This window comes from Phodopus roborovskii, unplaced genomic scaffold (genome assembly GCF_943737965.1).
Source record: "Phodopus roborovskii unplaced genomic scaffold, PHOROB, whole genome shotgun sequence".
NCBI lineage: Eukaryota > Metazoa > Chordata > Mammalia > Rodentia > Cricetidae > Phodopus > Phodopus roborovskii.
The window spans coordinates 147,970-220,058 of NW_026126649.1; the positions used below are offsets into that span (position 1 = coordinate 147,970).

A 72,089-nucleotide genomic window follows, 5' to 3' on the forward strand; every position below is an offset into this window, starting at 1 on the left:
GTGATCAGGGTGCATGTGTGGAGGCAGAGAGTATAAAAGTGAGTGAGGGAGGAAGAGGGAACTGCAATTGACATGTAAAATAATAAATTAAATAAAGAAATTAAATAAAAAAAGAAAAGAAAAACTCAAATAAGAAAAGAAAAAAGTCAGTAAAACACTGGGACTCAGCCTCTACATGAAAGTCAGCAGCTAGTATGAAGGAATGCCACTCCCCAAAGGGGAGCACAGGCAAAAAATTGCAGAGAGAGCAAAAGAAGTGGAATCTTGGGAGGTGGAATGGTGTTTCAATAGGTAGGAGCACTTGTTCTTGCACAGACCTGTGTTCAGCTTCCTCAATCCACTTGGAAGCTCCCAACCATCCTTAACTCCAGACCCAAGGGATCTGACACCCTCTTCTGACCTCTGTGGGCACAAGACATCCTCCTGGTGTCCATATATCCCTGGAAAATGCTCATACACATAAAGATAAATAAGTCTAAAAGATTAGAAAAGTGGAATTGTGCAGGGTGTAGACAAACCACTATGTCAGCCAGCCCTGGACTGCTCTGACTTCTCAACTCGCTGTGTGTATAATAAATTAGTTCTTTCTTACCCACTGTGCAGTTCAAATTGGCCTCAACTCATGATCCCCCACCTCTGTCTCCCTGTAGGATTATAAACCTGTGACACCACACCTGACTGCAAGTTTCCTCTTACCAGTTGAAAATTGAATTTCTGATACTTGTGACTGAAAACTTCTGAACAGATGAAAGGTTGTGATCATGTTTTCCCTCAATAAACCATCAGAAGTATTGTTGTCCTGACTTTACTGAGGAGAAGCCACACCCAAGTGCAAAGCCTCAACCAGGACAGCATATCCCTCTTCCTGTTCAGAAAGTTAAGGAGACTGAAGAATGGATAACCCAATGCAAGTACAAAAAATAAACTCAAAATTGACCTGTGCTTTAAAAACAACAGTACAGGCATTCATCATGTAAGTGAAAAAGATAGAAGCAGCCATAATTCTAAGAAATTGTGAATGGAAAAGTTATGAATCTGCCTTTCCCTGTCTTAATAACACTTTCCTTTTATTTTACACTTTTGCTTTGCTTATTAAAACAGGCTCTGTCTCTATATCACAGCCTTGTCTATAATTCATGATCTCCTTGCTTCAGTGTCTCTAGGGCTGGGATCACACGTGTCCATGGTCAGGAGCAGTCTTTGTGGGGCTGCAATCTGAGCCAGCCAAGCTGCCCCAAGTCCATACCTGAGTGAGGGAGTGTAGACAAGGGAAAGGCTACCTATAGACAATGAATAAAAGACAGAGAGAGAGAATAAAGGTCAGGACGACAGATCAGGCAATAATGAAATGCCAAAAGTTTATTTTTCTCTACTCTTATATACCTTAACCAAAAAGGGGAACACAGTATCATGTATATGGAACAAACAGACTTTTCTTCCTCCCATATTCTAAGGGTTCAGTAACCACACCTTTGCTCCAAACTTCTTGTTCCTTATCCTTGAGGTCAGGAGTAGCCACATCTCAGATTCAGATCTGATGTTGTTTAGACTAAGACAGACAAACATTCTACTGTAGCCACACCTTTGACCTTTAGGTCTTAAGACTTGCTGAGGACAGCTTTGAACTCTCTGTTCTTGTGCCAAGATGGGCACAAGTGCACCCCACAGTGCACCCCATGTCCAGGCAAACTCCATTTTATTCACTGTCAGCTATGTTCTCACTTGGAATTTCTCTCCGTCTGCCTTTCTTTCTTTCTCACTCTCTGGTGGGTTTTTTTTTTTTTTTTTTTTTTTTTTTCGAGACAGGGTGCGTCTGTGTAGCCCTGGCTGTCCTTGAACTGAGACAGCCACCTGCCTCTGCTTTCCAAGCTCTGGTATACTTCCTGCCTGTCAAGCAGTTGACTTACAACGACACACAGATTCACACACTCATGTGTGTTTGTACCATTTATTTTAGTCTCATTAACCTTTCTAAGCCATTAGGAATAAAGTAATTTCCTTTTATTAACATCATAATATTGACTTCGTGTCATGCCAAAAGGACACAGCAGGGGAATTAATCATCACATCCTAAGCTTAATCTTCACAGTGTTCTCTCTCCCCTCTAATAGCGCTCCAGTGCTTGCTTCCCCTTCCTGGCATATCTCTTATCTGCTCAAGTACCAATGCCTTAGGTATGTGACCCTGCTCCTAGGAAGCTTCTTATATGAGGAATGGGGAACAGCCAGGCAGTGGTGGGGAGCAGTAGTTATCCATGCAGCAGTGGCCAAGAGAAACTAAAGGCCTTGGATGCACCTCTTCTAGTTCTCCTTAGTGGCACTAGTTTCCCTGGGGAGAAAACACACTCATCCTGACATCTATTCTAGTCTAGAGACTGAGTCCAGCAGATTCACACTCTGTCTCGATTGATTTTTTGTACTCTGAGTCAATTCCCTGGAAGTTGTCTTGTGACTCTGTTGTGACAGGTATCCCTGATTCAGCTTCTTTTGTTCAACCCTCTTTTCTTTCATCTGTTCCAATTTCCTGTCTCTCATCTAGGCTTCCTGAGGTCTCCTATGAAGTCTACTTCAGGCCTCATGCACTCCTTCCCTTTCTTTATTGTGTTAAGCAGCTTTTAGCCACCAGGACTCTTTGTTGTTTAAATTTCTGCTGGAAAAACCTTTGTGCAAAGGAAACAACATAGGCACAGTGCACACACAGACTTGACCCAGGGAAATCGATGTGTAGCAATCACACTTCCAATTTGGCACCTTCCATGACATCATGGAGCAGCTTTGTCCTCTGGGGGATATGTGCCTTGGGTTTAGCTCCATGGCTAAGGGAGGGGCAGTGAAGTGGCATCCACTGTGGAGGGTGCAGTCTGTTTCTCATGCTCATTACAGTTGCTGTCTCCCCATGGCTGCAACAGTTCCCTTGCTGGTCAGGATAAAGGAATATAGGAGGCAAGCTGTCATGGAGAAGACTCTGGGAAGAGTGCAGACTAAGAAGGCCTAAAGGCACCTGAAATGTTGGAGGTCGCACATATTTTCCATTCCTCCCCTTTGTTTTCTCCTACTTCTTTCTCCATTTGCTGCCCCCCCCCCCCACTTCCCCTGAGCTCTGAGGGACTTGTCCCTTCCCAGTTCTGTGAGGGACTTTATATGAATCTCTTAGAATACACCTTGTATCCTAGATCCTCTGGTGGTGTGAATTATAGGCTGGTGATCATTTGATCTAGGTCTAAAATCCATATATGAGTGAGTACATACTGTGTTCCTCTTTTTGTGACTGGGTTACCTCATTCAGGATGGTTTCTTCAAGTGCCATCCACTTGCCTGCGAATTTCAAGATAACATTATTTTTTTTTCTGCAGAGTAGTATTCCATTGTGTAGATGTGCCACATCTTCATTAACCATTTTTCAATTGAGGGGCATGTAGGTTTCTTCCAGGTTCTTGCTATTACAAATAGTGCTGCTATGAACATAGTTGAACAGATGTCTTTGTTGCATGGATGTGATTCCTTTGGGTATATGCCTAAGAGGGTGATTGCCTGGTCCTGTGGTAAACTAATTCCCATTATCCTGAGGAACTGCCATACTGATCTGCAAAATGGCTGTATGAGTTTGCCCTCCCACCTGCAGTGGAGAAGTGTTCCACTTTCTCCACATCCTCTCCAACTTAAGTCATCATTGGTGTTTCTAATTTTAGCCATTCTGGCAGGGGTAAGATGGTATCTCAAAGTTGTTTTGATTTGCATTTCCCTGATAGCTAAGGATGTGGAGCACTTTCTTAAGTGTCTTTCAGCCTTTTGGATTTCCTCTATTGAGAATTCTTTCTTCAGTTCTGTACCCCATTTTTTAATAGGGTTATTTGGTGTTTTGTTGACTAGTTTATTGAGTTCTTTGTATATTTTAGAGATCAGCCCTTTGTTGGATATAGGCTTTTTGAAAATCTTTTCCCAGTCTGTGGGATGCCGTTTGGTCTCATCCACTATGTCCTTTGCCTTAGAGAAGCTTCTAAGTTTGAAGAGGTCCCATTTATTAATTGTTGCTCTCTGTGTCTGTGCCCCTGGAGTTATGTTCAGGAAGCATTCTCCTATATCAATTTGTTCAAAGGTACCTCCTACTTTCTCTTCTAAGAGGATCAATGTGGCTGGATTGATGTTGAGGTCTTTGATCCATTTGGACTTGAGTTTTGTGCATGGCGACAGACATAGGTCTATCTGCAGTCTTCTACACACCCTCATCCAATTGTGCCAGCACCATTTGTTGAAGATGCTGTCCTCGCCCCATTGTATAATTTTAGCTGTTTTGTCGAAAATCAGGTGTTCATAGGTGCGTGGGTTAATATCAGCATTTTCAATTCAATTCCATTGGTCTACCTGTCTATTTTTATGCCAATACCAGGCTGTTTTCAGAACTATAGCTCTGTAGTAGAGCTTAAAGTCAGGAATGGTTATGCCTCCTGAAGTTCTTTTATTGAATAGGGTTGTTTTGGCTATCCTAGGTCTTTTGTTTTTCCATATAAAGTTGATTATTATCCTTTCAAGGTCGGTGAAGAATTGTGGTGGGATTTTAATGGGGACTGCATTGAATCTGTAGATTGCTTTTGGTAAGATTGCCATTTTTACTATGTTAATCCTTCCTAACCAAGAGCATGGGAGATCTTTCCATTTTCTGGTATCTTCTTTAATTTCTTTCTTTAGAGTCACAAAGTTCTTGTTATATAGGTCTTTTACTTGTTTGGTAAGCATTACACCAAGATACTTTATGTTGCTTGTGGCTATTGTAAAGGGTGATGTTTCTCTGATTTCTTTCTCTGTCTCTTTGTCGTCTGAAAAAAGTAGGGCTACTGATTTTTTTGAGTTTATCTTGTATCTTGCTAATTTGCTGAAGGTGTTTATCAGCTGTAGGAGTTCCCTGGTAGAGTTTATTGGGTCGCTTATGTAAACTATCATATCATCTGCAAATAGAGACAGTTTGACTTCTTCCTTTCCAATTTTGATCCCCTTGATCTCCTTTTGTTGTCTTATAGCATTAGCTAGAACTTCTAGTATGATATTGAAGAGATATGGAGAGAGAGGACAGCCTTGTCTTGTTCCTGATTTTAGAGGAATTGGCTTAAGTTTCTCTCCATTCAGTTTGATGTTGGCAGTTGGTTTGCTGTATATTGCTCTTATTATGTTTAGGTGTGTTCCTGTTATCCCTGACCTCTCCAATACCTTTATCATGAAAGGGTGTTGAATTTTGTAGAAAGAGTTTTCAGCATCTAGGGAGATAATCATATGGTTTTTCTTTTTCTGTTTGTTTATATAGTGGATCACATTGATAGATTTATTATATTTTATAAACAGGTACTTGCCCATCAATGTTGATGGCATCACTGTGTGCAGAACATTAGTGAACCAAGCATGGTGTCCAAAAGCATTGCCACAGATGAAGCTCAGTGATGTACTGAGAATGTGACGTCTTTTCAGCCTTATATAAAAAGTAGTTCTGTTGTTTGTAGTATGCAGATCCAAATGGGGCTCGATGAGGTGGCTCGGCAGATGAGGACACTTGTTCTTCTTACAGTTCCCAGGATGAATACAGAGTATCTCATATTGACTTTCAAACTCAGTGACTCAGTGAAATCCAGATTCCAGAGATCTGGTGCCCTCTTCTGTCTTCCTTGGGCACTCCATACAGGAAATCATGGGGATGACACACACACATAAAATAAATTAAAACATGAAAGGGATGATTTCAAATTGGCTACAACTTGAGATAAACATGGGAATCAACTTAAAACCAGTTAAAAAAGATAGTCACCCATGGGTATGTTCACTTCACAATGAGTGCTTCTCTGTGTACACCTGAAGTCCTGTATTTCATGCATTTGCAGGAATTGCTTTGTCCCAGACTAGTAATGACTATATGGCTGGGGTGCGAGGTTCAGAGTCGTAAGAATTGGGAAGCAAGCAGGAATGTGATCACTATATATTATAACCTCTGAGAAGCAAATATGTCTAGTAAGTAGTATAATGAAAATAAAAGACAAGGAGAACAATACTATCAACACTGCAGTATTTGGCTAATTGCTTTGATATTAAGTAGTCACATAGCCATAATATGGATCAATTTCCATATCCTTATCCTTCTCCCTGAGAATGAAAATGTGCAGTTAGAGATGTGCACTTGGCAGCATTCTGTCGCTCCTGTGAGGCCCCACTTCTTCATGGCCTCCCTCTCTGAACTCTGGCAGCTGTGGTGGGCTGAGGGGGAGTGGCCGTGGAATTTCACTTTCCGTTATGGAATTGGATGGCAGCTGAATTCTAGCAGCAGATATTGCATTTGAGGTTTGGGTGGTGATGGGGCCTTGTTTCTGGCAGCAGAAACAAGTCCCTTGGGAGTAAAGTATGAGATGATGCTTGTCAAGGCCTATTGCAAAAATGGATGTGGTTGGTTAATTTAGGTGGTGTGGCACTGGTGGCAGTCAGAACACCTGTCTTGTCAGAGGCCATCAAAGACATGCTGGCAGGAGCTGGTTGGAATATTTTGAGTGTGGTAGACTGCGTTGACTGGGAATGTGGCCTCAAAGGGTAAGCTTCAGTGGGAATGCTAGAAACCCAGGTGTGATGCTTTTGGGAAATAGCTCTGGCTTGAGGTTTGTCCATTTTTGGAAAGCCAGAGGTACTTAATTGGCCTTCCCAAAAAGGGGCAGCTCATCCATGGATGGAGATGGGCACTCACTGTGAGCACTGCTCTCTGCTGTGTAAGCATTTCCCCAGGTTTGACCACACCTTTGGCCATCAAGTGTGTCATCCAGCAGTGATGTGATGGCAGGTCCTGTCCTGGAATCTTTGTTGCTGCTGAAGTTTATCATAGCCTGGGTGGAGTACATGCCCATTTTCTTCTCACTCATTCTTATCATGGGTAAATGACCTACACTGCCTCCAGCATGCCGGGATGAGTTTGAGGCTTTTTAAATCTGTCCTGGCTGGGCCCAGGTGAATGTCTCTCCCCAATTAGGGCAAAATTTGTGTTAATTATATATATATATATATATATATATATATATATATATATATATATATTTAAAGTTTCTGTCTTCTGATCTTGTCTAGTGGTGAGAATGGGGTGATGAAGTCTCCAACTATGAGTGTGTGAGTTTATTTTAATGTGATCATTGAGTTTTGTAGTGTTTCTTTTTCGAATGCAGGTACTTTTATTTGGGTCATACATACATATTGACAATTGAGACTTTGTACTCCTGGATTTCTCCTGTGATGAATATGAAATGAAGCAACTTTTTGAAGTGACCAAGGCCATGTTTCCTTCTTGCTTTTCACTTTGCTACTCAACTCCCCTGCCAGAGTGTAGTGGGAAATGTTGATACATTCATGGAAGATAATTTAAGAATTATCTTGGTGGCACACTCCATTAATCCTAGCACTCCAGAGAAAAATTCCAGCAGATCTTTGTGAGTTCAAGTCCAACCTGGTCTACAAATCAAGTCCCAGGATAGGCTCCAAAGTACTACAAAGAAACCCTGTCTAAAACATCAAAGAAACAAAAAAATATCTTAGACTGACTCTAAAACTATAAGCAAGCACCCAATCACATCCTTCCTGGCAAAACAGATGTTTTGGTCATGGTATCTTTTACAACTGTAAAACAGTAATTAAGACACTCACCAAGTATATCATCTGTGCATAGAAATATGTTAATGTTATCCTTTTGTGGTGATATCTTGTTTACACAAATAAAGTCTGTTTGGGAGTCAGATATAGATGCAAATGCTGAGAGATCACAGAGAAGGAGCAAGCCACAGCTCGTCTTATCTTCTAAGCATCTCAAGAGGAACAAAACAATTTCCTGTTTTTCCCTGCTTATACCCTGTTTCTGCCTAGCTACATCACTTCCTGCCTTTCTGGGCAGTACTGCAGACCAGTATTATTAACTAGTGGCAAAGTCCATTCTCAGAACCCCAGAAAGACTTTGTGTAAGAAAGATATCACCACATCAGTTAAAATGAGAAAATCCTTTGTCAATGATTAATGACTGTATTAATGACCACTGGTAACAAACTTGTGACACTGTTCCTGAATTAAGTATCTCAATAACAGAAACTGTCAAGTCTAGGTTGTATGTTTTCAGCTGCCCAGATTGTAGCCATGTAAGGATGCTGTAATCTTCCTGCAAGTGTTCCCTCTGTCCCTTTAACACATGGCTTCTGGGATACCCATTGGCTTTCACCAGCTTAATGACATCACCCTCCCTCAGCCAATCAGCAGTAGATAGTGTTTTGAGGTTACCTTGGAAATAACTGACCAAACATTCCTCACTGCTGAGCATCCTTGATCGTGCCCAGACGTGGACTTTTTACTGAGAAACCCAACAACCAGAGTACTCATCCCTTTATCCAGATCCTACACCTTTTAGAAACCAACAACCTGTTTTTTCATCCCTTCATCCATATCTACTCCTTTTCTTTGTTGTTCCTGACTTGAAGATGTCAGGTAGGAAAAAAAAAATTAATGGTTTCAATTTTTTTTAATGGACAGCTCCATAAACTGGGAAGCATCAAACAATGTGGGATTAAGGGGAAATTGGTGAACATCAGGATGATGACATAAATGTAGTCTTGGATATGACATTTCCTAGGGGTGTATTGGACAGAGAATTTCTCCATCCTGTCACTAAATGTGTCTTTACTTTCCTTGGTGAGATAGCAGGCTGGAAGGGCTCTCTGAGGTATTGTGTCTTAAGAGTATGAAAGAAGGAAACCAGACTATTCCTGGGACTGTTTCAGCTGAAGCACAGAGAGAGCTGGGTATGTAGACAGGTCAAGTAAGGGCTATGATTCTTCCCTGCACTAATTTTGTCTCATGAGAATTACCATGTTAATACTGTGGAACAGTGATGTTGGCATATCAGTGGAAATGTCTGCAATATCTTCCACACCTCCATGAGCAGGGTTGCCTGGCCGTCCAGGCTGGTTAGGCAGCTATGTCTTACTCATGGACCAGAAGGCAAGTTTCTTGGACCTTGGCTTTTACAGTTAGGCCTGTTACTTCATGGGACAGACGGGTCTGTGTTTCATGTCTAGAGCACAGAAGCAATAGTGTTTCCTGTTGTGACTCTTAAAACAAACTCTTGAAAATTAGTGTCAGTTCCAGGACTGTTTTTTTTGGTGTGTTCCCTGAGCACTTGGGAGCTGAGGTACCTGAGCCAGCACTAGCAAAGCGCTGTCCAGTTTTAATGGAACCTTTCTTCATGTTAAAATTCTTTTTAATTTCTCAAATTGAAAGACCCCCACTATGCATATTGCCTGTTTGAACTGCTCTTGCCAACTAGCCAAGGTCAAATTATGGGAAAAATACTGGAGGGAACCAGTTGCTACTCTCATCCAATGTCAACCAGATATCTGTGGTCTGCAGCTTGGACCAAAGCAAGGTCAGCAGGATGATATCTGGGAACAGAAGGTTCTGGGAGCATTCTATGGAGACCACCAGAGTGCTGAGATAGTCATAACTGAATTCTTTGTATTTTTTTTTTTTTTTTTGTGCCCAACCTGAAGAAGCAACTCTGTGCTTGGATAACCCAAATTGCCTTAATTGAATGGACCAATGAAATCCCTGTAACCATGCTTCTGCTTCTCTAAGCCTGCTTCTTGCCACCCCAACCCTATACAAACTGCCTGAGTTTTAACCTCAGCACACTAAGTCCCCTGAAATACTGAAGCGTCCACAGGTACCTGTGTAAGCAATAAACAGCCTCTTGTGCTTGCATCCAGTGGTCTGGTCTCGCCTATTGGGGGCAAGGACCTTACCCCAATGGGCTCCGAACTCTTGGGGTCTTTCAAAATGATAATATTTTTGTTGATGATGTTGGAATTGTTTTTTGCAAACCATCAAATCACATTAGCTTACATCTCCTCCCATATTTTCCCTCCAAACTTTTTGACCATCCCAAAGAGAAATTGAAAAAGACAACAGCAAGTCTTTCCTTCGTTAACACAAATTGCCTTAATTGAATGGACCAATGAAATCCCTGTAACCATGATTCTGCTTCTGTAAGCCTGCTTCTTGCCACCCCAACCCTATATAAACTGCCTGAGTTTTAACCTCAGCATAGGGACCATGTATTCCCTGCAGCATGGTCAAAGTCTCACTGACCCACCCCTTAAAGATATCTGGTTCTTCTCCACGGCCAACACTCACCCTTTCTGCTTGAGCCATTAAGTGTGTAGAGCAACACTTCAGCATCTTTATCACAATTTAAGGACTCTCTTCAGTGGCTTTTGGATTACACTGTTTCTTTTTAATGTGAGGGAAGATAAAAGTCTCATGTAATCATTTCTCATTCTTAATTATGAGTCTGTCTTCATAGATACCAATGCAGAGGAAGCTTCCTAGGCCATAACAGCCAATGACACCACAGATCATTGACTTCCACATGGCTTCAGGAGGCAGTATAGATTATAGAGACCAATCTGGCATGGAGCTACAGCACAGTCTATGGAGGCCTTTTGAGGAGGGCCAATTCAGATAAAGGACCACTCTCCATCTCCATTAGTGTGAGCTTCTGCAGCTCTGTTTCACTTCTACTTGGCCTGTTCATGGAGATCTGCTCTGTCATTGCCAGCATCATCTTCTTCTTTTCAGTCTCACGAGAATGCTTTTAAAAGGCATCTGCCCATAAGACCTGATATTTTAAATGTTTCAGAGTTCTTTTCTTCTCTCAATATCCTCTGCTCTCTCATCTCCCCTCAGTGTCTCCCTGGGGCTCTAAGCCTCCTGGAGCTGCTCTGTGGTTGTGCAGATGCCAGCAGACACTGACATCTCAAATTGATATTTACTGAATAAATTCTTGAAAAAATTTTGGATGTAATCAGTTGCATTTGAAGTTAGGTCATATCTACAAACTCATCAGCTGTATAATAGGATTAAAAGCCTTCAACTCTATGACCATAGTGGTCATTAAATTAGCAGTGCATAAATGAACAAAAACTAACATTAGTTTCTGGAGAAGCAGAGGATTTGTTTTCCTAAGTTCTTTTATTCTTGCTTACAGGCAAGTTTTTAAAATCCTGTCTCAGACACCAACAGAGCTCAACGGGACTTTTCACTTCTATGGCCCCAAATGGGGTAAGTCTTATTCCTTTTGAAAACAATGTTCTTTGACATGCAATCATATATAGAAATTTAAAGAAATGGAATCATTTTTTAAATTAGTTGTTATTTAACTTAAAATGTATCTTATTTTACATACTAATGCCAGGTGCCTCTCCCTCCCTTCTATCCATTCCCCTACCTCCCCCTTTAGTAGCAAAGTAAGGAGATCCAAAACTGGGTAGTTCACTAAATTTATTGAGCTGTATTGCTGCATGTGGTGTTTTATTTACTATAATTTCTTTAGTAAGAGCTTTTTCACACACTTACTCTCTCTCTCTGTCTCTATTTCTATCTCTCTTTCTCACACACACACACACTGTGTATGTGTGAATGTCAGACCGGAGACATACAGAATGGTAGGACAGTAGGAGGTAGCTTCTGATGTTCCTCTATCTTGTCTTTTCTGTTTTAGAACAAGAGCACCATGCAAAAATACCAAGAAATATCTCTTCTGCCAAAAGAGCGGTTCAGATTTTTAATTTCCATAGGAATGAATGTGGAAGTCAGCGACAAAGTACCCATGGAAATGTATATCAAAATGAGTGATGACCTCCTAGAGATGGCGGCAGATCTACAAACAAAAGAACTTAAAGAGGAAGCATTTGTGTTATACCACAAATTTTTAACGTGAGAACCTGCACTTTCTATCTCCTTTCCTGTGACAGATCCCTTACTAATCCTGTCTTCATCTTCATGTTTCTCCCCTCTGCTGACATTATAGAACTTGAGAAAGACATCTTTCAGTCAGATTTATGGCCGCTCACACAAATGTTTTTCCTTGCTATTCAAAGACACGAGAACCACAAATAAGGGAAATCATGATAGTTCATGAGCATGTTTCCACATGGCCTTCATTTTAGAGGAAAGTTTGCAGTTTTAGTGGTTGTGTCTGCATTGGTGAGTGTGTCAACTGCTCTATCTCTGGCCAGGCATTCAGTCACAGACTTATTCCTATGTATGGCAGAGCCCAGATTGCTCTTCTCTTAATCCTGTAGCATATTGTTTAGTTAAGAAAGAAGTTAGCATTTTCTGAACCTAAATAGGAACCAGAGAACTATGTACTACCTGGGGTCAAAGTGGCTTAGCATACTTTCTGTGTTTTTGATCATACGTGGATAGGCAGAATAAATGCAAGATGGCAGAGCTGTCACCAGATATTTACACGTATGCTAAGTGACATGAATGCTTTGTGTTTGAGGAAGGGAAAGATGGCAAAGGTCTCACCAGTCCTGTCTAGCCCTGTGTTTGGTGAAAGAGAACCTGAGGACATAAATGCAGGTGACTGTAAGGAGCCCAGGCTCTTGGGAAGACCTCTGTGGTCCTGAATCTATTGATCTTCTGAAGGCTGTTTGTGCTGGGTAGGCATATCTCCATCAGGTTCCACAGAGGAAAAGAAAGGTCAGACTTAGACATGAACACAGATACCACATTTTATAATTCTCAGGTTGTGCAACTTGAAGAAAATGATTTGGATGGTTTTCCAACTTTGGTTTTCTGCAAGGTGAAGGTAATCTCTTGAGATTACAGTAAACATCCCTCTATTTCCTCTCCTTAAGAGAAATAAGTGTGTTACTAGAGTACTTATTTGCCCCTCCAAACAAACATCAGTTTGTCACAACAAGTTTTCAATCCCACCCTGCACTCAAGAAACTTTCTTGGTTCCTGGACTGACAGGAGTGTTGAAGTACGTTAGCAGTCTTTGTGGGTGCCTCGTCTCACTAGGTTCCATTGCACAGCTCCCTGCAGCTGTGTTCTCCCAGTGTTTCTTTTCATTACCTAATACTCTCAGGGAGAGGTTGTTCCCTGCTCAGAAACAATACTCTGTGCTTCTCTATGAGCACACATCCTTCTCCTTTGGTAGTAGAAGGATGAGACCACACTATTTTTTCTTTTGAAGTTCAGGAGGAGGATGGTCTGTTTCCTTGATAGTCTGTGAGCTCATTAACCCTCCCTGCTGTCTCCTGCATGCTAGGATGACAAGCACACACAATATCAGATTAGCTATACTACTTGATAGCTGATATTTTAGGAATGCACTAGTTGATAGGAGAATTACGACCTTTCTTTCTCTAGACACTGGGATGGATATGGATGTAACATATCAGGGTGGAACTCTTCTCACTCCAGCATCTTCTGAAACCATGCCTAGAGAGACCAAATTTTTTCAGGGTCTCATTTACAAATTTGGACCTTTTCTGCTCACATATTAATGCTGCTTTATTGCTTTAGACTCTTCGTGGAGAAGCTGAGACATGGCCCAGAATACTGGAACACCCTTTCCAAGGGAACACGATCCAAAATCAACAAGGTAGGTCTTTTTTATCCATGTGGCAGTCCTAAATCTCCAGAGTCACAGGGAGCTACTTAGAGAAAAGTCACAGATCCTGTCCCTGGGTAAACAGGACATCTCTCAGCATCACAATACAGAAGAAAGGGATGGCAGCAAATTGGGGTCAAGTCATAAATAAGATTCTGACATCTCATGGAAATAGATAGTATCCCCAGTACAGGAAGGGACTTTTAGAGCCCATTCTCCATGGTATGATACTTCTTTAGCATGGAGACACGGGGTGGTGGGGAGCCTAAACCCTATCACAATTGATTTAACAGTCTTTGATGATTCCTCATGGAAGGCCTCGCCCTCTCTGGGGAGTGGAAGGGGGATGGGATGGGTAGGGGTCTGTGTGGGGAATAGGATGATAGGAGTGAGATGGAACTGGATTAGATATATAAAATAAGAAAAAATATTAAATTAAAAAATATTCATAAGTCCCTTCCCATTTGTTTTCTTTCCCCCTTTGCTGACATTAGGTCAGTTCTAATTCTCCCTTTCTGTTTTGTTTTGCAGACAATACATAGGGTCTTTGACATAGTTGAGGCCCTGAAGAGACAACTCCTGCAGCAATATAGCGAGGAGTACTCAGAATACCTGGCAGATAAGGTCAGTGTGTGAGCATGAAGACAGGATGTTTTTGTATCACTTAATCAGCCTGTGACCTGGGACTCTGTTTTACTGTCAGCGGAGATTGTGATCCAAGGAACAGGATCTACACATTCTTGCAAACATATGCACTCATACCTATAGAAGACAACACACACATGCACGCACACATGCACCTATTTACACCCATATACTCATGCATATTCATAGTCACAGATGCATACACCCCAAGTGTATTATGGTTTTGAGAACATTGAGACCAAACTGTCCCTTAAGAAAGCCTTACAGTATCTGAGTAAAGGGGTGTTGGTTGTTTTTCATAGTACCAAGGTTATGGAGGGGATCATAGATGCTGTGGTGATTTGTCATACCTCAACACAACTTCCTTTGTTCATCTCTTTGTTGGCAGGTCTTTTTCTTCTGACTTTTGAAATATTAGACTAATCCCATTTTTCTTTCTATAGAAAAAAAGAGAAGAAGAAGAGGCAGAAAATAAGACCTTTTGGCATGAAGTAAGAGATACCATCAAACACTCCGCAGACTTTGCCAAATGGAGTGATCTTCTAGACAGGCTGGTGGATGGAGTTGATGAAGACAGGAGCAGAGAGGACTTGGCACTTAAAAGTGCTAAAGTGTCTTCTGAAGAATGCACTGTTATTACAACATCAGTGCCATGCAGTCCACAAGAATCCATCAAAGATATGAAAAGGGGCCCATCATCAGACACACAGGGTGGAGAAGTGAAGGTGGTGGAAAGCCCAGGTAAGTCACCACAGGATCATGTTTTTATTTTATTTTATTTTTAATTTAATTTATTATTTTACATGTCGATCCCAGTTCTTTCTCCCTCCCTCTCTCCCTCCCTCCCTTATTCACTCTCTTTTACCCTCTCTGCCCTCTTATATGCACTCTAACCACCCTCCCCTCCCATCCCCCACCCAAATTCCATATGTAGGGGAATGCCATCCAGTTGGGGTCATGTGAAGTAGGGACTAGGGCTTCGCTCCTGTCTCTAGATTAAGGCAGTTATCCCTCCATGGGGGATGTGTTCCAAAGTCCTTTTGTGCACCAGGGATACATCCTTGTTTCACTGTCTGAGGTCCCTTAGACTGCTCAGTCCTTCTGGCTGAGACCCATATTCAGGGGGGCCTGAGTCATTTCCATGCTGGCTTCCCAGCTATCAGTCTGGTGGCCCATGAGCTCCTCCTTGTTCTTGTAAGCTGTCTCTATGTGTTTCTGCCTCCTGGTGTTGTCCTCTCCATCTGCATCTGAGTTCTACTTCAATGCAGTGTTTATGTATGGGTGTTTGCTCCTCTTTCCAACAGGCACTAGTTGAGGTCTCCATGGATAAGTTAGTTGTTGATCTCACTCTCACTCTTCCGGAAAGGTAGCCTTTCCATGGAAGCTCAAATTGTTAGTTGGCAGCAGTCTTGTAGTTCTCTAGACCTCATGATTTTAAAGACTTTTGTTTAAATAGAGCCTATTGCATCAGGGTCAGCCACACACATTTGCGAGTGCACCTCACCAGTCTAGTAGTGCTGTGCTTTTGAAGAGGTGTCTGAAGTTGGGAGCACTAAGCAGCACAGAGAAAGCTTCATCCCCCATGCAATTTCCCCAGTCTTTGTCTTTCCTGGATCCCCTTTGCTGTGGTAATAGAACCTCGAGTGACTAGTATTTTCTCTTTCCTTCCTGCCATCTGACTTCCCATAAAAGAAGCCTTTAACTTAGTTTAAGCCAGTTCAGTTTCTTCAAAACTCATGATATTCAGATCCTCATCTTTTCAGAGCTCTGGAGAGAATAGAGGAAGCACATTAAAATACTCCTGAATTATTGCTCATCGTGAGGACTTTGCTGTGCATTGGTAATTCCGAAAAGACTATTTTGGTTGTATGTGATTGAATTTTCAGCATCAGGTAGACCTCTGTAGGATTCTCCTAGTAGGTCAGGGAGATAATGACACTGACTGAAGTGCTAGCTGTGACAGCCTCAAACCTAGGGTAGAATCTCCAGAAATCACCTGACAATTGGCTGTGGGTGGCCACCTCCCTATTCTAAGATCTCTTCAGGTTACATGAGACAGGGAGACAGAGAAGACCTGTTTTTTCACAGCACAGATAGCAGGGAAGACACAGAGCACAGAGAGATTCTTTTAGACTTATGCCAGGGAAGGCCTGCAATCCAGGCAGTCTGCTCACATCTGCAGATGCGCTGTCACACCTGCGCATCCTTGCCCACACATGAACATACACATTCTGAAAAATGCACACATATCATAGACATGTACAAACACATGGTTCATATATGAAGGATTTCAAAGGAGAAATCACGAATATTGAAGAAAAAAGTTCTCAAATATGCCATCTAAATACATTATTACTTTTATTTTTTATTTGTATCATCTGGCTTTACAGCCTAAATAGGCCTTAACTTGAAATCCTGGCCCCTCACCTAGGAAATGCTTAAAATCCAAATATGCAACTACTGGGCTGGAATTTTACATATTTCTAAAGTATTGGTTGATTCTTGTCTGCACTGGCATGAGTCAAATCTCTCCTTGAATGACAACCTCAAGCAAAATTGCAATTCCCTTCTTAATTACACATTGGTGAGAGTCAGAGTGCCCCAGCTGTGGCCCTGTGTATTCAACAATGAGCATATTTACAGATGATCTTAGAGAGTCAGTCTTAGAGAGCCTAAAGCCTGTGCACTCAGCAATCTACACATCTGCATAATATAACATCGGAGCAGAAGTAAGCTATTCTGTTCCTTTTGGACTGTAGAAACAACCAGGATAGAGTATGTGGCCTCAGCTAATTTGAGGGAAAGAGCTTTGAGAAGAAAGTTCTCACCTGGATTGTGGTTGTATTATAGGCAGGGGGCTCCTGAAGAGATATCCAATATCTTTGAGATTTTTCCTCCAGGCCACCAGGCTGAGCTCCACTCATGGACACCAGGTCCTGTAACCTCAGACTTCTCTCTCTTTTACTTTGCAGGTCAGAACTCCAAAGGCCTCCGCCCTGTAGTCCTTCCAAAGGACCTTTGTAATCAGTTTCTGCGCTGTGCACGGAAGAACACCAGGAAAGGCATAGAGACATGCGGTGTATTATGTGGTACCATGGTAAATATAGGAAAACCCCTTCTTGATCTGAGGCTGTATCTTATTCCCCTTTGGCTGCCCTTGACTCCCAGAGAATATATCTAGGGGCTGTATCCATACATATCCCTCAACAGAAGGAACCATGTGTGAAGTGACATTAACTAACTTGAATTTGATGAGTTTCTGTGTCCTGGTGATTACCTACTTTGTGCTAAGGCTTAGAATAGAAACTAAACACTTCAAGACCTGTGAGCAGACCTAATGCCTGCTGCAAACAAAACCCTAACCTAGGATATGCTATTGGAGACATCTCATGTTCATCTCATTACCCCTACATTTTTCTGTTTCCCAGGAAAGCACTGGAGCAGTCAAGGTGGGGAAACACTGGGGTGAGGGTAAAGGATGAGGGTCATTCACTGGGGTGAGGGCTTCATTTATTTATGGAAAGTTGGATTGACAGTAACTGTAACAAGTTGTTTTCTTGTGGCAGGTCAAAGAAGAATACCATGTGACCCACATAATTATTCCTGTGCAGACAGCAGGCCCTAATTATTGTTATGCGGAGAACGAGGAGGAAATATATTTCATGCAAGAGGAACTGGGCCTTCTGACGTTAGGTTGGATTCATGTAAGCAAATTGATTTCACAGGTGGTGAGCCCAGATCTGTGTCTGCACAATCAAGACGAATTTCATCCATCTGTGAGCACCCACAGTCACTGGTGTTCTAGTGTTTAGTCAAAAGGCACATTCCTTGGTGCATTTCACCTTTACTAATTTACCTCTTCCTCAGTGTAGTTCTTCATTGTTCCACTTCTTGGTTAATGTGTTGTGCATTGTAGACTCCCTAGGAGGTAAGAAAACATGGTGTAGACACCATCACCCTAAATGCTGTATGGAAGTATTTCACTCAGTCAAGAGAGTTCCCTCTGTTGATATCTTTTTGCCTTTATGAAGAAGTACTTGGTTTTGTACACCCAAAGAGCTTCTTCATGCAAAGTTGCATCCAAATTTGCTTATTTGCCTTACAATAATACACCATGGCAGATGGAAGAAGGTTCTGTGAAGCCAGGTGAAGGCAGGAGATAATCCCCTGGAGGCTTTTGTTTGCTGAGATTCAGCCTGGTAAATGGTGGGTGTGACAGCAGGAGAAGTGACTTTCTGACAGATAATAAGACCTAATGGGGACTGCTTGAGCACAGTGGGTTATTCCATAACAAAAGGCTGCAGGAGAACTGGTCATGGGTTTCCCAGAAGCCACAGACCAGGGACAGTAAGAGAGAGAATTCAGGATGTGACCTAGGGACAATCTCCATCAGCAAGGGGATTCAGTTCTCATGCTGGAGCTGGGGTTCATTGATGAGTTTGGCTTCTGAAATTTAAGCAGGCCATGGTGCCAGAGACTAAAAGGTTTAACTAATCCATAGAAATACAGTATACAGGCAGAATACTGGCATCCTGTCATTCAGGAGGTAAGACTTCTGGATGATGACTTTGGCACCAAAAAGTAATAACCAGAAAGAAAGAGGCTTGAAAAAAATGGGTTGAGTTTACGGCTATCTGGGAGTCTTACAGGACTGTCATGTTGAGCCTTCATTTAAGCTGTAGATCCCATAGGAAGGGAGAGTCATGAGGCTACTCTGTGCAGAACTAGTTTAACAGAATCTTCAAATGTACATGAATGGGGCAATGGCTTGTTTTGTTGGTTTTACCAGTTTTTACTTCCTTTCTTTTTCCAAATGTTTTCTATTTTAAAATATAGCTAATTTGTAAGTATGCATACATTTGCAGTGTAATTAATGACTTCTTGATGAAACATCCATGTGAATAATACTCTTAGAGAAGGAAACAGGAACCTTCCAAGGGCCTTGTCAAGCTTTGCAACTTCTCTCTTCTGAAACTGATCTCCTTCTTGTTCTAACCATCTCTTTCTCATTACATTAGTATTCATCTACTAAGTGTGCCTTCCTCCATGATATCAGCATTTCAGTACTGTTTGTGTCTTGAAATGTAGAGGTTAGATATTTGGTTTTTACATCTGGCTTGCTTGCCTTAACATCTACAATGTTCATCCCCTTTGTGGCATGCAGTTGCCTGAGGTGTGCTTAAACCTGGCAGGCTATGAAGGAAGGGAGGGAAGAGGCATAAGTTAATGCAACAGTACTAGGTAGAGTAACACAAAATACGACCAGATGTGGCTTCTCTTCACATAGGAAGATATCCCACAGCTCTTAATGGCAGGGAACTGAAGACTCACAGAGTCTGTTGAACTGAAGTTCTAAATAGTTTGGGAACTCTTGGTTAAGATGGAATAGATTCTATTGTTGGCAGGAGGGAAGCAGATGTAGGTTAGAAGCTAAAGGACAAACTTGGAATGTTTATTGTTTAGACATGAGGTATAAGTAAATATGGATGAATAAAAGTCTAGTCCTCAGTGAGGGAACAGCCTCAAGTAATTTTTTAAAGCTCAGCTTCTAATGACCTTATAGATTAGGTTGATAAGTGAGGTCATTTCCTCTTCCTTCTCCACCTAGCAGACCACAGATGTGTCCCAGCATGATTTGGCGAGTCATTGTGGGAGGCAGTGGTTGAAAATTCTTGGGGCCTGCTGTGTTGGGTATGTCATTGGGCTTACTGTGATTTCTTGAATTCTTTTGTCTCCATAGACCCATCCAACCCAGACTGCCTTTTTGTCGAGTGTGGATGTACACACACATTTTTGCTACCAGAAGATGCTGCCAGAATCAATTGCAGTGGTGTGCGCACCCAAATATAAACAGTGAGTATATATAATTTAAGCCTAGACGGTACAAGAGCAAAATCCTCTATGGCTCAGAACACTGTAAAAACTAAGTAATATCCAGAAAGTCTTAACTGAGTGCTATAAAAGCCCCCTTTTAAGGTGAACATTCTAACACCAGCTGCTCTTAACAGATGTGCTGACACCACTGTTCGTTTTCTAAGACAAAGCACAAAGAAGTGATCTCAAGTGTCAGAGTTTGAAGATATTCCACACAAGAAACTGCCTAAAGTGTCATTCTCAATGTCACCTTAGTCTGAATTCCTCAGCAGAGCTAGTGTTGGGAAAGCAATGAATCATCCTGTTTCTTTGAAAGAATTTTGTACCCTGGATAATGTCCCACAGGAATTAGTGGTCATAGGTTTGAGCGCTACCCCATTTATTCCTCACAATGATTGGCCTTAACTGGATTGATTCTTCTTTGTGCTCAATTCTACTGTTGAGAATTTTATTATTAAGTCAAACTACAAGAAAGGGATCAAGAGAGAGAAAACCATAGAGAGAGATACACGTAAGGAGAGGAATGAGAAGGAGAGAAAAGAGAGGAAGAAAAGGGAGGGAGGACAATTAGGACTATGACAGAGAAGACATAGTCTAACAGAACTTCAATGATAGTGTTTACTAGGAATAGAAGGAAGACATACACATCATCTGTGCGGGAGGAAGAATTGTGCAGGTCAGAGCAGAGAGAGCAGGAGAGCAGGGGAATAAGTGTAGGTATGAAAGAGAAAGAAGAGAGGACATAGAGGAGAGGAGAGAGAGGGAGGAAAGAAAGGGAAAGGGGAGAGAAGAAGATGGAAAGAGGGAGAGGAGAGAGAGACGAATGAGTGTTGTGGGGATTTCTGTTTGACTGTGAGTCTGCCTTTCTCTTTTCAGAACAGGAATTTTCACACTGACAACTTTTGGATTAAAAGAAATATCAAGCTGCCCCAGGAGGGGCTTCCATCCCCATAATCAGGACTCAGCTCTTTTCTGTGTAGGTATCTGTATACAGGAGAAGAAACATAATAACATTGTGAGAATATCCAAACCCTGTCCCACAAAATTTATAAGAGCCAGGGATACAACCACAGAGATTCAAGGAAGCTTGAAATCCTGGAATCAGAATGCTAAGTCTAAGAGGTAGAACATTCTGTGTGTGATTATATGTATCATAATTAATATGTATATGCATTTGTATAGAATTTGGATCACACTCTGATCCTAAAGGGAAAATAACACTTGTATACATTTCAGCTCTTTTTTTTAAAAAAGATATATAATTTTATATTTCATTATATTTATACCTGTACTTTCATTGTGTAGCCTTTTAAAAATAGAACCTATTTTTATTTTAATTTGTTGTCTCTGTGGATTTTCACATAGGAGTTTAGTGCCTGTGTGGTAAAAGACGATTGCAGATGCCCTAGATATGGAGCAAGGCAGTGAACACTTCCTACTTCCCTTCAAGAATAGTAGGTGTTGTTAAACCCAGCACTATTCTCAAGGCCCCACCTTGTAAGTCATGGTTCATACCAGGGTGATCAGTTTTTTGTAGCCAGAAACTTTCTACCAGAACTGTTCAAAATTACCTAGCTCCATTTTGGAGTACAGTAATGTTGTTTCTGAGATATTAAAAGATATTGCTCATTTTAAAAACGAATTATCTAGAACGGGAGTTCCCAAGTTGCCAATTGTAATAACCCCTTCCATGGTGAAAAACACCCATAACATAAGCTCTTGGGCAGTTGCAGTAGATCATCAATTTGAGGCTAATTGATGTTACATAATAAGACTTTTAGACTGATGATTACCTATCATGTTGTAGACCCAGAGTGACCATCCCTGAAATGTCAGTAATGTCACCCTTACAATCTGATTAATGTAATGACTCCCCCTCAAGGTCTATTGGGTCACCTTTGCCATCTGATGTACATTATGACTCCAATGGTGCACTGCACTTACACATCTCTAACAACAAACACAATAACAAAAACAACAACAACAAAAAAACTATTTGCTATGTGACTCTGGAAAATAGATGGAAAAGATCCTGAGATACACAGAGATGATTGACTCTAAACATGAGGCATGAGGAGAACTAGGTGGGAGTGTTGGGGACCAGAACTTTTGACATTACTTCTAATGACATCAAGATTTCACCACTTGGCTGAGAACTATCTGGCTGCAATGAAATTCTTCAATCAAAACTTATTGCTTGGGATGTGGCTCAGTTGTGATAGTGTTCCAATTTTAAGCATTAGTATCTGAAATCCTTTCCCAGCACTGATGAAAACAGTTGTGCTTATGTTTGCCTATAATCCAGCACTGGGAACCTCGAAGCAGTAGAATAATGTCAGGATCCTTCTGGCTTAGCTAGGCTATGTGTGCTAGCCTATGTCGCACAAGGCCCTCTTTTGGTATAAATAAAATGTACAAGTTGTTTCAAAACTGATTTCCATTCCCTAACAATATTTCCCTTTTTCCAATTGCAGGACTGCCGTCATGTCACCATCCAAAACAGCAGGGTGACAATCACGGATTTGCGATGAGTAAATCCCACAGACCCACCTCAGTGGGAGCCTGTGTGTGTGTGTGTGTGTGTATTTTGTATATATGTGACTGAATGTATGATGGTGTGTATCTGTGTATGTATGTTAACCTGTGTTATGTATGTTACATCTGTGTTAAGGATATCAATGGTATAGTGTGTATTTATGGCACACTGTGTTCACTCACAGAGCCCAGATGAACTTAGTTCTACATTTCTGTTTTAGCAATTAGGAAAAGCTTCGATAAAACACAGAGGAATGTGATACATAAAGTCAAGACCTCTTGAGTACAAACCCTGAGTCTAGATGTGAGATCATAGAAATTTATTTGATTTCAAGGTGAGGTGGCTATATTTGTGACTTGTCAGTAATATCTTTCTTCAATAATGCACAAAGTGAGAAATGTGATATAGCAATATGGACAAAGCCATCAGCTCAATCACAAGTATCGCAAAGGAAACATAATCTGCAATATGTTTTAATTCATGACATTTGGTATATTCATGGCTCCATTTTGAGGTGAAAGATCATGGCTCTTTTGAATAAGTGGAGAAAAATTGATCTAATATTGCATTCTACTAGAATTACAATTCTAGATTGTGAATGTAATTTTCTGTTTTTTGTTTCAGCCTCTTGTATTTGTAATGACACCTGATGCTAGAAACCCTTTGACTAACAACATTTCCTGACTAAAACAGACTGTATGGAATATTTAACATAAAAGAGGGATGTGTATGAATTGAGAACAAAGAGTACAAAATGCAAGTTCTTAAAAATAATTTGATATTAGGAATCATTTAGAGATTATATATACTGTAAAAATGAATAAGACAATGTTTACATATTTTATGTCAACAAAGTATAATAGTACATCTTAGAACATGATGGGATTTCAAATTTAATAAAGATTCCTTTTATTGCATTGTAGAAACACAATGTTAGAAAGGATTTGAACATGACTGGTGGCCCCTCCTTACCTTGAGTACCACAGGGAAACCTTTTCAAGATGACAACCTTCCTGGTAAACATTTTATTCTTATGTCCATCCTTACTACAAATGTCCCTGATAGCGAAGCAAAATTTATTCCCATTACCCAGATATACAATCTTCTGGACCAGTTTTGATTTTCTGTGCAAATATTCAGCAATACATCATTTCTCTACATGAAATCTTACAGTAAATATATAGTTAGGTTATTTATACTTAGTAATTACACCCTCAGATGACATCTTAATTGTTTTCTTTTAAATTAGTCATATAGTCTATGAAAATTTTAGTAAATTCTATTTTCATTTTATATTTATATATTAGGAAGAGCTTTCTAAATCTACAGTTGTCACATATTAGACCAGTTGTCTTCCTATTCATCGTACTTACAAATTGTTCTATTTGGCTGGCTTGCATTATGCATATAAAACTGTTTACATTTTATTTTACTTTCATTTGAATTGAAATTATTCTATTATTGGGAAATGATATAACAATTAAGATTCCATAACTTAATCTGTTTAAGGTGTATTTCTTCTTCCAAAACAATTTGTATCATTGAAGATCATTAAATTAGTATTAGTAAATTAATAAATTACTAAGGGAATAACAGTACTTAATGAATGTATGATTTCTTCTAATGAGAAGATAATTGTCAAGGTACTTGTGGTCCAACTCTAAACTCTTGCTTGTTTGAATTTTTATGCATGTGTAGGTTAGAAAGACTGATTGCATATCCAGTACCAAGGAGACCAGGTAATGGAGAAAGCAAAAGTGTTAGTTGTTGATAATAGCAGTTGACACAGCTTGTAATTAACTATGTGGTATTTGTAGATCTTCAAACAATATTAATTAGTAGGCACAAATTAATTACAAATTAACTAATAGGCATAAGTGAAGAACGATACTTTCACGATTGCTAAGCAATAGAGCTCACTCTCAGAATTAGTTACTACAAGTTCAGCAGGTTTAGTTATGCTCTGTGCAGCTGTGTCTTCCTATGTAAGTATGGCATAACATCTGGGTGAGTAGGTGTTATAACAGAACATAATACATCATATAATTTACTATAGTCAGTCTTTAGTGTCTGCAAGACCCATATCTTCATACATTTTTGTCTTCTGTACTCATTGTTTCACAGTTCTGAACTTCTGTGTAGACAAAAACATTATAGCATTCCTTGTGAGAGACTGTGAGCAGAAAGCAGATGTCCTGTGGACTGAGCAATGGATATGAGACACATGATTAACTTCAGACTGTGTCTCCATCAGATCTGTTCATGCTCATTTTTCTCTGCAACCTGGTGCACTCACAACTTTACATTAGTTCAAGTAATGTTCTGATAATCTACTTTTCCAAATTTGTACTGCATATGTAATAATACTAACCCAATTTGTAGGATAATAAGCATTCAACTCATGAACCAATCACTTTTATGCTACAAGTATGATGTTTGTTTTATTTAATTCTTTACATAAGATTTGTAGGGTAATTGCCAATTGAATGTGACTTTCTCTAGAAGCTGGCATTATGGGCCCACAGATCAGTACACATAAAATAGATTATTCTGGAAAGATTCTTACTTAGGCTATGTACCTATATCTCAAGTGGTCATTAAGACAGATTGCATAGTTCATTCTTGAATTTATGTTTTATGTGAAGCTCCTATACATAATTTATTTTCATAAAAAGTAATGATTATCAAGAGTGTCTTCTATGGTAATTTGAAGCTTCTGGATTCTTTATCAGTCAAAATATGCTAATACACTACATACCTGAATATATAGGTATCATTTTAGAAATGTAATTTTTGGGACTTGCATTATAAGTTGATGTTTTCCCTGATGGTACTTTAGCTTTGCCAAATTATGTTTCTAATATATTTCTTTGGAATCTTATATGTATCATATTTTGTAAATAGGACATTCACTGTGATCTTCTCAGCCTATATCATACTGTATATTTAGCATCGTGTAGGATAAAAGACATAGAGGTTTATGTGACTCAGTAGGAGAAGTACTTACCTAATATTTGTAAGAATCTATATTTATTAGAAAATTTGTCAGAAAAATGGTAAATTATTAGAAATACCTGTGGTGTTCTTGTCTGTAGAAAGATTTTTATTTGTTTTAGGTGACTTCTAGTCTCATCATGAAACCCAGATTTCCCTCAAAATTCTGATGTGTTTATTTCCCCCTCTTGATTTATGTGGGATTACAGATATCTATGACTATGCCAGCAGAAAATTTTTCATAACACTGCAGTGAAAACATTAAAAACCAAACTTCCTAAGTCATACTTTCCACAACCACAAAATTTACAAAATGTAAATGTTTAGAGAATGGGGTTGGAGAACTCAGGTTTGTATTTGATATGATGTAGCCACCAGCAGTCAGCTACAGGAGCCAAACTCTATGATGATTGTGGGGTACAAGGATACATGCTATGCTATAATAATAATATATATTATCTGAACATAGAATGAGGTATATGGATGTTAGTGAGACATTTATTAGTGAAGTAGAGAAAATCAGAGGCATTAAAGTCAAATTTACCCACTTCTTAATTTTGTGTAAACTTCTACAGTGTTGAGACTGAGTTCACAGCTTACTGTCCTCAACCACTTCACAATTCTGAAGTTCTGTCTCATAAAGAAAGTTAGAAATTTTCAAGGAAAAAATGGAAAGAAGGAAAGAAGTAAGGAAGGAATCTGATTCATAGATTATCTATTTATCTCATGTTATTAAGTAATTCTTTATAAGAACTATATATTTTTTTAAAAATTAACATTTTCTTCTCAAGTCAAAAACCATTTTCTAGTAGTTGTACCTAGACATCTGAGACCAGGAAGTGTTAAGTGCTACATAAGGTATATAGACAAATCAGCGCTTCTATTCAATTCAATCACTGTGTGTTTGTTCTAAAGTGACTTTTAGGATAAATACATCAATTTTTCATAAAATCACTCTTCTGAACACTGGAAAGTATGGACGGCAGTGTCCTCAAATACTGGCAAGAAGAAGCAGTCATGTATTCCATAATTCAACAGGATTTATTTCTACCTTCCAGGCCCACCTTTGACAACTTGACTTTGGTTCTGCACATTTTACAGGAAAGTAAGTGTGATACTTATTTTTCTCACTGTTGTCACAAATCCCATAATCGAAGCAGCTGGAGAAGAAGCGAAATTCATTTGGATCACAATATACAGATAATACAAGAGGAAACCAGTGAGTGGTGATTGATGTACAAGCCAATTACTCACAAAAATGCCAAAATTTAGTGGTGGGAGAGAATTGGACCTTGAATGATTTGGTATCACAAACCATTGAGATTCAGAAACCATTTTTAGAAGAAGGTTAGGACGTGTGTAAGAGCTGAGACTGTAGACAAGGGTAACAGCAACAGCAAACATTTTTAGAAATGACAGAGCCAATGTGACCTGTACAAGACCTGCACAGAACTTTTCTTGTCAATGTTCCTCATGGATGATATGGGATCCAACCTGAGGGATAGTAGTCACTTAGTGATTGTTCAGAAATGGTTAGCATTTTCTTTAGTGGTGCAGTTCCTGACATAAATGCTCTTTTCTCAGGAAATGTCATACTGGACACTTAGGTAAGAAACTACAATTAGACTCAGCATTATTATATTACAGAAGACATGAAAGTGGAAAGGAATGGTGGTTTCAGCAAGAGAGGGAGAAGTATGACAGTGGGCAGTGATAGTAATATCTAAAATTCATTATATAATCTCTGACACGGTCACACAATAAGAGAATAAAATAAGATGGGCTGATACTTTATTTAGATTTATTAAAGTTTGCCAGAGTATTCAGAAAGCTAAGTCACAAGCCATAGAAGTCAGGCACAGATCTTCAATCCCAGGACTCAAGATTAAGAGATAGATGGATTTCTGTGAATCCAAGGCTACCAAGATCTATACAAGCTTGATCCAGTCCTAAAGAGGAACAATTGACACAAAGACAATCTCAGCACCAGGAATCATATGCCTTTAAACCCAGCACTAGAGTGGTATAAAGGATAGAAGTAGGGTCTTTAGTAGACTATCATGGATTTATTCTCCAGCCACAATGAGGATAGGAAGACCCTGAAGTCTCCATATTCTCTAGCCACACTGTGGATAAGTTATAAATAGTCTTAGGGTTGGTGTGAGCCAGAATAGCCATCCATTCTGAGGTAGAAAAGAAGTAGTGTTCAGCTGCTTTTCTTTTCTGATCTTCAATTGAATTGTAACCCCAATATCAGTCTGTGGTCCTTTTATTTTTCATGCTACAGAAAGTGGGAAAGGGAGGAAGAGGGGAGTAGGAAGGCAGGAGTGGTGGAATGAAGGAAGGGCATCATGGATACTGTTCTGTGTATAAAGGTCATGAACCAGATGATGATGGAGTCAGAAGGTCTTTCCTTGACCTCATGTACAGGTTCCTTGGAGTTTCTGGAGAGAGGAGGCCCAGCCATGCAGAGTAGATGCATACTGGTAGCAGATGGAGCCAGGAGGACGAGCCATGAAGAAGAAATGGATGCAGAGAGCTGATGGGGCCAGGACCACCAGTGATGCAGAGAATTTTGATCCAAGGAGCCAATGGAAACTGGAGGACCAGCTAGGGTGGAGGTGTCAGGGGAGGAGATACATAGAACTGTTCAGTAACAAAGTATCCCAGACAGTCTCCCTCCAGTGACATAGATCTCCAACATGTCCACCCATATCTGGATGAGACTGATCACAGTGATGATGTCAGTGTCCCCATTTACCTCATTATTGTACTTTCCTTTCTGCTGGCCTTTACAGCTAGGCATTTGTTATGTTGTCATCTGAGAAGAGCCAAACATAATCTGGTTGTTTCCTAATTAACTGACTGAGTAAATTATGTTTTCATTTTCCCTTTATTTTACTAATGTTTTAGACTAAAATGTCTTCATACTCATCATCATCTTTGTTCTTCCATCTTCCTCATTGCTTGGAAGATACATATATGTGTGTGTGTGTGTGTGTGTACTATGTTATATGTTTGTGTCTGGCTGTGTGTGTATAATCTTATATGCATTTATGCATATATGTATACATGTATATATATATGTATATATTTGTTTGCATTTGTAATCTTATGTTTCCATGTATGTTCTTGTGTGTATGTGTGTTTCCCAACACGGCTGAAAATCTCAGCCTTCCTTAAGTTTTGCTATTTCCCTTTTCTCTACTGAATTCCAATTTAAATAGACTATGATATATCATCCAGTGATAATTTTTTAAACAATATGTATTTTTTTAAAGAGGGGGTTTCTTTGTGGAACTTGGATACCAGGCTTGATTCAAAGTCAAGAGTTCTGCCAGTCTCTCCCTTCCATGTGCTGGGATTAAAGGCATGTGGTACCTCTGCATGGCCTTTTTACATTTTTTTATTTATCTTTTACATTCCAATGCCATTACCTCCCCCCATCTCTCTCACAATTCACATCTGCTCCTCAGAGGGTAACACTTCCCCTAGTAAGCCTGCTAATTCATCTCACTGAGGCATGAAAATGGCACCTCCATACCATCCACACACCTGTGTCTCGTCTGAACAACTGATCTCTCCATAGAATGGGCTCCGCTAAGTCTGTTTGTGTATTAGATTGGATCTGGGAACCACAGCCAGTAACCTCATATGTGTCCCATCCACACCATTGCCACCTTTGTTAAGGGAGTGTAGTTGGGTCTTAAGCAGATTCCCCTTTGTCAGACCAGAGTCAGTGATCACTCACTATCTTGTATCAGCTGATTCTGTGAGTTTCCCCTTCTCAGTCTTGACTCTGTTGTTCATATTATTTCTCTTCCCTCAATTCAATTGTACTCAGGTGCTTGACCCAATGATATTGAAGTGACCAGAGCCTCACCCAGCCATGAGAGGCTGCAGAAGACCCACCAAGGTGTAGGCCTCTGATTAACCAGCATGTACTGAGCTTTTGTCCAGCTTCTGACATTGCCTGACCTTGCTGAACCTTGCCCCAGTCACTAGGAAGCCTTGAGGCAAGTTAGCTGGGTGGGTCTGAATGTGCTTTATAGTATGTGAAGTACAGAGCATAGCAGACTCCATGGGAGGCCTGTAAACATGGCAACCATTTCTGCAGGGGTAGTTGGCCCATCAACACAGGACAAGTTGCCCAAGCCTGGAGTCACACAAATCCTCAGACTGTTGCAGACCCCAGACACTCCCCTTGGTCTACCCCAAAAAATCCCCTGCCCTATCATCCCTCTGGCTGCTTCTCAATCCACCCAATGTGTCAGATGGACAGAGGACAGAAATTAATATAGTTAACTTATTAATTAATTAAAACTATTTGCTTTTGCATCAGATCAGTTCTCTTGGTGATTTTTGGAGTGAGAATTTGTGCACAATAATTAGGTGTGGATTTATGCATCTCTTTCCATCTGTTTCTAGATTAGGGTTGTAGTTTCTCTGGGATTGTGGATTGTAGCCTGTGTATCATTTGCTTTTTGTCTGGTATCTTCTCATGAGTGAGGGGGGAAACAAATGATTTTTTCTAGTTTTGCTCACTTGCCTGCCAATTTTGGATAATTTTGTTTCTTAACATTGATAAGTAGTCCACAGTGTAAATGTACCACACTTTCCTTATACTTTATTCGATTGACAAACATCTAGGTTGTTTCCAGGGTATGGCAATTATGAATAATGTTGCTATGAACATAGTTGAGTAGTTGTCCTTTTTATGTGGATGTGCCGCCTTTGGGAACATGCCCAAAAGTGGTAATGCAGTATCTAGAGGTAGGTTGATCTCTAGCTTTCTGGGAAATCTCCACACTGATTTCCATACCAGTTGTAAGAGTTTGCATTCTTGCCAGCAATGGAGGACTGTTACACTTTCTTTTCATCTTCTCCAGCATAAGCTGTCATCAGTGTTTTAGGTCTCAGCCTTTCTGAGATTATTCTGGTGAGACTGTTCTGTTTATATCTCTACCCATTTTTAAAAATTAGATTATTTGGTGTTTTGATGCCTAGTTTTTTCAGTTCTTTGTATAATTTGGAGATTAGCACTCTATCAGATGTGGGGTTGGTGAAGATCTTTCCCATTCTATAGGAAACTGTATTATCTTGTTGAAGATGTATTTTTCTTTGCAGATCCTTCTCAGTTTCATGAGGTATCATTTATTAATTGTTGCTGTCAGTCTGTGCTACTGGTGCTCTGAGTCTGAAGTTGATTCTGGGCTGATGTTTCAGGACTAATTTTTTAGCTGCTGTCCCTACATTCTTCATGCACCACAGTGAATTAAATTTCCCCTGTTTACATATTGTATTCTTTGTTAAAATGCTATTTCTTGTTTCTACTTTTTGATTGAACTGCCCCTCACATAAAATTATACAGGGAAATTTGTAGTTGCTGAGCTAGTATAAAAATGACAGAAGGTATACTCTCAGGAAAACACTTCCCAGTGATATATATATATATATATATATATATATATATATATATATATATGTATACATATGTATATATATATGTGTATATATGTATATATATATGTATATATATTCACCCATTCCTCCAGTGCACACTAGAATGTTCCCCCACATAACACCAACTATAAAAATAGGTATTGTACTGGCTCCATCTGTAGAGGGTCCCCCTCCCTTGCCTCTCCCAATCTTGTCCATGTTTCTGCCTCAGTTCTATTCCATCTTAGCATTTGAGACAAGGTCTTTCCCTGAATCTCGTTCTTGCAGATATACTATACTCTCCCTTGTGAGTCAGGGAAACCCAAAGATCCTTTTGTTTTTACCTTCTTGACTCTGGAATAAGATGCCTCTTCCACTGTGCTGGCTTTTTTCTAGATTTATGGGACAGAATTCAGATCACTGTGTTTACTTAAATTTTAACAATGATTTTAAAGTTATTATTTTAAAGTAAATAAATACATTTATTTAGTGTAGAGACAGGATCTCTCTTTGTAGCACAGATTCTTCTGGAAGTACATCTTCAGACCAGGCTGGCCTGGTACTCACAGAGAAATACCTGCTACTGCCTCCTAAGTATTGTGAATAAAGTTGTTTGCCACCACAATCTGGCTCCCGAAACAATTGTATTGACTTAGTCATCGTCATCTTCCCTGGCATGTTTCTCTATTTTAAAACACATTAATGAAATAACTCTATTTCCCAAGTCATGTCCTTGTAATCATTAGCTTAAAGGTACAAACTGAAATCCTATTGATTTCCATCCTCTGCTTATTACATGAGCAAACTATTTGGTGAGTATTAGCCTTTTGGGGGCACTGGAAATAGCCCTTATATGAGACAGCTATAGTAATTTTGCATATTCTATTAGCATAGATATGTATGACTACTTATGGGCACATACCAGGAGTAAAATTGGTGAATCTGAGGATGCATGTATTATTAATTGAATGAATTTTCTCTAATATGTTACGAATTGATTATATAAACACATAACAAAAATATATGACATACCCACTCATTATTTTGGCAAATGTCAGCATTTTTAATATTAAAAGTTTGTGGTATCAACTTACACACTATTAAATAAATCTTAGTTAGGAACTGAGGGTGTAATCCAAATTTCTCCAGTGACTAATGGTATTAAATGAACATCGTACATACCTATGTATGTATATATTACATATATACATATGAGATTCTTTAGGCCTCAGAGAGTCATGCCCATTTAGAAATTAAATATTTAAACTTCTGTCTTTCTGTATTTCATACTAAAATATCTTAATTATATGGTTCCATGGGGTCTGTGTAAGTTCTTGTAAATCCAACCTTATCTGGTTGTGTTCAGATGATGAAACTGGAATCATTTATCCTCGCAAATATTCCCAGAGTCCCTTTTGTATTTTCTACAGTCTTGTCCATAGCTCATCATCAGTCCCAAAGGACCAACATCTGGGAGTCAGTCACTGTCCACAGTGCTGTCAATAATGTGAAAAGAAGACGACTGTGCTTAACAATCTAAACATCATTGCATTTGTGTGTTTTGAAAATGCACCCACTGAAATTCTAATGTAACACCAAACCTCATTCAACAGGTATAAATGAAACATGTCATTTGACATATTTATGTGAATGCACTTGATGTTCTCCTTCATGAGGAAATGTTTATATGTCAGAGAAGGTGAGTGCAGTAGGGTTGGAGAAAGGATCGCGGGACTCATGAAGTAAGTGTTGGATAGATCCCTCTGTATTTCAAATGTGGATCCAGGTACAGTAACACATGCTTTCAATCCCAACACTGAGGAGGCTGAGACAGAAGGGCTATTATGTGTGAAGCATCCCTGGGATACACACTAGAGTGTAAATCTATCAAGATTAAACACAGCAACGCTTTGTCTCAGAACAAGTGAGAAAATCAACACTCTAGGTGGAGCATAACAATGACATAACATAACAACTCCATTCTAAGGTGTCCTCCCTTTACAAAATCATTTACCCAATCCCCACATTACACTATTGACTCTGTGGGGCATTCATTCCATCCTCAATGAGGACACTCATAGGAAGCTAACCAGGCAGGGAAGTTAAAAATACTGGCTTAGCTGGGAATGGTTGGAACATATATGATTTTCAAGAATACAAACCTCAGAGAAGACCCAAGACTATGAGAAGTGAATTTGAAGCTGGGCTGAGGTGGAACATGCCTTTAACAATTGCAAGCAGGAGAAATATGCAGGCAGAAGTCTGTGAGATTCAGGGTAACTTAGTTTACAGAGGAAATTCCAGGACATCAGAGAAACTGATTCAAAGAGCATGAATGAATGAATGAATGATGAGAGAAGTCTACTTTGGATTAATAATAGATTGAGGTTTTATTTAGTAAGGAAAAAGTAGAAAACTGGAAGCAATCAGAATCCAGTGACGTTAATGTCAACATAAGGAGTATTGCTCCAAAGTTGTGGCTGGCCAACAAGCCCTTGTAAAGGAATACGTTTTTAAACTTGGGAGATGTTCATATACAAGCAAAATTATTCTCTTGGTTAATGTTTGTCTTATGGTTACTATTACTGTGTAATGACACCATGTCCATGGCAAGTCCAATAAGGAAACCATACAATTGGATGGGCTGGCTTACAGTTTTGGACATTCAATCCATTAGCATTATTGTAAGAGTCATGGCGGTGTGCAAGCAGACATGGTACTGCAGGATCTGAGCATAATACATTTTGCAGCACAGGAAGCCAATCTAACACAACAGGCAGTATCCCCAGCACAAGAAGCCTTAAACCAGCCAACCCCCTCCATTGACACACTTTCTGTAACAAGGCCAAACCCCCACAAACAAAAGATTCCCCAAAATGGTGCCACTTCCTTCGTGATTATGGGCGCAAATATATTCAAACTACCACAGTGCTAATTATGAACTTGAGTCTAGGATCACCTGGATGATGTGCATTCCAATGGGAAACCATCTTGATTACTTTAATTGATCTGGGAAGACCTGCCCATTTTGGTTCCCACTCTTCCCTGAAGCCGTGCAGGACTGCAGACAAGGAGAAAAAGTTCTGAGCAGTGGTTTAAACTTTTTCTGTTTCCTGAGTGTGGTGCAAAGGACCAGCACCCTCAAACTCCTGTAGCTCTGACTTTCCCTCATCCAACACTCCTAGTCACAATTGGTGAGACCTGTTTTAGAACTCCCAGTGCCTTTGCCTCAAGCCCTTTATATTCCATTTAGAATACACAGACCAGGGTGAGGTGGGATCTCCTTTTTAACCAGATTTTAACAAATATCCTTGATGTCAACAACCATCCTACCACCCACTCTTATTTAATTGTCTATTCCATCATTTCCTTTTGTATTGTTGTCTGCTGACCCACTTCACTAAGTGGTGCTCTATGTCAGAAGGTTTAAGGAAATCTAGCTCTGAGTTTCTGAACTATGAATGAAGTCAAATTGGAAGCTGAAGAATTAATTTATTCGCTCTTTTATAGAATGGTCAAATCGTGTTGCTTTGCATTTTCTCTCTCCCCTCTCTCATTTCATACATAGATCAGCACACAAAGTTGCTCAGATATACATGGTGGGGAGAGGTACACATTCATGTGAACAAGGAAACACACAGAGTATACAGGTCTGTGCTGGTTTGTTTTTAATATCAACTTGACACAGCCACCTGTGAGCAAGGACAAATGACAAAATTGCCCCCCATCATATTTTCCTTTTTGCAAGTATGTAGAGCATTTTTTCATTAATGATTAACATTGGTGGGCCTATACCACAGGGAATGATGACATCACTGCACTGCTGGCCCTGGTTTCTATAAGAAAGCAGGCTGAAACAGTGTTGGGAAGTAAGCCAGTAAGAGGTATTTCTCCATTATTTCCACATCAGTTTCTGCCTTGAGTACTTGCATTAGCTTCCCTAAATGATGGGCTCTAAATTGAAAGACCTTTCCTGCCCAATTTTGGTTTTGGCAGTGCTTTCTTTAATTTTTTTTTCACAATAGGATCTGTAAGACAATGCTGTCCATTGTACAATTCAAATTATCTTCTACCCCTGTTCAGTACAGATTTGTGAACTTTCGTGGCTTTTTGTTGTTGTTTTATGACCACTTATTTCATTATTCAGGTTTTAATGTCCCTCTGTCATCTTAAGCTTCTCCATGTGGGAACCCTAGTGAAACTTTCCCTGCATTCTTGTTCATTTGGCATCCCCTAATGAGTCCTTAGTTTCCTTGAGCTTAATTTGTAAACCTCACCAGTTTGTGGAGATCTGGGAATTAATGTGTTGGCTTTGACTTTGTGCACTTTTCTTAGACTCAGGGAGAAACTTCATGGCTGCACAAGTCTCTCAGCTCGCATAAGCAAGCAGTCAAAATGCACCAGCTGTTGGTATAAATGTGCAGTCTTTGAGTATAAGCCTTACAGTGGAATTACTGTATCTCAAGGTAGACTGATGCCCATTTTCCTTCCTAGTTGGCGGTATATGCTTTCAGTCCCACCAGCAATGTAGGTGTGTTGCCCTTGTCCAAATCCTCTCCAACAAAAACTGCCATTGGTCTTTTTTTATTTAAGCCATTCTGACAGGGGTAAGATGGTATCTCAGAGTGGCTTTGATTTGCATTTTTCTGATGCAAATATAAACCAGCTGCATATAAAACCAGCCCCTCTTTCTGTTCTGACTTCCCTGTGATAGACATTGTTTTCTGCAGTGATTATGTACTGGATTCCTCAGCCATTCTAGACTCAAATTTCACTTCCCATAGGACCACTCTTTCCACCCAGTCTCCTTCCTTCCCCTGAGGCTTGGGGCATGGGGTGTGATAGGTATATCTAGGGAGGTATGTGTTTATTGTTCATTTTATTATCATACAAATTTGTTTCAGAGGCTGTTCTGGAACTAGCTCTTGTTCCAGAGGCTGGACTTGAACTCATATAGATCCTCTTGCTTCTGCTTTATGAGTGATGGGATTAAGTTGTGCACCACCAATGCCTGTCCTGCAAGTTTTTCAAGACACTTTGGATTCTCTTTTTTTTTTCTTCAGATCTTGGAGTGTGGATTCTCCTGTGCTTGCTTCACACGATGACTTTGAGTACTCTGCAAGACAGCGCTGCTTAACAGATGATACCCAGCTTCATCCCTGCCCTCAAAAATACAAGACACAGATTATGAACTTTTTGGCTGTGATTTTGCACTTGATTCAAACACTGGCCTCAGAACAGAGAGGACTGGTGAGCAGTCCTGGAGGAATTTGATTGAGGAGAACATGGATATAGTGGCAGCAGCATCTGTCAGGTTGGTTGGTTTAATTAATGTGTTTGGGTGTATGCATGTGTTGTCACCATGTCATGTATGTGGAGGTCAGAAGAGAACTTGTAATAGTTGCTTCTTTGATCTCTCATTGAGTTTAAGACATTAAGCTCTGGTTGTCAGTCTTTGTGCCTAGCTCCCCTGCCCACTCACTCATTGTGCTGTCTCCATTCTTTTACTTTAGCAATGACACCAGAAGACATTTGAGAACAGAGTCTGACATCAGAACTTATTTCCCTCAATTTATTTTGTTATGCCCCACAATGTTGTGGATGGAACTCAGGTTTCCCACTTGATGGACAACAGTTGTACTATTGAGATTGAGCTCTCCTGCAGCTCAATACTGGGAAGTCTACTGGGCAAACCCTTCCTGCATTGAAGAAGTAGACACACCGGGAATAGAAATCGCATGCTAGGTCACATGCATTGCTTTGGTCAGTAGGTGACACTACATTTAGTATTTAGAGTCATCAACAGTAGAGGCTTTTACATATATAATGCGTAGCTTAAGGTCTGTTTTTCTAATTCCATAGCCTTTAAACCTGAGGAAGTCACTTTTCAGGCTGTCCTGAACCCATGTTGTCTACAAAAGAGCTTCTGGAGATTGTTTTTTCCTAGACTGTGTCTCATTATATAGTTCAGATTGTCCTGGAACTCACTATGTGTAGACTGGAATAGTTTGAACTCAAAGCGATCCACCTGCCTCTACCACAATACCAGGTTTTTATTTTAAGTCAATATTTTAAATTACCTGGTGTCTTTCTTTGGATTGACCCTATTGAGTGAAATTGGTTTTGTTTTCTATGATAGGCTCACATAAATTTGAATATTTTTGGCTTTGGTAGTCATTCCTGAGACACCAGAGTAGTTTCCAAGGGGTCTCATATAGGCTGCAAGGGCATGTACTCATTTCATTCTTGTATCCCTATTTCTGAAAAGCTCAGTTTCAGAGAAGTAGATGATGGCTGCAGGCCTCACATTTCCCTGTGCATCCTTTCTTGGTGGTTCATGATATTGGCAAATGAGAGAGAAAGGAGTAGAAGCACAAACTAAACTTTTCCTGTGTTGCATGTGTCCTGACATCTAGCTGGAATGAAGACAGATACCCCCCCTTCAGGTTCAGAAGACCAGGAGCTACTTTAGTCTACCTCTGTTTGGAAAAGAGGCCTCAGCACAGCTGCTTGCAACAGTTTATAAGACACATGCTTTCTGAGAAGCAGGGATAATTTTAGATTCTCCTACACTCCCTGTCTTTTAATGTGGAACATGCAACCTACTATATAACAAGGATTATAGAACATATCCAAAAGCAATATAGATGAAAATGTACAGATGCAGGAAACTTCATGCTAGACTAGGACAAGTCAGTACCATGAGAGGCAGGATACTGCAGATTAGACCAGGATGGGACAATCTATGAGACACAGGAAACCGCAGATTGGACAAAGGGAGAACAGAATCATCAGATGCAGGAAACTGCAGTCTAGACCAGGAGAGAAAGAACCATAAAATGTAGGAAACTTCAGGTTAGATCAGGAGAGGACAGAACTGTGGATGACCTAGCTTTCTGACCTGGAATAAAGTCCCATAAGTTTCTCTGACAGACACCTCAAACTACTTAGAGGAAAAAAAATGGCGCAGTGGGTGAACACACGATCCACAAAATGGGCTAAAACCATGGTCTTTCTTTTCACTGGGAGCCACACATATAAAGGAAGCACATGATAATTGCTGTGCTTAAAACCACCCCAGTATCACAGCAAACGTCCTGCTTAGTTGCCGGATAAGCAGTGGTCTGTGAGATTAACTCTAGCAACTTTCAATGTACTAGGAATGTGTTCTGTCACAAGCTCACTTCCTTCTCTCCTTTTTGCCTTTTATTTGGAGGCCAGGGTAGGGTGTCCAGACTAGCCTTGAAGATGAAATCTCCCTGCCTCTGTCTATCATGTAGGTGGCATAAGAGGTCTGCATCACCAGGTCTAGCAGCAATTATCTTCTGGCAGCTCTGAGATCTTTCCCTGAAGATGTTGCACATGGAAGTTGCCATCACTGAGGAATACTAACCATCGAAGCTTCAAGGGTCTTAAGGATGATACTTCAGTAGACCACTAGAGGACAATGTAGAATCAAAAATGACAGAGTGGTTGGTGCCTTCTTCCTGAGTCAGGGATAACTTCCCTGCCTGTTCATATCAGGATGTCCCACTATTTCTGAGCATCACAGCTGGTTCTTGTGAGAAGGAGATGTGGGACTTCAGATCACAGATATTTCTGTGTCAATACTTCAGATGAATTTTGATTTAATGCCTCAACAGAACCAGATGGCTTGAATGAGACAAAGGGAAAAAGGAGAGGGAAAGGAGAATAGATATGGTTATAGATAATATATGATGGGAAATGTCATTCTGTATATATGTTTCTCATACTGGTCAATGAATAAAGCATTGTTGGCCAATAGGAAAGGAAGATAGGAGGGGCTAGGAGAGAAGAAGGAAATAGGAAGTAGAGAGAAAAGCCAAGATGGAGAGTCTGGAGAAAGCAGTATGCTGGCTGGCTCCCCCGATAAGAGAAATACATAGATCAGCAGAAATGGGTTAATACTTAAGATAGAGCTAGTGTGTGAGCATGTGGAGGTTAGCCGATAACTTGCAGGAGTCAATTTTCTCCTCCAGCACAGGTTCCAAGGATCATTCTCAGGTCTTCAGATTTGGTGGCAAGTGCTTTGACTTACATAATGCTTAAATGACTTTGACCTCTCCCATAGACTCATTCCTTAGAATACTTGTTCCCAGTTGGCAGCAGTTTTGGAGAGGTCATGAAACTAATAGGGACAAGGCTATAGAGAGAAATTATATCATGGGGTGGGCTTTGATAATTTACACACTTGACCCATTCCAGTTTAGTGTCTGCTTGCTATGTGAGGGTATAGTGTGGTCTCTCAACCTCATGCTCCAGCCACTGGCTGCCATTCAGCCTCTGCCATTATGGTTCGCTCTCTCTGGAACTGTAAGCAAAAATAAGTTTCCTTCTTCTTCTTGCTTTTGGTCATGGTCAGAGCAAGATCATTTGGTTTTTGGCCACTGGGTTGCATCCCTTTGTAGTCACAGAGTCCTCCTAAGTCATCCAGTCTGCAGATTTCAATACATCACAATCCTTACAAGCTAAGCTTAGCCATCTTTCCTCAGTGGGCTGTTTAGAGTGACAAGTAATTGTGAAGAGTAGAAAATAGAGATTTTTTCTGTGTGTCACACTGTGCAGAGAAACAGAGGTCCATTCACACTCAAGTCCATAGTTCAGGAGTCCTGAAGTGTGATTGATATTTAAATGGAGGGCAAGAGGCAAGTATAACTAAGCAGTTATGGCCAAGAGTCCCACCTATCATTGACTCCTCATTAGCTCATTTTGGATCATCTTATAAGGTAGTCTCATATGTTTCTGGAAATATGCAAAATGTCTTTTCATGAGGCAATTTCTCTTCTGGTTGGTCAATGCTTTGGCCTTTCCTTCCTCCAAGATAAGTCTCTGAGGAGATTCAAATTGCTTCAATTATTTTGTTTCAATACTCACTAGCCAAATGGAGTGACATCATGGGTATCTTTGGACCTTCTTGGCTCCTGCCAGGATGGTGAAAAACACCAATGTGGCTGCTTCGGAGGGCATCAGTTTACACAGCTCGGAGAGCATTTTGCGGTTTTGATAATCAAAGAATTGATGTGTGTGTGTGTTTGTGTGTGTGTGTGTGTGTGTGTGTGTGTGTGTGTGTGTGTGTGTGTGTGTGATGGTTTAGTATGCTAGAATTTCAAATATATAGCACAGTTTGTGTTGAGGTAGGAGTGTGGGTGCCATAGATACATTAGAAATGTTCATTCTGAACATTTTCCTATGGATAAGAGAGGGGGAAAATCACAATAAAAGAACACAGTTTTTCCTTGTTTGAAAGTCTCTCCTCACATGCTGTAAACCTAAAGTTCCTCTTATTCCATCCTAGGGATATTCCTTAACAACCTTGAGTCAGCAGGGGTCAGCACTTATTTCCTTCTCTCTTTCTTTTTGTGAGACAGAGTTTCTCTGTTCTGGAACTTGCTCTGTAGACCAGGCTGGCCTTGAACTCACTGAGATCTACCTGCTTCTATCCACTGAGTGTTGGTAAGCATGTCCTTTTTTTCCAAAGCTACTAGGCAGAATTTCTATAACTGGAGTCTCCTTCCCACAAACCATAACAAACAGAACTATGAATAAGTAAGATAAACAAATCAGCAAAGTCAAAGGCAAACATTCAAAAAAAACCTCCTCAAATAAGACATCCCTTCGAAACAATGTTCCACTTCCAATCTTCCACACCAAAAATAATCAAGGAAAACCAACAAAAGGAAACACAGAGTGGGCAGAGATATTTTCACATGATATCAAGGGCAAAATAGCTTGCCACATCTTTCATAGCAGGGCTCATACTTGGGATCAGAATAATAAGGACCCAGACAAGAGGACATGAGCTTGAGGCTACTGTTCTTGACTTGTATCAAGAAACCCAAAGTAATGAATCAAAGAAACCAAAACTTCTTTCTAATGAAAGCATCCAAGCAAGTAAGATTGCATGGGGCAAGAGAGATGGCGAGTGGTAAAGAGCTTTGGTCACTGTACCAGAGCACCTAGGTTAGATTCTCATCACCCACATGGTGGCTACCAACCATCTGTAATCCAGTTCCAGGGGCTCTAACGCCTGCTTTTGGCCTACTCATTCACTAAGCATGCATATGGTGTGTGTGTGTGTGTGTGTGTGTGTGTGTGTGTGTGTATGTGTGTGTGTACTGGCAGAACAAAGAGAAAACCTAAGGAGAAAACTCACATATACATTTTAATTACCAAAAAGTAGAAAAATGGGTGAGGTTATTGATTTTTGTTACTGGGGAAGTGAGTATCCTAGTTGGTTAGATCGTCAACACAATGTAGTTATTTGGGAAGAGGAACTTGACTTGAGAAAATACCTCCATCTGGTGTGTAGGAAAGTCTGTTGGGCATTTTCTCCGTTAAGTATTCATGGGGGCAGGCCCAGCCCACAATGATTGTGGTCATCCCTAGGATGGTGGTCCTGGGCTTTATAAAAAAGCAGGCTGAGAAAGCCATGATGAGTGAACCAGTAAGCTGTACCCCTCCACAGCTCCTTCAGCTTCTGTCTCCATGTTGTTGCTAGACTCTATGCCCTGAATTTCCTCAGTAGTGTGACCAGAGAAATTGACCCTTTCTTTCCCACATTGAGTTTGGTCACAGCAATAGAAATCCCAACTAAGACACTATGACTTACACATTGCAGTCTTTAGTCTTGTTAGTAAAATAATTCAGAAATAGACTCAGAAGGGAGCTTGTGGACAATTTTAATGTAGTTTGAAATGAAAACAACAGGGCAGGCAAGCTGTAAATCTTGGCAACTGCCTGGTGAAGGGAAATAGAGGAGGAAGAAAGAGAGCCATATTGTTTGTAAGCAGTGACATGGGAAATAAACAGCTGCATGGGGGAGTGGGGGGAAGGGAGAAGGATTCTAAGAAACAGAGTGAGAAAGCCCAATGTATCCAGGAAAGCATACTGTCTTAGTTAGGGTTTCTATTACTGTGAAGAGAATCCATGACCACAGCAATTCTTAACAAGGTGGTAACTTACACTTTCAGAGGCTCAGTCCAATATTGAAATGATAAGGAGCATTGTGGGAATCCTGGTGGCATGAAAGGAGACATGGTACTTGGGTACATCTTGGCTTGCAGGAAAAAAGAAATTGACTGAGATGCACTGGGCAGTATCTTGAGCTTAGGAAGCATCAGAGTGCAACCCATAGTGAGATAATTCCCCTAACAAGTCATACCCACTCCAACAAAGTCACATGTCCTAAGAGTGCCACTCTCTATGAGATTCAGACTACCACCCATGCCAAGGCAGTGGGCAGCACCAGAAAGAAAAGGAGATGGAAAAAGGAAGAAACAGGTAGGTTTTTCCGAGTGCCTGCACCGAGGAAGAGTCCTGGGAAGGTATTATAACTCTCCTGAATTCCCTATTCTGCCATTTCCATTCCAGACAGTTCTACCTGGTTAAGGGCCAGATACCAAATCTCACTGCATTTCTATTTTCCCTGAATATTACCTAGTGCATGGTACAGAACTTCTCAATAGCCAGTTAGAAACACTTCTGTTCTTTATGTTCCCACAGCATCCAGGGCTGACCCCGTGACTGCTCCAATGCTCAGCATGACAGCTTTCTTTCTGGCTCAGCTACTGTCGTGACTGCAATGGAAGAACAGACAGACATTGGTTTGGTTCCCATTATGCATACCCGTAGTATTATAATAGTTTATGAAACTGTTTTATGAAATTTGAATTAAGTATCCATTTGGGATTACAGGAGAGCTAGTCAATGAATGATATTCTGATACAAACAAGGATAATTCTGCCTGAAGTTTTATCTATATTTGCTCCATTCACGAGCTGCTTTGGTTCTGAGTTTAAATGGGCATACTGTGCATGGTGGCTCTTTCCCTTGAAGTTTTTGAGTGGAGAATGAAACTTAACATTCTCTTACTCTTGTGTCTATTCACTTTACCTATAGGGCATCTGATATGCACAGGACAGCCACTACCAGAGGAAAATCATTTCTTTGGTTTTTCAAGACAAGGTTTCTCAGTGTAATCCTGGCTGTCATAGAGCTCACCCTGTAGACCAGGCTGCCCTCAGACTTAAAGACTTGCCTGCCTCTGCCTCTGGAGTGCAGGGATGAAGGTGTGTGCTAACACCTCCTAGCAGGAGGGAAAACTCTTAAAGTGGACATGAGTACACAGTTGGAGAAAAGAATATCTAGGAATGGTGGTTCAGACCTGTAATCCCAGCACTGAGGAGGCTGAGGCAGGATCATAGCCTCGGCTACATACATAGTTTCAGGCCAGCCAGGACCTCAGAGGGAGACTCTGATGTGTGGGAGATGAAGGGCTTGGGGTTGATGGTGTGTGCTTCAGTCTTTAAACTAAATAAAGGTATAAAGGTGTTTATTTTAACAATATAATTGCAAATATTCAAAACTCTTAAGACCAACAGAAATTAAATCACAGCACCACAACCAAGTTTTCAGAGAAAAATGTGGGACTCAGATAAAAGTGCTTTGGATGGTTATTGCAGTCTCTCAATCCTGTAGGAAACACAGGAAGAAGTGTGGAACTGGCAGGGGTTCCTGCCTGGCAGAAAATATTCGTGGTTCTTTCTTGTTCATGTGGGTTTAAGCTCAGGGTGAGTTTAAATTCAGAAGACACAAATAATTTGGAGGAGGGAGGACCAGCCTTGTGACCCACCTACAGAAGCATTAGTTCTTGGTAGGTCAGACTGTGTCCTCAGCTAGCCAATGGGCTGACAGTGTACACTTTTTAGGGCTAGCTGGAGTTTGCTGTGGTAGGAACAGCCTTGGAAAGTGCCTGGTACCTGGTTTGGAAGACAGTGCTAGAGATCTGCAACTCTGGGTGAAGCCACACATAACAACTTTATGCCTCATATATTTCACTCATAACTTTTATTTTAAAAATGACCCTGAGGTACCAGGAGGATGATGGTGGTTTATGTAAGGTCAAAAAAACCAAGAAGGCAAGCAACCACTTTTCTGGTACTCAACTGTGCCAACCTTGCTGCTGATATTTGGGAGCTAACAGGCTTCTCCCGCCTCCCTTCCCACTTCCCTTTTCTCTGAGCCTGTGCTTGCAGGCTGGTCCCCACCTGTTTAGTCGTGCTAGCAGCAGGACCCAGCTTCTCCATCTAACCAGCCTCCAATGCATGTGTGTCCTTGTTAGCCCATCCTTCTTTCGTCGACCTGGCTGTAAGTACATAGAGGTTTGAAGTGCCAGAGGCTGCTTCTTAAACCTTGGTATTTTCACACCCAATAAGTCTCTGAGAGGCCATGGTGGAACATGCCTATATTATGTCTATAATTCTAGCATTTGTGAGGCTGAGGCAGAGAGAACTGGCATTTCCCAACCAGCTGAGCTATCAAGGTTGAAATTACATTGTAAGGAAAAAAAATAATAATCAAATCCAATCATCCAAGCAAACAAGGAAAACTTTTAAAAAGTGTGGTAATATAGGTCATTGGTACAGAGTTCTCCTTGCTGGTTCAAGGGTGGGGTTAGTTCCCAGTATTGCAAACAACACAGAAAACCATGTTTGTGTGCTTCTGGAAAGGCTGGTTTTGTGTGTCAACTTGACACAAGATAGTCATTGGAGAGGAAGGGGCCTAGGCTGAAAAAATGCCTCCTTGAAATCTGGCTCCAAGGCATTTTCTCAGTTAGGATCAATTTGGGATGGCCCAGACCTTTGTGGGTGGGGCCATCCCTGGGCTTGTGGAGTAGGATTCTGTTAAGAAAAGAGGTCAGTTAGCAGCACAGGTCTAAAGAGTCTGCATCAGCTCCTGCCTGCAGGCAATTGCCCTGTTTGATTCCTGTCCTGACTTCCTTCAGTGATGAAAAGCAAAGTGGAAATATAAGCCAAATTTACCCTTTCCTTCCCTAGTGACATTTGTTCATGGTGTTTTATCACAGAAAACAAACCCTAACTAAGGCAACCTGCAAAGATAACCCTTTTCTAGACTAGAGATTTTCCTCACAGGCCATGGCTACCTCCTCACTGGTCTTATGGTACTTTTCCTGGTCTCTCTGGTCTACCCCTCCACTCTTTCCCATTTTTCCTGACATCTTCCCAGACCACTTATAGCCTATAGCTTCCAAATGCAACTGATCTTGGTAGCTCCTGGTCATAGCCTATGCCAGTTTTCTTGCCTGACTTACTCTATTTTAGACATCTGACATCACTCTTACAGTAGTCACTGCCTTATTGAATTGTGCTGTACCTATTAGGTGGTTCCAGCAGATTCAAGGCAACCACACCTGTTTTCCAAAGGTCTAGGGTAGAGTTGTAAGGGGTTTTTTATGAGGTGGCAGGAGATAATAAAATAATGTTTTTGTTAACATACTGCATTTTTAGGCAAAGTCCCTTAGTAGCCTGGACCGTCTTATGTGGGATAAGATTACTAGGGTGATGCTCACATTACTTCAGATAACTGCTAAGCTTGCATTTAGTAGCCCCCTCCTCGCACCCCCTTTGGTTTTTTGAGACAGGGTTTCTCTGTGGCTTTAGAAACTCTCTTGGAACTTACTCTTGTAGACCATGCTGGCCATGCACTCACCACAGAGGTCTTCCTGCCTCTGCCTCCCAAATGCTGGGATTAGAGGCCTGGGCCACTACCTCCTGGCTAGTAGCCTTAATCATGGTGCTTCTAGCTGCTAAGCTTGCAATTAGAAGCCTTACTCGTGGTTATTGTTGTACTTCTTCCATCTCCTCCTTCTTGATAGTGAAGCTTCAGATGCATTAAAAAAAAAGTCTGTTGTTTATTAATATGCATATGTCTTAACCAGGAAGGTTAGAAAGTTAGCATGGTGGGGGTTATAGAGGTGAGGAATTGTTACTCAGGCTAAGGATGACTGGAGGGAGGTCAAGTGAGATAAATATGAAGTCAGTCTTAGGCTTTGCAAAGATGCATCAAAGCATGAGTCGGTGTTTGCTTGGTGGAGGCAGAACCAATGTAGTGTTTACATCTCATCCCATTCCATTCACCATCCCAACCAAACCACCTTATCAGAGTCAGTCCCACTGTGTCCAGTCCGTAGTTCAATGTCACAACCCTCAGCTCATTTTTAATGCTTTTCTCTCTTCATCTCTTTCTTTGTTCTTGTCTTCTTCCCTTCCACACTCGTCCCCTCCTGGGATCTCTGCCCAATGGAGTACAAATACAGAAGTATTTTCTGTGAGTACATATAAAGGCTGAGGCATTTGCTCCTGAGTGCTATCTTTGTCAAAATTTTGTGGCACACAGAATGTTGAACCCTTAGGGCCCTGTCCATTCTGAATGCTAAATTAGGCATCAGGAATGAATGAGTCCTAGATGCCATCTGGAATGTGCCATCCCATCCCCATATATTGGTGACTGGTGAGCGGCTTGGCACATTAACACTGGCTAAGAGTTCCACTCCTGGAGTCTGACTCAGAATGGCTGAAGAACAGCTTGGATCCACTGCTGTGACATGTGCCTTTTTAATCCAGTGCAGGAATCCCAGGAGCCTGATCTCAGAGCCTGTCATGCAGTCAGGATGTCCCACTTGACAGGTGATTATGAACTGATCAATATTGCGGTTAAATAAGGATCAGGATAAACAAATAGGCCGAACAGATGTTTATTCAGGGAAGAAATAACTTACAGCCTAGACAGATGAACACCAGCAATTTCCACCGGATGTTCTCCTGTCTGAGCCCCACCAGCAAGAGAGCTTTTCCAGGCTCTTCCTCCGAGTTCCTTCCACAGGTCACTTATGCCCATGGCTCCACCCCTAATGGGCTTGGTCAGTGCCACAAAAGGACTATCTCACTACAGATCAAAATTCTGTATCCTGGTCTGTGCTTTAGAAAATTAGATGTTCATCTCATCTTTTCCCCAACAATGAGGTGGGTGCAACCCAAGGCATCTTTTATGGGTTCGAGACCAATACCCTTACCATGTTTTGTATGGCAGGGAGCACAGTAGGCAGACCTCCAAGGCCTTGCTTTGATTTCCTGGGTTCTATATGATGGTTCAGACCCTGGCTGGGATTAGATTCTCCCCATCCTACATGTTAGAATTTTCATTCCTGTGATAAAATAACTGACATGAATATTATGAAGAAGACATTGTTTAGTTCATAGCTTCTGCCATCACTGCAAGAAGTGCCCAGCGTGACAGGAAACCTGACAGACAATAAGTAGAAAGAACACAATTACATGGTTGTCCGATGAGGCAGTATGGCTCGATCAATACCTCTTACCACTGAAAAGCTCACAGCTGCACAGCAACTAAACTCATACTTAACTTCCCTGTTAATAAATTCAAAGGGGAGAACCTGGTATCCCACCAAAAGCATCCTAAGAAATATCCTAACACATGCACTCTTCATTATTAATTTTAAAATCGTTATAATGTCGGAAAATCTGCTGTCATGGTATTCTGTCTCTCTAATACACACAAAACATTCACCACGTTCATGTGGAGAGATCCCCCCCCCCCAAATAACACATGCCATGGCCCCAACCCATTCCCAATGTGGGGCCAAGGATCAGTGTGATTTTACTTCAAAGAAATGAAGTCAGCCAGATGATGGCTCTCTGCGTTAGATTAGTTAAACAAATAGATGTTAACATGAATTCTTTCAACTGGAAGTATCCTGCTTTCGAATATTTATTCTTTTCTGTTTTCCAGAGATGAAGACATACATTATATTTTGCGCCTCCCTCCTGTTGTTCCCTCTCTCAGAACAAGGATTTGATCAGCTCATTGCTGACAATGAATTGATAAAAGCATTATATGGAGCCCCATGTGATTGCAGGGGAGGAAAGTACCTTACTACTGGTTCCTTCACTGGATATGTTGATTGAGGAGATAAAACTGCTTATCTATCCATTCAGTCTGCCCTTAACAGGGGAGTCACTCAAGACTGGATATGTGTTAACAAACCTAAGTCCCTTCCCATCATTAATGGAGAGCCAGGCTTTTGTCCAATGGAGTTCAACTTTGTAGATAAAATAAATGCCAGGTATTATGGCACCTCTCAAGAGTGCATTTATAAAAATCGATCATACTTTACAGCATTCCCCTTTTAAAACTATGAAGGGTAATTTGGAGGAGACTAGGGAACTATCCCTCAGGATCTCTACTCCAACAAATATGCTCAGGCTTCACACTTTGCTCCACCTGTAAAACCAGCCTGTTGTGATAAGATAGCACCCATCAGTGTTTCTGATGGTGGGCTGAGAGATCAGGGCAGAGAAATCATAGTCCAGAAAAAATGCAAACCATGATTGACTCTCTGATTCCTCATATGGATTATCATACATTATTACTTCCCAAACCCAGCGGTACAAACAGCAACTCACAAACGTCAGATATTCAGTCTGCTACCTGTTATGCTTTAAACATTACCAACCCCAGCCTAGCAAAAAACTGCCAGCTATGCTTGACCTTGGGAACCTCCTGGTCCATAGCATTACCTGTGCTTAATGATTCCTTGTTGCCTAATTATGAATTCATGGGGAAGGATAACTTCACACTTAGAGTCTCTTTTAAAGTCCAGCCCACAGGATTTAATAATTCCTCATGGTTTTACAAACATTTTAAGAATGAATGACAGCTTTGATAGAGATGTAGGACAAGCCTCCTTTACCTCTTGCTTTTCAGTGATTAATGTCTCCACAGCTCTATGTGCTGGTTCTGGACAAGTCCTACTTTGTTCAATGACTTAGCTTATTCCTTGCTGCCAGCTAATTGGACAGGATTGGGTGTCCTGACTACCCTCCTTCCAGATATAGAAATAATACCTGGATGTGCCCATCCCAATATGCAACATACACTATTTCACTCTGAGGCACAAGAGAGCAGTCTAATTCATTCCAATATTGGTTGGACTTGGTATTTCAGGAGACCTAGCCACAGTTCTGCAGGCATGGGTGTTAGGAACTACCAGCCAGCTGACCCCCGCCCCAACGATGGGCGGGAGGCTCATGGCAGTGTCATCCCTAAGTCAGCTTTACCTGGCTTTACCTGGCAGCCAGAGGACTCAGTTATGCATGAGCAAGTCCCCTTTAAAAGCAAGTGGCCCACACACCTCTCACTCTCTGCCTCTCTGCTTCTCTGCCTCTCTCTCTGCTCCTTTGCTCTCTCTTTGCTCTCTCTCTGTTCCCTCTCTCTCTCCTGCTTTCGGTTGGCCACCAACTACCCCCTCTTTCTCTCCCCTCTCTCAATAAACTCCACGTAGGCGCTGAGTCTCGTGTTTGTGTTTCTTAGGCATAAGTTGCATCAAAAGAACAACAATGGGAATAGCAATAAAATCATACTCTAGGCTGTCTCAACAGACCATCTAAGTGTCAGTCCAGGACCTCCAGGACCAAGTTGACTCTCTAGCAGTGGTGAACCTACAAAATAGAAGAGGGCTAGACTTACTCACTGCTGACAAGTGAGTTATTTGACTTTACAGCTAAATGCTGCTTTATGCTACCAAGTCCGGAATAGTTCTAGACAGAATCAAGAAACATCAAGAAGAGCCCGAGAAACTTTGCAGATGGCTGTTTCATTAACCATCTGGAATGCCTAGAATGGACTCCTGCTTTACCTCCTTCCCCTGCTAGGTCCCATCCTTAGCCTACTTAGTCTTTTATCGCTAGGACCTTTTCTGTTAACAAACTGATGTGCCTCATTAAAAATCAAATGCTATAAAAATGCAACCCATACAGGTACATTATCATCACCTTGAAATGGCTGATATGGGAGACAGCTATGATAAACTCTAGCCAATACACAGGTAACCTGTGTGTTGACAAAATGGAGTCATCTTGTCCTTGGTGATCAGGGCTGGTTTTCCAATGACGGGCAACAGAGGAGAGACAGAGGTTTTCCTACCCCAATAGTCCCCTAAGACAGGAATGTTCATCACAAGTATTCATCTCCAATGACAGGAAAGGCTATGCCACATTCCTGATCCAAGAATGTCTCTAACCTAATACAGTCACAGTCCTCTCAAGAATATCCCACTTCATGGCATTTTTTAAACTATATTTAAAAGGGGGACCTGTGCAGAACACCAGAGCAAAGTTAGCATCTTAACAGCCATCTTTCCTATTATTCTCTTAGATACTAATATACTGGTAATTTTCCATTATCCTATATTATTCCCTTGTTAAACATTTGATGCAATCTGACCCTGAAAGAATCCCAGCTGCATGCTTATCATATAGCAAGTTATCTTATAGCAGAACAACTGCATTCTGCTTGGAAGGACCTTCTGCCTCCCTCAAATACTCCACATTCTCCCTTTGGCCCGTTCCCTCATTTCTCCACCACTTAAACTCTGTGGTTATATTCATTAAATATGACATGATCAGAATACTGTCTTGTTTCCATCTCTTGTGTCTCTTGTTCCCTCATTCGCCTCCCTCTGTCAGGGTCCCTGTCAACTAACCAGCAGGTCGGGGTAATTACTAGGATTCTAGCTTGAACAAAATGGATCTAGATATCATCTGCCATTATCACAGATGAGGAATCCAGGTCGGAGAGAGCTGACCTCAGGACAGACCAAGGGATCTTTGTTAGGTAGTTTGAGATACATCTTAAATGTCCAAGTTGCTGTTGGGTGTCATGGAGTAAATGAGTCTGCCTATTATGGGAAAGGTCTGCGCGGGTGATGACATGCTGGAAACCAGTATGAGTGGGAATCTGTCCCCAAAACTCTTAGCTAGATGCTAGACACTAACAGTGTGAGCCTGCCGCATGCAGAAACCAATTAGTATGTGTTTACTTAGAGCCCAGGATGGGTCAGGTCATAAGCATTGTAGATTCTTAGTGCTTGTAACTCAGGGATGCCAGTGACAGACAACAGGCTGAGTCCCACCACTAAGTAACAGCCTCCAGATGACCATATGCTCTGTAGAATTTTCCTGAAACTATAGCACCATGGAGATCTGCCTTTAGGAGCTTGGCCTGAATCATCTGTGGCTGCCTAGGAGGTGAAGAGAGCCAATAAAGAAATGTTTGTAACAAAGCAAACAGATCACAAACACCCACAGCCAACCAGTTTCTCAGGTTCTTCTCTAGTGCTCGCTAAACATGGGATGTACTAACATGGCAGGGTTCAGAAATAAAACTCAAGTGTCTGTCTTGAGCCTGTGGCACAGCTCACAGATACTGCTTTCAGAGTTCCTGCAGAGGAAGGGAGAGAGTGCATCTGTCATAAAGTCTGAAACATGGAGAAAGTTAGCACCATGAGCTTGGGAATTTCAGTGTTCAGCCAAACAGAGCTAGGCTCAAGGCTGAGAATGAGCATGAGGGAGCATTTGAGACTGTGTGTAAGTCCATGTTCCCTGATGACAATTGACTAAGGCCAAGTACACTCCCCTCCTTGGAGTTCAATTTCTTACCTGGAAGAACCTTTCCAAGGTTCTCAATAGGCAGAGGTGGAGCTCTGCCTTGATGCCTTTCCTGCTGGCCAGTTGTTGGTGTGATGTTGGAGCCCCTGGCTCAGAGAAGGAAGAGCATCAGAAGGTGGCATTGTAGTATCAGCCATTAACAACCCATGTGCTCTTCACCCTATCTGTTCTCCCAAGTGAAATGAACAAATGAACATCAGTCTTGTTTAACTCCTATTACAGAAGGTAAAGTTTGCCATGCAGGTCCTTGTTTAAGGTAGCATGTTTGCCTAGAAGTTAACAGTAGAGGACCAAAACTTTTTGCTGGGATTATTATCCCTTGTCTTGGTGCCCTTCACACAAAGCTCAGATTTGAGTCAAGAACACTAGGCTCAAATCTGAAACAAGCCCTTTCTGCAAGGACCCCAGGGAGGCAGCCCCACAGCACAGTGGAACTCTCACACCTTTGGGACATGGGAGGCTTTGTGAATATAGAGTGTTATACAAAGCCTATAAATTGTGGCTATAAACACAAACTCAGAACTACTTGGAGGGAGAAAACTTCCCACAAGACAGTAATGCCTTCATTTCAGAAACTTCTGAAATGATTATGTAAGACCTCTCCTTGTCAGAAATCTTTGAGTGGCAAATTATGTCTTGTGATATTAAAAGCTATAGGAAAATACATATTAATGAATATCATGATGTTCGTCTTCTCTAGAAAGCCATGGGCAACAGACTGAGATATTAGTGTGGAGATTAGGAGAACATCCAGAGGATGAACGTCCTCCTCAGTTTAGCCAAAGCCTGCCTTTTAGAGGACAAGCCAAGACCACACACACACACACACACACACACACACACACACACACACACAGAGAGAGAGAGAGAGAGAGAGAGAGAGAGAGAGAGAAAGAGAGAGAGAGAGAAATAGAGAGAGAGAATCGTAGGGTGAGGCTCCCTTCTTTTTGCTGAACCAGTGGATCCCTTGTGACTGAGGGGGCAGGGCTGCCCAGTGAACCCTGGAGACTTGAGGAATTCACAGCCTGACCTAGAAGACTAGGCAATGGTGAGTGGCAAGGCCTTTAGAAAAGATGTGTGTACCTCTGTTGCTCCGGGTTAATGTCAAACAACCTCATGACTCTCCTCTGTTTGGCAGAGAAGCCTTTGGATTTTTTTCTGCTGCTGCTTTGGCTTTTGGCAAGTGAAATATTCCAAGACCTCAGCCTTGCTCTGCAGATGGCTCTCACAATTTTGCTGACTCAAGTGTGGTATGCTCTGCTTCAGGAAGGAACTTACAAAGGCCTCAGCTTGCTGGAGTCCCAGCTCCTGCTCAGAGACATGGTGATATGGTTCACTGTTCTGGTCTCAGACACCAGGACCCTCATACACCATTCCTGAGAGCCACCATCTTTGCCTAGCTTTCTGTCTGTCTAAGTGTTTGCTCCACACAGCTGCCAAGGTGTAACAGTAATGCTCATGCTAACTGTGCAACTACCATACTGCTGCCAGGTCTAACACTGACTTCCTGTCCTGCATCTTTGAGGTAACTCTTTGGAGCATTCAAAATCCTTTGTAATGCAAGACTTCTCTAACCCTGTGGGGAAGAAAGCTTGAGATATGGATTAGCCAGGTCATTAAATGAATCAGGACCACAAGATTAGACTGAAGTGAAAGGGAGCTGGGCTTTTTAGGGAAATGAGCCATTCTAGCACCAGGGGAAACTGCCTGGGCTTCCAGGGAGGTCAAGGAGGGGGAATGGGGACATTGAGCACCACAGCCCTCTGTCCTTGTTCCTCAATCTGTGGACCCCATGTGGCTGCTCTTTGGGAGGTGTACTCCACCCCCACTTTCAGTCACAAATATGAGAGCATCTTGGGCATTACTCACTCTCAAGAACAGCACATGTAATATTAAGTTACACGGGTCCTAGGAAATACTAAGTGAAACTACTTCACAGTTGCATTCATTCCTGAAACACTCAAGCATCACCTCCTCCCCAGTTGGGGCAGCAACAGTCTATTCTTCCCTGGGCAGCAGGTGCCTCACTTGGCCTTCTTCTTCTGCAACCCTGGGTAGTGCTCTTTCCTGAACCTACTGGTTGGGGAATATTATTTTAAGTTGTGTCTTTTGTTTATGCTACATTTGTTTAACTCTGTGAAGTTGTGTTATTGTGATGGTCTAATAAGGAGCTGAAGGCCAATAGCCTGGCTGGAGCAAGGACAGGTGGGGCTGGCTGGCAGACAGTATACATAGAAGGAGAAAGGAGGAAGAGAGGAAGCAAGAAGAGAACAAGGGGAGGAGGATGTCATGGACCAGCCACTCACCGAGCCAAGGAGTAAGAAAAGCTATGCAGAGGTAAAAAAAGGAAAAAGCCCAGTGGCAAAAGGTAATTGGGCTAATTTATAGTTAAGAAAAGCTATCAACAGACCAAGCTCAGGCCAGAAATTCATTATTAAAAATAAGCCCCTGGGTGTGATTCTTGCATTGGGGGGTGTGTCCCACAGAAAAGTAAGACTAAAACATCACATTATACCTCCCTCTTTGCGGGGTTCTTTTCCACTAACTTTCAGTAAAAACAAGTCTGAGGCTAACCACCTGCTTTATGTTAACATATCAACAGTAACTGATACCTACACTTTTCTAAAGGAGGGGGTAAAAAGACAGAATACACAATTTTTGAGGTACTTCAAGACAGGGATGGCTCTCTCTCTCTGTCTCTCTCTCTCTCAGTCTCTCTCTCTTGCTTTCTCTCTCACTCTCTGTTTTGTTTGTTTAATACATGTTGTATGTCTGTGTAGCCCTGGCTGTCCTAGTACTGAGACAGCCACCTGCCTCTGCCTTCTAAGTTCTGGTATACTTAGTGCTTCTCAAGTAGTTGATTTGCAATGACACATAGATTCATATGTTCATAGGTATTTGTACAATTTATTTTAGTCTCATTAACCTTTCTAAGCCATTAGGAATATAGTTATTTTTTTCATGAACATAATAATATTGGCTTTGAATCATGCCAAAGGGACACAGCAGGGGTATAAGTCATCACATCACAAGCTTAATCTTCACAGTGTTCTCTCTCTCCTCTAATACTGCTCCAGTGCTTGCTTCCCCTTCCTGACACATCTCATTTCTGCTCATGTACCAAGTCCTTTGTTATGTGTCACTGGGCCTAGGAAGCTTCTCATATGACAAAGGGTGAACAGCCAGGCAGTGGAGGGGAGCAGTAGTTATCCATGCAGGCAATGGCCAAGAGAATTTAAAGGCCTAGGATGCACCTCTTCTATTTTTCCTGAGCGGCACTTGTCCCCTGAGGATAACACACACACACTCATCCTGACCTCTCTTCAAGTCTAGAGAGTGAGTTGGGAAGATTCACTCAGGGCCTTGATTGCTTTTGTGTACTGTGAGTCAATTCCCTGGATGTTGTCCTGGGACTCCGTTGTGACAGGTATCCCTGATTCAGCTTCCAGTTTCCGACCATCTATAATGTCATCTGTTCCAATTTTGTGTCTCTCATCTAGGCCTCCTGAGGGCTCCTATGCAGTCTCCTTTCAGGCCTCACTTACTCCTTCCCTTTCTTCCTTGTGTTCAGCACCTTTCAGCCACCAGCACTCTTTGTTATTTAAATTTCTGCTGGAAAAAGCCCTTATGCTCAAGAAACAAAATAGGCACTTTGCACACACAGACTTGCTCCAGGGACATCCATGGGCCAAGATCACACTTCCACTTTGAAGCCTTGGGTGACATCATCCAGCCATGTGGGCCTCCAGGGGACATGTGCCTTGGGGTTAGCTCCACAGCCAAGGGAGGGGCGGCCAAAGTGGCTGCTTCTGTGGCTACTGGAGTATGTTTCTCCTGGTCTCTCAGTTGTTGTCTCCCGGTGGCTGCCTTAGTCTGTTTGCCCTTCAGGATCAACGGATATTGGAGGCAAGCTGACATGGAGAGGGCTCTGGTATAAGAGGGACTAGGGAGTCTGAAATGCACCTGAAATAGCTGAGGTAATGGCTGTAGGGAGGCTTAAGGAGGTCTTTGTTTGTTTGTTTGTTTGTAGTTTTTCATGACTGGGTTTCTGTGTTTGACAGCTCTGCTCAACCTGAAACTCACTCTGTAGTCCAGGTGGCCTTTAACACTAAGACCTGCCTGCCTCAGCCTCCTGCGTGCTGGTATTAAAGGCATCTTCCATAACCCTCTGTTATTTATTTTTATTTATTTATTTTTAAGCAAGGGACTCATATGGCCCTGGCAGTTGTAGAATTCATTCACAATATTGTCGTGACCACCTCGACCAGCAAGGAAGACACAATGCTCCGACTGTTCTTTAAGCAGTTTATTCAGGAACCATGAAAAATCTTCTGACCCCAGGGAAAGCCTGCCCACAGCTTAAAAGCTCTCTACACATTATTAGTAGTCACATTGTATAAAAGTAACAGGATTATACTGCTGTTTCAACTATGAAGTACTTTTATCACCTCATGTAAGGATTTCTTCCATGTTCTGTATGAGTAAAACCAGAGAGTAGCTTTAGTTCGCTTTGGTCTTGGAACTCTTGTGTTTTTTTTTTTTTTTTTTAAATTAGTTTTCCCCCTCTGAAGTCAAAATTACCCTGTTTAGCCCAGACACTTACTATGTAGCCTAGGCTGAGCTCAGAAGTGTAATATTCCTGTCTCAGCTTCTGGCATGTTAGAATTTACAGGCCTCTCTCACTGCATCCATCCCAGAAAGCATCTTTGAGACTGGCAGAGTTACTTTCTTTTGGTGTGTATTGCTAGAGCTGGTGGAGAGATAACTGGTGATTAAGAATGTTTCTTTGACTTCCTTAAAACCAGATATAAGTTCCCAGCAACCAAGGTAGACACTTAACAAGGACCTGTAACTACAGATCAAGGAGATAAAACACCTTCCTCCTACTCAGACCTCCTTCCATGGGTCACTTCTGCCCCTGGGTCCACCCTCAATGGGCGTGGTCAGTGCCACAGAAGGACACAAAGTGAATATCCCACTTTAATTCCCCTTTTATTCTAAGGCCTGGAGGAAAAATGTCGATTAACAGAAATGAGTTAATGCTTAAGACAGAGCTAGCCGATAAGAAACTACTACTTGGACAACAGCAGTATATCTAATACAGAGTCTCTGTGTGTTATTTGGGGTCGGCGTGGCAACTGGATAAGACCGGCCAGGCTGGCAGAAAAACCTACTCCTTACACCACTCCTTAAAACAAAATATGTGACTATAACTATTTGGGTAGGAAGAATACTTGATTTATAAAAGGTAGTTAATGAAGACTTTTCTGAGAAGGTGGAATTTGAGATTAGTAGGGCTCTGCCTGGTATCTTGAGCAAGCCTGAAGCTGTTGGCCACAACTTCTTGATCCAGAGTTACTATTGGTACTCTTCCTGCCCCCATCCACAACCCAGAGTTGTCATTGGTACTCTTCCTGTTATTCTAACACACACCTGGTGGGGAGGAGCTAAACCTAATAAGTCTGTTATTTTCCACTGTGCTGTGAGTCAGTATATAAGCCCACTCCATCCACTCAATAAACACCATTCGGCATTCCAACATTGCCATTGAACAAATAAATAAATAAATAAATCTTTAAGGACCACTAGAAAAATCATGTGAGTATACTCATGATACTCATTTAATGAAGCTTCCATCCTAAAACGAATCACTGACAAATTATTTTCCATAGCATATAAATGTAGATTATGACATAACGAGGCATACTCCATCCCACAGAATACAAGAATAACTCTATACCAGTTGTCAATCCATTCTCATAAGAAACATTTCATGTGAGTTTAACTAAAATGTATGGGTTTTTGAAAAAAATAATCAACAATAAAATCCATAAAAACAAGGCATAATGATATATTTTGAACTTCTAATCTTTTGAGTTGGGAATCACATAAACTGTATTTTATGCCCACTGCACAAACTACTTACAGAGATTGATGATAACATAGTACTGAAAAGGGCACTGCAAAATCAGGAAGATAGAACATTCCCATGTGTAATATTGACTCCTTTAACTTTCTCCAAATGCACAGACCAAGTCATGAAGATGAACCTATAATTCATAGGACTGTAATTCCTGATAGTAATGCATACACCTACAAACAACTGATTTTTATCAAAATATCTAAAATGGTACAATGAAAAAAAGAAAGCATCTTCAACAAATGGTGCTGGCATAATAGGATGGTGACCCGTAGAAGACCTCAAAATAAATCAGGCCACACTGAACCTCTTAGAAGAGAATGCAGGAGGTACCCTTGAATGAATTGGTACAGTGGCAGCTTCCTGAACTGAACAAAATAGCAAGGATACTAAGATCAACAATTAATAAATGGGACATCGTCAAATTGAGAAGATTCTGTAAGGCAAAGGACACAGTGGACAAGACCACAGACTGGCAAAAGATCTTCACCAAACCCATATCAGAGAGAGTGCTGGTCTCCAGAGTATACAAAGAACTCAAGAAGCTACTCACCAAAACACCAAATAACCCTATTAAAAATGGGGTACAGAACTGAATAGAGAATTCTCAATGGAGGAATCGAAAATGGCTGAAAAACACTTAAAGTGCTCAACATCCTTAGCCATCAGGGAACTGCAAATCAAACCAACTCTGAGATACCATCTTAATCCTGCCAGAATGTCTAAAATTAGGAACACTAATGACTATTTATGCTGGAGAGGATGTGGAGAAAGTCAAACATTCTTTCACTGCCTGTGGGAGTGCCAACTTGTACAGCCAATTTGGACATCAGTATGGCGGTTCCTCAGGAAAATGGGAATGAGTCTACCACAGGAACTGGCAATCCCCCTCTTAGGCATATACCAAATTGATCCACATTCATACAATATGGTCATCTGTACAACTATGTTCATAGCAGCATTATTAGTAACAGCAATAACCTGGGAGCAACCTAGATGTCCCTCAACTGAAGAATGGATAAGGAAGATGTGGTACATTTACACAATGGAATACTACTCAGTGGGGGGGAAATGGAATCTTGAAATGTGCAGGCAAATGGATGGAACTTGAAGTAACCATTCTGAGTGAGGTAACCCACTCACAAAAAGAGGAACATGGAATATACTCACTCATATATGGATTTTATACATAAAGCCAAGGACCACCAGTCTATAATCCACACTGCTAGAGAAACTAGGATACATGAGGAACCAAAGAGATTAATGCAAGGTCCCTCATAGAATGGGAAAGGAACAATATCTCCTGAGCATATAGGGAGTGGGGGTGGGCAGTGAGTGGAGTGCAAGCAAGTACAAAGAGAATGGGAGGAGAGGAGAGCATGTGGGACTAGGAAGATTGAATCAGGAGGATAAGAGAGCAAAAATAAAGGATAACATAAAAAAGAAAACTGACTATAAGTGTTCAGAGAACTACAAGGATGACCCCAACTAATGATCTGAGCAACAGAGGAAAGGCAACCATAAATGCTCTTCCATGATAATGAGATTGATGAGGAACTTATTTGCCATCATAGAGCCCTCATCTAGTAGCAGAAGCAGACACAAACAGCTAAACACTGAATAAAACTGGAATCTAAATGCAGAGAGAGAGGAGTGATAAGAAAATGGGGGCAAGACCAGGCTACAGAAACCCATAGAGACAGCTGACGTGAACAAGGAGGAGCTAATGGATGTCCAGACTTATACCTGGGAAACCAGCATTGCACCAACTCAGACCCCCTGAACATGGGTCTCAGTTAGAAGGTGTGGACTGTCTAAGCGACCTCTGACAGTGGAACCAGGATGTATCCCTGGTTCAGTAAAAGACTTTGGGAGCACATTGGCCCTGGAGGGATACTCCCTTACCCTAGAAGCAGAAGGGAGGGCCTAGTCACTACTCCAAATGACTTGACAGATTTTTTTGATCCCTCCTGGAAGGCATCACCTTCTCTATGGGTGGGGACGTGGAATGGGACTGGAGGGGGGGGATAAAGAGGGTGTGATGGAAGGAAGGAGAGAGACTTGGGGTTGAAGTGTAAAATAAGAGAAAATAATAAATATAGGAAAAATATTTACTTTTAAAAATGTGGGGGGCTTTCTTATGGAGAGGTTCGTCCTCTGCTCTCTGATCTACTCATTTCCAGGAATTCCACACATGAGGTAAACTCAAGCACACAGTTTGTAGAAGTGAAGCCTGAGTTCACACTTTCACATGTAAAATGAAAGGGGGCTGGGGGTAAAGTCTAATGTGAGTGAAATGTGGATTTCATTTCCTAATCATGTGTAAGATTGACTCATTCTGTGTGACACATCCAGTCTAAGACAGTGAGTTAACAGTGGGAAGTCACTCCAGTGTGGCATCTGAAAAGGTCTCTGCAATGTCTTTGTACTGCAGTGTAAGACTAAAGTCATACTAAAATGAAAATGCCTTCGTCAAACAAGTAATGACGTCATAGAGTTTCTTTTCTCTACACTAACACCCAAGGAATGGGCTCATAGAGGAGGCTCTAGTTTTTTCTGAATGAAGGTCATGTCCTGCTACACAGAGAGCTGGTAATAGAGCATGCATGTAGATACTTTGAGCAGCTAGCATCTGTTGGCAGATAGTCTTGGGAAAATTTATCTTTGATACTCAGTACACATCACACACCTACAGTGTTATGAACATAATTATCTGTCTGAAAAACTTACCAAGTTATCTGTTTTGAAACCTATGAAATTATACTATAAAAAAAAATCTTGAACATTGCCTATGTTCTCATTGCTCAGGTTCACATAAAGAAAGTTGAAATATGGAACATTATCTCTGCCTCTGGTTGACATATGACATATAAACATTGAGAAATAAAACAAGAGTGTCTTTCCAATCAGTGTGATATAATCCAAACTATAGCCTTCTTTCCCTGAAAAGTATCATTAGAGTCATTATTTGCCCTCCCCATACTGTAATACTGGTGGGTCAGTTGAGGGCAGGCAGATGAAGCACTCCAGAGACTGTTTCAGGGAACTGGGTATGCTTTAATGCCCATGAGCAACTACTCATATACCAGAAGCACAGTATCTGATTTGTTAGTTCATTACCTAAGAATGAGTAGTGAGCACTCATATCACCAGGGTGTCTTTGGAGAAAGTACATACAAGGAGCCAAGAAGAAACAATTGTGTCAACCAAGACACTAGGCACACAATGGGCTTGTGTCTCAGCTAGGCAAGGCCCCTTGTTACCCAATTGGCTACTAGCTGACCTTCCCCAGCTTCCACCCTCGTGTGTCATTATTTTCCCAGATAACAAGCATATTCTCTTCACAGAAAGCTTCTCCAAGTTCGCTATCACAAAATTGTAATAGAACACCCCTGTGGACAACTCAGGACGGAAAGGGTTGGAAACAGAATTGCTTTGCATTACAAATAATTTTCCCACACTTTATGCAATAAATATTTCAATTACAATAAATTGATTGAAAAACCAATATAAAGAAAAAATGTAATTGAATAAAAAATACATTAGGAAGGAAACAGACATTAAATGAAAAGGAAAAAAGGCTGCCACAATTTCATACCCTGAAATTGCTTTCTGTTGCTGTGATAAAATATAAGTAGAACCAGCATGGGGAAGAAAGAGTTTATTTCATATAAAAGCTTGTGATTTAGAACCAAAGGAAGCCATTTCAGCAGCTCAATGGAGGAGCCTGAAACAGAAACCAAGGAAGCTCACTGCTCTCTGGCTTCCTCCCTGCCTGAAGCTCAGCTACTTTTTTTGCACCACACAGGCCTTCCTGCCTAGGAATAACAGTACCACCCACAGTGGGCAGGCACTCCTACATCAATTGTGAACCAAGAAAATGTCCCACAGACATGCCCACAGGCCAACATGAAAGAGGCAAATTCTTAATTGGGTGTGAAGTTGACAACCAAGATTAGCCTTCCTAGTGACCCATGGAAAAGGAGTTGGAGGATTTCAGGATATAGGATGTACCATTCCTTTGGAACACCTGTGTTTGCATCTGCTGACTTGGCAGCAGTTAGAGAAGTCAGACACTAAACACAGATGGGGAACTACAGGTGCTAACCATTTTTGAGTGTTGTATTTCAGACAGGACACTCTGGTCCTTGATAAAGTTCTGTGCTATAGAAGTACTGAGAGCCTAGGGAAAGAACATCTTAAAGCAGCAGAGGATAATTTAACATTTACAGACTCCTAATGTAAATTCTCTAAGAACAGGGAAGTCAGACATGAGTAGTTAGGAAGAAACAAGAGATTGGTGGAGCTGGAGCAAACATTAAGGCCCTGGAGAACAGTAAACTTACACCTGGAATGAAATCGTGTTAATTGTACTTTGTAGTTCCATGAAATTTATCAAAACCTGAAACTAAATGTGAAAATTCTTCAAAATAGAAAAAGTAAAATCCCCAAGTCAATAATGTGAGGGCAACTTCTCACACGTCTATAGACACAGATATATAGAAATATGAAAAGCATTTGTACTATTTTGAAACAGAGCTAATTCAAATAATAGTTTCTGTTTGTTTACTAAAGTAAACGGATACATTTGTTCATTTAACTGTAATATGATTGAGATTAATCCACCAAGAGAGGAAAGAAATACAAACTGACAGAAAGAGAGAGAATGGGAATGAGGAAGAAAGAAAAGAATGAAAACCAGACAAGGAAATTCCATCCCTTACACAGCCTAGAAGACAGAACCTATGGATACCTGCCGTCTGTCCCATCTAAAAGAAAGAAGGCATGTGCTGTGTTTGAGGGTAAAAGCTGATTTGGCAAATTCAGACTGTCAGAATAACCGCAAAGCCTTGGTGTGGGGAGACATGGTCTTGACATGAATGTCCGGCTGGGCCCTAGTGATTCTAAATCTAATTTTAACCAGATGTCGGGAGAGTGTTATGGCTATCGCAGGTCTCGATCCACTGCCTCTGAATTGGGAATAAGTGGCAGTTTTCTCCTCCTGCTGGGTCAGAGAAGGCAGCCGAGAGCACACTGAAACACAGTTTTCATGGCCTCAGAGGCCAGAATTCCAACCCTCCCAACTGTCTTTTCCACAGGTACCCGCCCACACCTAACTAAGCATGCTCAGAGCTCCTGGCCTCTGCAAAGACTGATCTCCACCAAGCTGCAGAGGGTGAGAAATCAGTTCTGCCTGGAGGGCAGAGCCCAGGGTGGCAGGGTGAATGTGGTGAGGGAGAGAGTAAGGTGGTGGTGGTGGTGGGGAGAGTGGAGAGGAGGGTGGTAGTCAGGCCTTTTCATTTGGAGGGACTGAGTGAAAGCGAATTGTGTAGAGGCATAGCCATGGTTGAGGTGGTGCACTCCTGTTACTGATTAGTTATCTAATTAAAAGAAGGAACTATTGTACATTCTCTTCTGACCTCCACATATGTGACATGGTGATAACACAAGCATAGAACTAAACATAGTAAATAACCAACCGACCTGGCAGATGCTGGTTGTCCATGTTATCCTCGTTCTGCAACCTGCAGGTCTGCTTGCCAGTACTTTGTACTGAGGCCAGAATTTGGATCAAGTGCAAAGAACATCCAGAAAGTTCATAATTTGTGCCTTGCATTTTGGAAGGCTCCGAGTAAGCTGGGTATTGTCTGTTAAATAGTGCTGTCTTGTAGAATACTCCAAGCCATCCTATGAAGCAAGCACAGGAGAATCACACTCCAAGATCTCAAATGACCCAGAATGAAAAGGGTCTTGAAAACTCTTCAAATAAGATCAATTCCAGCTTTAAGTTTTCAGATTAGGATTGTACAATTAGCAAACACAAGCCAATGTCCCCCCCCCCCCAAAACCTCCCCCCCCCCCCCGTCCAGGAAACTTCAAAGGATGACACATTTCTGGTTCCAAACCTTTTGAATGAGAAGAGAAATACTCACTATCTGCTGTTCCCATACTGTTACACACAGCTTTCTTCTGGGAGAGTACAGAAATAGCTGCCTCTCTCACATACATGTATCTACTGAAAAGATCCAGAACTGGATACAGTAGTGATCTCCTCTAATCCAGTCACTGGGCAGGCTGAGGAACATGTATGCATGCATTATACATGGATGTGGTAAGAGAGGACTCTACATTCTAATGTGTCAGAAGCTGGAACAGAAATATTACACTTCTGAGCTCAGCCTATGCTACATAGCAAGTTCTGAGCTATACATGGTTACTTTGTCTTCACAGGGGAAAACTAATTTGAAAATGCAAGAGTTCTGAGACCAAAGCCAGCTAAAGCTACTCTCCCTTTGTACTCCTTAAAAGAGTTGATAAAAGTACTTAGTAGCTGAAACAGAAGTAAACCCCAGACATCATTACACAACATGACTTCTAGTAATGCGAATGAATTCTAGGACAGCTAGGGTCATATGACACCCTTACTTTAAAATAAATAAAAATAAATAAATAAATAAATAACAGAGGGTTGTGTCAGATGCCTTTAATCCCAGCACACAGGAGGCAAAGGCAGGCAGATTCTGAGTTTGAGGGCACCTGCTCTACAAAGCTTCAAGTCAGGCAATAAATCAAACCACCTCCAAAGGACTCTGAAACCATCCCTACAGCCATTCCCTCCACAATTTCAGCAGCATTCTGCCTCCATAATCCCCACTTTCCCCAGCATCCTCTCCCTGACAGCTTGCCTCCTGTATTCATTTATCCTGACAGCAGCCCCACTGTTGCAGCCAGGGGGAGACAACTACTGAAGAGATCACAACAAACAGACCCCACTTTGCCATGGAGCTAAACCCACTGCACATGTCTAGCCAGAGGCCGAAGCGGCCCTATGACATCACGCAAGGAAATAAATCCAGTCTGGTCCAGGTCTATTGATGATCCTGTAGCAAGTGTGTGTGGGCTGTGCTTGCTTTGTTTCTTGGGCACAGAGGATTTTCCAAAGGAAATTTCAACAAGAAAGATCCCTGGTGGCTTAAAGCTGCAGAAGACAGCAAAGAAAGGGAAGGAGTGAGTGAGCTTGAATCAAGTAGACTTCTTGGGAGAGCTCCAGAAGCCGGCCGACAATGAAGGGTGAGCTGGAAGACAGACAAGAATTTGAGAAAGGTACGAGTATAGAGAGCCAGGAACTGGAAGCTGAATCAGGATACCTGTCACAACAGAGTCCCAAGACGACTTTCCAGGGAATTGGCTCAGAGTACATAAAAGCAATCGAGACCCAGAGTATGAAGCCACCCAACTTAATCTCTAGACTAGAATAGATGTCAGGATGAGTGTGTATTATCCCCAGGGGGAACTAGTGTCGCTCAGGAGAACTAGAAGAGTTGAGTGCAAGTCCTTTAGCTTGTGCTGGCCCCTGCCTACCTGAATAAGTGCTGCCAAGGACCCTACTCCCCTCCACTGCCTGGCTTTTCACCCTTCCTCTCATAAAAACCTCCTTAGGTGCATGCAGTATCACAAACCTAAGGCGTTGGTATGTGAGCAGAAAGGAGAAGCAAGGTGAGCACTGGAGCGGTTTTAGAGCAGACAGAAAACACTTTAAAAATAAGCTGTGTCATATTATCAGAGATCAAGTACTTAGGCATGCCTCAAAGTCAATATTATTATGTATATAAAGGAAATACTTGATCTTGTGTCCTATGCCTTTGAACCCAGCATCCTATACCACATAAAATAATGAATGAAAAGGTGGTGGGTGTGTTCACAGGGCATTGGTGGGTCTTACCTTTAATCCCAGCACTTGGGAGGCAGCGGCAGGCTAACCTTAGTTCCAGGCCATCCAGGTCTACAGAGTTAGTGCCAGGACATCTATGGCTATGCATTGAAACCCTGTCTTAAAAAACCCTGTGTGTGTGTGTGTGTGTGTGTGTGTGTGTGTGTGTTGTGCTATGTGTAAGGACATATGGATTTGTGAGCATGGGTGTGGGTGTAAAATAAGTCCTGGATGAATCAAGCTGAGTTCTTTTTGACCCAGTTGATTGATGAATATGTTGGAGTCCAACGTCTTAGGGAGGAATTTTTCACTGTTAAAATTAGCCTTTAGCTTTTCTGTCAGGGGTTGAAGATTTAGCTTAGTGGTGAGAATGGTTGTGTGGCATGCCCAAGTCCCAGGGACTGATCTCTAAAGCTGAAAAGAAAATCCTTTAAATGAAAAGAAGTAAGAAGACGAGGGCTGTTGTTCTCTAAGAGCCCTTATGTTGGAACAAAACCATCATTAGACTGGATTGAAAGTTGTGACAACTTCTGCTTCTGACACCTGCAGGACATCGGATGAGTTTTCCAGTTGCTTGCTGATTCTTTTTGTTCATTTATACTTTTTTTGTTATTTCATTCCTCCCTATTTGTTTATTTATCTATCTATTTATTCATTATTTGGAGACAGTGTCTCATTTTGTATTCCATGGACTGTCTCAAGCTGGGAGATAATCCTGCCTCTGCCTACTGAGTGCAGGGTTTAAAGGTGTATAGGACCATGGTAAATCATTAATTTATTATTTATTTAGTGTATTTATTTACTTTCATTTCTTGCAACAAGATTCCCTGTGTAGTCCACTGTGTCCTAGAATCACTCTATAGACCTTGCTGGGCTAAAACTCATAGAGTTTAGACTGCCGGTGAGTGGAATTAAAGTTGTGTAACACTACTGCCTGACTATTTTTTTTATTTATACTTGTTGAATGTTCTCAAAGTTCATGGAGTTCAAGAGGCCTTCGAGCAGGAAATAATGCAGTATAAACTGAAACAGAGTTCTTGGAACAAAGTGAAGATGGCTCATCGGAAGATCTTCCCAACTTACTAGTGAAGATTCATAGAGAAGAAAGCCTGGGATGTGACCATCAGAATCTTCCAGAATATCAATAGGAAGGATCTCATTGAGAGGGCAGCAGGAGAGATTGCTGGTGAGTAGGGTCAAGCTTCTTTACCGTGAAGTTTGTTTCATAGTTTTGATACCTCTTGTTCATTCCCAACTTCCATAGGACAGGCAGGTGTGGGGAATATTATTCTACTTGAGGAAGGAGGCAGACTGGGATAGATATGTTAGCTCTGATGTGTGAAGTCAAATGCATGAAGGTTTCATGCCCTAACCTACCTAGATTGTTAAACTTCTACCTAGGACATCAGTCATTTTACCCTTGTATGAAAACAGAAGACTTAACTCTAGAGTGAAGTTGTAACTCTGGATTTGGGCAGGCAGCATCAGAAAACACATGGGGGTGCAGGAAGTTGGCACTGTCTGTGAAAACCTGAAAATCTGACTTCAGAAACCACATAAAATCCAGGCATCAGAGCAAGTTGGCCCTTCAGCATGGCAAGGTGTAAGGTAGCTGAAGAGAAACCTGTCTCAAAAAATGACATGGAGGAGGGGCTGGAGGGATAGCTCAATGTTTTTAAGGACACCTGCTACTCAATCAGAAGACCTTTGTCAGTTTCCAGAACCTACTTAGTGGTTCACAAGCAGCACAAAACCCAAGTGTCATGGAATCTAGTGCCCTCTTCTGTCTCCTAAGGGCACTGCACTTATGTGATACACATACATATGCAGACAAAAGCACCCATATGCATCTTTCTTGTCTTTCCTTTCTTCTTTCTTTCCTTCCTTCCTTCCTTCTATCTTTCTTTCTTTCTTTTTCTTTCTTTCTTTCTTTCTTTCTTTCTTTCTTTCTTTCTTTCTTTCTTTCTCTTTCTTTCTTTCTTTCTTTCTTTCTTTCTTTTTCTTTCTTTCTTTGTTATAAGCGCAGGGCACCTAAAAAGACACCTAGCATTGGCCTCTGTCTCAACATGCATGGGTACTGTGCCCCTTCCCCAACTCCTACACCTACATACCTTTCATGTATGTATTTGAATCAACTGTTTTCTGGTGTGAAACAAGATTTCTCCTTTTTGTCATGGCTGGGTCTGTTTTGTTCTTTAACAAGCACAAGTGAAAATGGTAAAGCCATCTTTCATTAACAGCATGGTCTTAAGAGTCACATGAATATTTATCCTGGTATAAGATGTCATGGATGCAATTCATGATAATGGTAGGTCTGGTGCTATGAAAGGTTTCTCCTGCCTCAGTTTTTTGTTTGTTGTTTTAAAAAAATGTATCTGTGCTGTTCTTTCTACTCTGACTTTTTCTAGAACTACAGATATATATCTTTGATTTAAGTTTAAAGTATATGAGAACAAGAACAATTAGATTCTGCCTTAGATGAATGTGAGAGTACTTGCATGCATTTCTGTGTACTATGTGTGTATATTTCCCTTGGAGCAGGCAGAGGGTGTTTAGATATTCTGGTACTGGACAGTGGTATGGATGATTCCTGAACTGAACCCAGGTCTTCTGGGTGCTTGTAACCACTGAGCCATATCTTAATCCCCATGTGTTATGACATCATACCATGTCTCATGTATATCTTTATATCCTTTTTGTTGTTTATGCTTTAGGTTCAATTTTGTTTTCAACTGTCCTTATTCCCTGTTCAGCTACTTTTATTTTGTGGTTTTGGATCCTGCCTAGACTCTCTTTGTAGACCAGATTATCGTGAAATTCACAGAGATCTATCTGCCTCTGCCTACCTATTTCTGGGACTAAAAGGGCATACCTCCTGGCTTCCGTTCAGATACTTCTAATCAATAACAAATCCACCTATTAACTTCTTTTGAGTTTTTTATGTTATTATTTGTGTGTGTACACACATTTGCATACCATGGTGAACAAGTGGAGCTGAGAAGACAACTTTTGATAGTTACTCCTGCTTCTGTCATTTGAGTTTTGGGGACCAAACTCAGATCATCAGACTCCTTGTCAAGTGTATTCACAACCTAAGGCATCTCACCAGTCCCTATCTGTTGGTTCTTAAATTTAGTTAAGACATTTTACATGTGCAGTTTGACTTGGTTTTCCTCTGTCTCCAATGACTACCCAACCTGCCTTTTATTTATATGGAACACCTTTTAAAAATTGTTAAACTTATCATACAAAATGAGTTTTTGTATAAAATTGTGTGTGTGTGTGTGTGTGATTTGCTTTTCTACCGTATTCACCCACAGTGACTCTCCTGTGTTTCTTTCCATCTAGTTCCCTCTTGTTCCCCTAAATAGACTCCTTTTTCTTTCATGCCATATATGTGGGAAGTTGTATATATAGACCATTTTTACAGTATTTTTAAAAATTACAAGTATGTGTGTGTGTGTCTGTATGTGGGATTACATATATGAGTGCATTTCCTGCAGAGGCCAGAGGAAAAAGAACTATTAGAAGTTATGTCCCAATTTGGTTTAACAGATATATATAGGGAGCCTAACTACTAGTATTCCAGAGCCTCTACCTTGAAAAAAGCTTTTGGAGGGCAAGTTCAGTTGTAATGAACATTTGCTTCCTGCAAGATCTATGAGGCTACAGAAACCCTGTCATATTTTGAGAGGTTGCAATTACATAGAAACATACACAGTCTTTCTCAAGGTCATAGTACCACAGACAGTCCCAAATAAGATATTTTGTAGGGATGGTGGAGACACTTGAGATTCTAGAGTTCTGGAATTCACATGGCCATTCATGTGAACACACAAACTAAAAATGTTGCATACTACACTCCAATTGTGAGTGAAGATGGTGCACTAAGCTCAACAAAGTCCCTGGTACAGTTTTCTCAATGTAGCTGGGGCCACTCACTCTTTCCTGGTTGTTTCTACAGTCCAATAGGGACAGAAAAGCTTACTCATGCACCGACTTTATGTTGTGCAGATGTGTAGATTGCTGAGTGCACAGGCCCAAGGTTGGCTAAGACTGACTCAACTCCATATGGAAATGTGTGGATTGCTGAATGCACAGCTAGGAAAGGCTGACTTTCACCTCTGCCTAATTAAGAAGATAATTGCAATTTGGCTTGAGGTTCTCACTCAAGAAGAGATTTTGACTCATGCCAGATAAGACAAGATCCAACCAATACTTTAGAAACTTGTGAAAATCCAGCCTAGGGTATGCACATTTGGATTTTCAGCATTTCTTTGGTGAGGTGCCAGGATCTCAAGTGAGGCCTATTCAGGCTGTAAGCCGTATGATGATACAAATAAACAATAAAAGCAAATAAACTAATGAGATGACATATATGAGAACTTTTCCATGCAATATTATTGGAGTTCCCTTTTGAAACCCTTCATATATGACCCGTGTGTCTACACATGCCTATGATCTGTGTGCATTTTTCAGAATGTGCATATTCATGTGTGGGTAAAGATGAACAGGTGCTTCAGCACATCTGCAAATGTGAGCAGACTGCCTGGAGTGCTGGCCTTCCCTGGCCCTTTTAGTCCAATAGAATTTCCCTGTGCTCCGTGTCTTCTCCTGTCTCCCTGTCCCATATCACCTGAAGAGAACTTTGAATGTAGCCATGGCCAACCACACCCAGGTGTTGGGTGCTTTCTGGAGATCCCGTCCCAGGTTCTGACACTGTCACTGCTAGTACTTCAGTCAGTGTCATTATCTCCCTGATCTACTTGAGAATTTCCTACAAAGGTCTAACTAATGCTGAAAACATAATCTCATACAACCAAATGTCTCTCTCCTTCACATCTCTCCGTTATGTCATTATATTAACTGAGAGTTTGACTTTTAGAAAGTAACACTGCACAGCACATTCCTTACTATGGGATATGATTAATTATTTTCCCAATGTGCTTCCTCTAATCTCTACAGAGCTCTGAAAAGATGAGGATCCGTATGTAACGAGTTTTGAAGAAACTGATGTGGCTTAAACTAAGTTAAAGGCCTCTTTTATAGGAAGTCAAGGTGGCAGGAAGGAAAGAGAACACCAGTCACACAAGGTTCTGTTACTACAGCAAAGTGGATCCAGGCAAGACAAAGAAAGGGGACATGGAAAAGGGGATGAAGCTTTCTCTGTGCTTCTCAGTGCTCCAGACTTCAGATACCTGTTCAACAGACCACCTTACTTGACTTGTGACTTGTACTCACAAATGTGTGTAGCTGACCCAGATGCAATAGGGTCCATTTAAAAATAAGTCTTTAAACCTGTTGTGACTTACCTGGGCTTTCCACCATCTTAACCTTTCCATCATGTTTGTCTGATGATATGTTCATTTTGATCTCTTTGAAGGCTTCTTGTGGACCACACACCACTGCTGTTTTAATAACAAAGCTTTCTTCTGAAGATACTTCAGCACTTTTAAATGCCAATGAGAGATTGGGGACCACCTCCACACTTGTGTCTTTATCAACTCCATCCACCGTCCTATCCAGAAGAGCACTCCATTTGACAAAGTCTGAGGAGTTTTGATGGTATTTATTCCTTACATCTTCATAGAAGGCCTTGTTTTCTGCCTCTTCTTCCTCTCTCTCTCTCTCTCTCTCTCTCTCTCTCTCTCTTCCTATAGAAAGAGAAATGGGATGAGTGTAATACTTCAAAACTGAGAAGAATAGACTTGCCAGCAAAGAGATGAACAACCTGCAGTTGTGTCCAGGTCTGACATCTCATCATGGAGTCTATTCCCCTTCATAACCCTGGTACTATGAAAAACAACCATGACTCCCTTACTCAGTTACTGCATAGCTGTTTTAAGTGACAATTCTGTCTCAATGTTCTGAGTACCCTAATGCACCTTGGGTGTTTGTATGATTGTGCACATCCATGTGTTTGTGTGTGTGTGTGTGTGTGTGTGTGTGTGTGTGTGTGTCTGTGTGTTGACTTGTGTAGGTACAAGCCCATGTGTTTGCAAGTATGTGTAGAGCTAGAGTGTATCTCTTCGATCAAAACCTCCACTGGAACAAGATTAGTGAAGGAACAGTCACAGGAAAGGAGATGGAAAGTGCAGATTCTCATGTTAAAAATTTGTGGTACACCACAAATGCTTCCTCTTCAAGTCCTTTCTTTTGGATGTCTGCCACCATTTTTAAGCCATGCCTCATTTTTATGTATGTTTCCCAGGGTATGTTGTTGCTTACTTCAACATTCAGCCTGAACGAAATTAAAAATTGGAACTGCTCTTGTGGTGGAAGAGTTACGTCTTTATATTTTTGCATGGTTCTCTTGTCTTGAGACAGAAAACAGAAGATGGGGAACTTCAGCAGCCACCTCCTAATTTCCTGCCATATTGTAATTACACTGTCTACAACACACACCTATACAGTGTGTGAGTGTGTGTGTGTGTGACAAATCTCTTACTAAAGGCATTAGAGTAAATAAAACACCACATGTGTTAATACAACTCAATAAATTTAATTTAGTGCACAAACCCGGTCTAGGATCTCCTTACTAAGGTACTAATGGGGATGAGGAGGACGGATGAGAGGAAGGGAGGGAGAAGGAACTGTGATTAGTATGTAAAATAAGATAGGTTTTAAATTAAATAAGAACTAATTTAAAAATGGTACCATTTATTAAAATTTGCCATATATGATTATATGCCGAAGAAATTTGTTTTTAGCAGCAATGAGACTTACCTCACTAGGGGCCTAGCACTGAAAAGTCCTGAAGAGCTCTGTCAGCAGGAATTAGAGAAGTTAAGAAAACAAATACTTTGCTTCTCCAAAAATCAATGATACATTTTGTTAATTTATGCATTGCTATGTTAATGATCACTAAGTCCTTGCAGGATTTAATACTAATATTCAGTTGATGAGGTAGCAGATATAACCTAACTATATTTTTTATGGTGTTTAATACTGAGCCAAATATTTGAACAGACATTTCTCCCATTGTATACTTTTACCTGTTTTGTTAAAAATCAAGTGCTTGTATGTGTGTGGGTCAAGATCAGGATTGTTGATTAGATTCTATTGGTCTACCTATCTATGTTTGTGCCAATACCAGGCAGTTTTCAGGACTGTAGCTCTGTAGTCTGTAGTATAGCTTAAAGCTTGGGATGGTGATGCCTCCTGAAG

At 41.1% G+C, this 72,089-nt stretch overlaps 1 long non-coding RNA gene across 1 annotated transcript; it reads left to right on the plus strand.

Annotated features, from left to right (window-relative positions):
* Positions 1–19,838: 19,838 nt before the first annotated feature.
* LOC127213650 (uncharacterized) lies at positions 19,839–22,518 on the plus strand. Its single transcript, XR_007833665.1, has 3 exons — positions 19,839–19,953; positions 20,851–20,950; positions 22,449–22,518. It is a non-coding gene; the product is annotated as an uncharacterized LOC127213650 (long non-coding RNA).
* Positions 22,519–72,089: the final 49,571 nt, after the last annotated feature.